Consider the following 72,089-nt stretch of genomic DNA (forward strand, 5'->3'; position numbering starts at 1 on the left):
TAATTGATATTTATAGGACACTGCATCCAAAAACAACAGAATACACATTTTTCTCAAGTGCTCATGGAACATTCTCCAGGATAGATCATATCTTGGGTCACAAATCAAGCCTTGGCAAATTTAAGAAAATTGAAATTGTATCAAGTATCTTTTCTGACCACAACGCCATGAGACTAGATATCAATTACAGAAAAGATCTGTAAAAAATACAAACACATGGAGGCTAAACAATACACTACTTAATAATGAAATGATCACTGAAGAAATCAAAGAGGAAATCAAAAAATACCTAGAAACAAATGACAATGGAGACACAACGACCCAAAACCTGTGGGATGCAGCAAAAGCAGTTCTAAGGGGGAAGTTTATAGCAATACAAGCCCACCTTAAGAAGCAGGAAACATCTCGAATAAACAACCTAACCTTGCACCTCAAGCAATTAGAGAAAGAAGAACAAAAAAACCCCAAAGCTAGCAGAAGGAAAGAAATCATAAAAATCAGATCAGAAATAAATGAAAAAGAAATGAAGGAAACAATAGCAAAGATCAATAAAACTAAAAGCTGGTTCTTTGAGAAGATAAACAAAATAGATAAACCACTAGCCAGACTCATCAAGAAAAAAAGGGAGAAGACTCAAATCAATAGAATTAGAAATGAAAAAGGAGAGGTAACAACTGACACTGCAGAAATAAAAGAGATCATGAGAGATTACTACAAGCAACTCTATGCCAATAAAATGGACAATCTGGAAGAAATGGACAAATTCTTAGAAATGCACAACCTGCCAAGACTGAATCAGGAAGAAATAGAAAATATGAACAGACCAATCACAAGCACTGAAATTGAAACTGTGATTAAAAATCTTCCAACAAAGAAAAGCCCAGGACCAGATGGCTTCACAGGCGAATTCTATCAAACATTTAGAGAAGAGCTAACACCTATCCTTCTCAAACTCTTCCAAAATATAGCAGAGGGAGGAACACTCCCAAACTCATTCTACGAGGCCACCATCACCTTGATACCAAAACCAGGCAAGGATGTCACAAAGAAAGAAAACTACAGACCAATATCACTGATGAACATAGATGCAAAAATCCTCAACAAAATACTAGCAAACAGAATCCAACAGCACATTAAAAGGATCATACACCATGATCAAGTGGGGTTTATTCCAGGAATGCAAGGATTCTTCAATATACGCAAATCTATCAATGTGATAAACCATATTAACAAATTGAAGGAGAAACACCATATGATCATCTCAATAGATGCAGAGAAAGCTTTTGACAAAATTCAACACCCATTTATGATAAAAACCATGCAGAAAGTAGGCATAGAGGGAACTTTCCTCAACATAATAAAGGCCATATATGACAAGCCCACAGCCAATATCATCCTCAATGGTGAAAAACTGAAAGCATTTCCACTAAGATCAGGAACAAGACAAGGGTGCCCACTCTCACCACTCTTATTCAACATAGTTTTGGAAGTTTTAGCCACAGCAATCAGAGAAGAGAAGGAAATAAAAGGAATCCAAATCGGAAAAGAAGAAATAAAGCTGTCACTGTTTGCAGATGACATGATCCTATACATAGAGAATCCTAAAGATGCTACCAGAAAACTACTAGAGCTAATCAATGAATTTGGTAAAGTAGCAGGATACAAAATTAATGCACAGAAATCTCTTGCATTCCTATACACTAATGATGAAAAATCTGAAAGTGAAATCAAGAAAACACTCCCATTTACCATTGCAACAAAAAGAATAAAATATCTAGGAATAAACCTACCTAAGGAGACAAAAGACCTGTATGCAGAAAACTATAAGACACTGATGAAAGAAATTAAAGATGATACAAATAGATGGAGACATATACCATGTTCTTGGATTGGAAGAATCAACATTGTGAAAATGACTCTACTACCCAAAGCAATCTATAGATTCAATGCAATCCCTATCAAACTACCACTGGCATTTTTCACAGAACTAGAACAAAAAATTTCGCAATTTGTATGGAAACCCAAAAGACCCCGAATAGCCAAAGCAATCTTGAGAACGAAAAAAGGAACTGGAGGAATCAGGCTCCCTGACTTCAGACTATACTACAAAGCTACAGTTATCAAGACGGTATGGTACTGGCACAAAAACAGAAAGATAGATCAATGGAACAGGATAGAAAGCCCAGAGATAAACCCATGCACATATGGACACCTTATCTTTGATAAAGGTGGCAGGAATGTACAGTGGAAAAAGGACAGCCTCTTCAATACGTGGTGCTGGGAAAACTGGACAGGTACATGTAAAAGAATGAAATTAGAACACTCCCTAACACCATACACAAAAATAAGCTCAAAATGGATTAAAGACCTAAATATAAGGCCAGAAACTATCAAACTATTAGAGGAAAACATAGGCAGAACACTCTATGACATAAATCACAGCAAGATTCTTTCTGACCCACCCCCTAGAGTAATGGAAATAAAAACAAAAATAAACAAATGGGACCTAATGAAACTTCAAAGCTTTTGCACAGCAAAGGAAACCATAAACAAGACCAAAAGACAACCCTCAGAATGGGAGAAAATATTTGCAAATGAAGCAACCGACAAAGGATTAATCTCCAAAATTTACAAGCAGCTCATGCAGCTCAACAACAAAAAAGCAAACAACCCAATCCAAAAATGGGCAGAAGACCTAAATAGACATTTCTCCAAGGAAGATATACAGACTGCCAACAAACACATGAAAGAATGCTCAACATCATTAATCATTAGAGAAATGCAAATCAAAACTACAATGAGATATCATCTCACACCAGTCAGAATGGCCATCATCAAAAAATCTAGAAACAATAAATGCTGGAGAGGGTGTGGAGAAAAGGGAACCCTCTTGCACTGCTGGTGGGAATGTGAATTGGCTCAGCCACTATGGAGAACAGTATGGAGGTTCCTTAAAAAACTACAAATAGAACTACCATATGACCCAGCAATCCCACTACTGGGCATATACCCTGAGAAAACCGAAATTCAAAAAGAGTCATGTACCAAAATGTTCATCGCAGCTCTATTTACAATAGCCCGGAGATGGAAACAACCTAAGTGCCCATCACCGGATGAATGGATAAAGAAGATGTGGCACATATATACAATGGAATATTACTCAGCCATAAAAAGAAATGAAATTGAGCTATTTGTAATGAGGTGGATAGACCTAGAGTCTGTCATACACAGTGAAGTAAGTCAGAAAGAAAAAGACAAATACAGTATGCTAACACATATATATGGAATTTAAGGAAAAAAATGTCATGAAGAACCTAGGGGTAAGGCAGGAATAAAGACGCAGACCTCCTAGAGAACGGACCTGAGGTTATGGGGAGGGGGAAGGGTGAGCTGTGACGGGGCGAGAGAGAGTCATGGACATATACACACTAACAAACGTAGTAAGGTAGATAGCTAGTGGGAAGCAGCCGCATGGCACAGGGATATTGGCTCGGTGCTTTGTGACAGCCTGGAGGGGTGGGATAGGGAGGGTGGGAGGGAGGGAGACGCAAGAGGGAGGAGATATGGGAACATATGTATATGTATAACTGATTCACTTTGTTATAAAGCAGAAACTAACACACCATTGTAAAGTAATTATACCCCAATAAAGATGTTAAAAAAAAAAAAAAAAGAAAGTATATGACAAAATTCAACACCCCTTTATGATAAGAACAGTCAGTCAACAAACTAGGAATGGAAAGAACTTCTTAAACTGAAAAAGGGTATCTAAGAAAGACCCAGAGCTAATATACTTAATGGAGAAAGATTGAATGATTTCTACTTAAGATCAGGAATAAGACAAAGATATGTCTCATCAATAATTCTGTTCAACATTGTACTGGAGGTTCTAGTCAAGGAAATTAGGCAAAAATAAAAATACAAATAAAATAAATAAAAGGCATCCAGATAGGTAAGGAAGAAGTAAAACTATCTCTTTTTGTAGATGACAAGATATTGTATAAAAAAATTATAAGGAATCCAGTATAAACACTTATTAGAAATAATAATTTATTTCATTAAGGTTACAAGACACAAAATCAGTATAATCAATTGTATTTCTATACACTAACATAAGCAAACAAAAAATGAAATTAAGAAGACAACTCCATTTAAAATAGTATACAAAACAACTTCAAAAGACAGGAATAAATTACAGCAAAAAGTATGAAATTTATACTCTGAAAACTACATTGTTGAAAGAAATTAAAGAAGACCTCAATAAAAGGAAAGACATCTCATATTCACAGATAAGAACACAATATTATTAAGATTACAATACGTCCTAAATTGATCTATAGATTCAATGCAATATCTATCAGCTGATTCTATGCAGAAATTGATATGATCTTAAAACTCATATGGAAATTCAATGTACCTAGAAAATCTAATAAAATCTTGAAAAAGAACAAAGTTGAGGAAAACATTCCCCAATTTCAAAATTTGCTACAAAGCAACAGTAATCAGGACAACATGATACTGACAACAGTATAGACGTGTAGGTTAGTGGAATAGAATTGAGAGCCCAGAAATAAACCCTCATATTTATAGTCCACTGACTTTTGATAAGGGTGTCAAGACAATTGGAGAAAGAAGAGTCTTGTCAACAAATAGTGCTGAAATAACTGGACTTTCACATGGAAAAGAATGTGTTGGACTCCCATCTCACTCCACATACAAAAATCTGACCCCAAAAGAGAGCAAAGATCTAAATGTAAGAGCTAAAACTATAAAACTCTTAAGAGGGAATTCCCTGGTGGTCCAGTGGGTGGTTAGGATTCTGCACTTCGACTGCAAGGAGCAGGGTTCAGTCCCTGGTTGGGGAACTAAGATCCTGCAAGCCGCCCAGAACAGCCAAAAAAAAAAAAAAAAAAGTCATGAAATGTTAATGTTTAAAAAAAAACTCTTAAAACAACAGTACAAATTTTCTCAATCTTAGATTAGATGGTGGTTTCTTAGTCATGACACTAAAAGGACAAGCAACTAAAGAAAAAAATAGACAAATTGGATGTCTTTAAAATTAACAAATTTTGTGCTTCAAAGGACACCATGCTTTGATGCATAAAAACCCCAAAGAATGGGAGAATATACTTGAAAATCATATTTCTGATAAGGGACTTCTATAAAGAATATATAAAGAACAATTATAATTCAACAAGAAAAGCCAAATAATCCAATAGAAAAATGGGCAAGGATCCGAATAAACTGTTCTCTAAAAGAAGATATACAAATTGGCAAAAAGCACATAAAAAAATGCTCAATGTCATTAGCCATCAGAGAAATGCAAATCACAACCACAATGAGATACCACTTCACACCCATGAGGGTGACTATAATGAGAAAGATAATAACAATGTTGTTGGGGATGTGGAAAAATTGAAACCGTCCTTCCCATCACACGGTGGGAATATAAAATGGTGCAGTTGCTTTGAAAAGTGGTCTATTAGCTCCATGAAGTGTTAAATATAGAGTTAGCATATGATCAAAAATTCCTCCTCTACATACATACACAAAATAAATGAAAACATATGTATATACAAAAACTTACCCATGAATGTTCATATGTGAAGAATATTCATAGCAGCACTATTCACAAGTGACTGAAAGTGGAAATATCACAGATATCTACCAACTGATAGATTCAGTTGATTGATTGTAACAATGCAATGGAATATTATTCGACAATAAAAAATAAATGAAGTATTTATAGATGCTACGACATGAATAAATTTTGAAAACATTATCCTGAGTGCAAACAGTCACTCACAAAGGACCATATAGTATATGATTCCATTTTTATTAAATATCCAGAATAGGCAGATCTATAGAGATAGAAAGTAGATTAGTAGATTCCCAGGCCTAGTAAGGATTGGGTATTGGGCAATCATGGCTAACTGATGAAGGATTTCCCTTTGGGTGATAAAAATATCCTAAAATTGTTTGTAGTGATTTTCGTACAACTCTGTGAATATACCAAAAGCCATTGAACTTATACTTTAAATGGATGAACTGTAGGGAATATGAAATGTATTTCAATAATGCTTTAAAAAAAAAGATAATTGACAGACCAGAGGAAAATATCTGTAAAATATATGGTCACATATATGATTTAGGATTAACATTGATATTAAATAAAGTACTCAAACAATGAAAAAAAAAGAAACCTATAGACACATAGGTAAACAACATGAAGAGAAAATCCACAGAAGGGGAGAAAGAGGTCAACAAATATGTGAACAGAGAATTAACCTCACTAGTTAGCAGGCAAATCCAAATTAATCCAATCATTTTTTATTGTCCAAAAGATTAGAAAAGATTAAAAAAGACTGATATATTGTTTGGAGGATGTTATGGGAAAATGTGCACACTTATTTACTGTGAAAAACGTTAAAACTTCTGGAGTGTGATTGAGCAATATGCATCAACATTTAAAATAGTCTTATCATTTGACTCGTCATAAAATTTGTAGGATTTTAGTCTACAGAAATATGTACCCTAGTACACAAGAATATATGTACAAGGATGTTTTCACTGCAGCATTATTCATAACAGTGAAAACATAGAAATGGCTTCAAAAATTATCATTAAGGAATGTTTAAATAAAACATGGTATACCCACACTATGGAATATTGGGGGTGGTTAAAAAGACTAAGATAAACAATACTGTCTCTGGAGAAGGTGCTGTGATTGGGGGCAATGGTCAAGTGGAATATTAGATTAAATAGATTTAGATTTAGTTGTACAGATGTATAATCATCTCAATATTTTTTGTGTACAATTCAGTGTCATGAAATACGTTAACATTGTTGTGCAATCATCACCACCATCCAACTCCAGAAATTTTTAATCATCTCAAATTGAAACTCTGTACCCATTAAAAAACTCCACATTCCTCCATCCAGCTGCTGGCAACCACCATTCTGTCTCTATGAGTTTGACTACTCTAGATACTGCACATAAATAAAATTCTACATTTTGTTTTTTTGTACTTGACTTATTTCACTTACCATAATGCCCTCAAGATTCATCCATATTATAGAATTTTTCAGATTTCATTTCTTTTTAAGACCAAGTAATATTCCATTGTGTGCATTGACCACAGTATGCTTATCCATACATTTTTAATGTTCATTTGGGTTGTTTCTACCTTTGGGCTACTGTAAATAACACTGCTATAAACATTGGTATTCAAATATCTGTTCGACCCCCCTGCATTCAGTAGTGGAATTGCTGGATCGTGAGGTAATTCTATGTTTAATTTTTTTGAGCAACTAATATAATGTTTTCTACAGCAGCTACACCATTGTGTATTCCTAACAGCATAGCATAGGGTTCCAATCTCTCCACATCCTCACCAAAACATCTTATTTTCAGCTTTTTGCAGTTATTTATTAGTTAATAGCCATCCTAATGGGTATGACATTGTACCTCAAAGTGGTTTTGAGGTACATTTCCCTACTGATTAATGATGTTGAGAATCTCTTTAGGTACTCATTGGCCATCTGTATATATTCTTTGGAGATATTTCTATACAAGTCCTTTGTCCATTTTAAAACTTGTTTGTTTGTTTTTGCTGTTGTTGAGTTGAATGAATTCTTTATATATTCTGGATTTTAATGTCTTATCAGATATATGCTCTGCAAATATTTTCTCCCCTTCTGTGTGTTGCCTTGTTAGTCTGACCTTACAAAAATGATAAAGTTATTCGAGTTTAAACAAAAGGACGCTAAACAACAACATGAAAGCATAGGGAAGTATAAATCTCACTGACAAAGGTTAATATATAAACAAATACAGATAACATAATATTGTAATGGTGATAATTAAATCACTTTTAACCCTAATATAAAAGTTTAAAGACAAAAGTATAACAAATAACTATAACCATAAAAATCTGTTAAGGGATCCACAATATAAGAAATAAATTCTGACATCACTAGCAAAGTGTGGGGATGGAGTGAAAGGTTTGCTATGTGATTGAAGTTAAATTATTATCAGTTTAAATAGACCATGGTAACTGTACGAAGTTTTATGTAATTCTCTTGGTAACCACAAAGAAAAGAACCTGTAATAAATACAAAAAAAGATAAAGGAAAAACAAAGTGTAAAATTACAAAAAATCAACAAATCACAAAGGAAGACTGCAAAAGAGGAACAAAAGAATTACAAAACAGACAGAAAACAACAAAATGGCACTAATAAGTCCTTACCTATCAATAATTATTAAAAGTAAATGGATTAAACTCACTAATCAAAATGTATATTGGCTGGATGGATTAAAAAAAACAAGTTCCAACTATATGTTGTCTACAAGAGATCACTTTAGATTACATTTTTCTTAACATACTTATTGGACTATAATTGCTTTACAATGGTGTGTTAGTTTCTGTTTATAACAAAGTGAATCAGCTATACATATACATATATCCCCATATCTCCTCCCTCTTGGGTCTCCCTCCCACCCTCCCTATCCCACCCTTCTAGGTGGTCACAAAGCACCAAGCTGATCTCCCTGTGCTATGCAGCTGCTTCCCACTAGATATCTATTTTACATTTGGTAGTATATATATGTCCATGCCACTCGCACACTTCATCCCAGCTTACCCATCCCCATCCACGTGTCCTCAAGTCCATTCTCTACCTCTGTGTCTTTATTCCTGTCCTGGCCCTAGGTTCTGCATAACCTTTTTTTTTTTATTTTTAGATTCCATATATATGTGTTAGCATACCGTATTTATTTTTCTCTTTCTGACTTACTTCACTCTCTATGACAGACTCTAGATCCATCTACCTCACTACAAATAACTCAATTTCCTTTCTTTTTACAGCTGAGTAATATTCCATTGTATGTATGTGCCACTTCTTCTTTATCCATTCATCTGTCAGTGGACACTTAGGTTGTTTCCATATCCTGGCTATTGTAAATAGAGGTGCAATGAACATTGTGGTACATGACTCTTGTTGAATTATGTTTTTCTCAGGGTATATGCCCAGGAGTGGGATTGCTGGATCATACGGTAGTTCTATTTTTAGTTTCTTAAGGAACCTCCATACTGTTCTCCATAGTGGCTGTATCAATTTACATTCTCACTAACAGTGCAAGAGGGTTCCCTTTTCTCCACACCCTCTCCAGCATTTATTGTTTGTAGAGTTTTTGATGATGGCCATCGTACTGGTGTGAGGTGATACTTCATTGGAGTTTTGATTTGCATTTCTCTAATGATTAATGATGTTGACCATTGTCTCATGTGTCTGTTGGCAATCTGTATATATTCTTTGGAGAAATGTCTATTTAGGTCATCTGCCCATTTTTGGATTGGACTGTTTGTTTTTCTGATATTGAGCTGCATGAGCTGATTGTATATTTTGGAGATTAATCCTTTGTCAGTTGCTTCATGTGCAAATATTTTCTCCCATTCTGAGGGTTGTCTTTTCGTTTTGTTTATGGTTTCCTTTGCTGTGCAAAAGCTTTGAAGTTTCATTAGGTCCCACAAGTTTATTTTTGTTTTTAATTTCCATTTCTCTAGGAGGTTGGTCAAAAAAGATCTTGCTGTGTTATATATCATAGAGTGTTCTGTCTATGCTTTCCTCTAAGGGTTTTATAGTGTCTGTCCTTACATTCAGGTCTTTAATCCATTTTGAGTTTATTTTTGTGTATGGTGTTAGAAAGTGTTCTAATTTAATTCTTTTACATGTAGCTGCCCAGTTTTCCCAGCACCTCTTATTGAAAAGTCTGTCTTTTCTCCATTGTATATTCTTGCCTCCTTTATCAAAAATAAGGTGACCATATGTGCATGGGTTTATCTCTGGGCTTTCTATCCTGTTCCATTGATCTATCTTTCTGTTTTTGTGCCAGTACCATACTGTCTTGATTACTGTAGCTTTGTAGTATAGTCTGAAGTCAGGAAGCCTGATTCCTCCAGTTCCGTTTTTCTTTCTCAAGATTGCTTTGGCTATTTGGGGTCTTTTGTGCTTCCATACAAACTGTGAAGTGCTTTGTTCTACTTCTGTGAAAAATGCCATTGGTAGTTTGATAGATATTGCACTGAATCTGTAGATTGCTTTGGGTAGTAGAATCATTTTCACAATGCTGAAACTTCCAAACCAAGAACATGGTATATGTCTCTAACTGTACCATCTTTAATTTCTTTCATCAGTGTCTTACAGTTTTCTGAATACAGCTCTTTTTTTCCTTAGTTAGATTTATTCCTAGGTATTCTTTTGGATTCAATGATAAATGGGAGTGTTTCCTTAATTTTTCTTTCAGATTTTTCATCATTAGTGTATATGATGCAAGAGATTTATGTGCATTAATTTTGTATCCTGCTACTTTACCACATTCATTAATTAGCTCTAGCAATTTTCTGGTAGCATCTTTAAGTTTCTCTGTGTATAGTCTCATGTCATCTGCAAACAGTGACAGCTTTTCTTCTTCTTTTCCAGTTTGGATTCCTTTGATTTCTTTTTCTTCTCTGATTGCTATGGCTAAAACTTCCAAAACTATGTTGAATAATAGTGGTGAGAGTGGGCAACCTTGTCTTGTTCCTGATCTTAGTGGAAATGTTTTCAGTTTTTCATCATTGAGAACAATGTTGGCTGTGGGTTTGTCATATATGCCTTTGTTATAATGAGCGTAAGTTCCCTCTATGCCTACTTTGTGGAGAGTATTTGTCATAAATGTGTGTTCAATTTTTTCAAAAGCTTTTTCTGCATCTATTGAGATGATATATGGTTTTCATCTTTCAATTTGTTAACATGATGTATCACATTGATTGGGTATATTGAAGAATCCTTGCATTCCTGGGATAAACCCCATTTGATCATGTGTATGATCCTTTTAATGTGCTGTTGGATTCTGTTTGCTAGTATGTTTTGAGAATTTTTGCACCTATGTTCATCAGTGATATTGGCCTGTAGCTTTCTTTCTTTGTGACATCTTTGTCAAGTTTGCTATCAGGGTGATAGTGGCCACATAGAATGAGATTGGGAGTGTTCCTTCCTCTTCTATATGTTGGAAGAGTTTGAGAAGGATATGTGTTAGCTCTTCTCTAAATGTTTGATAGAATTCGCCTGTAAAACCATCTGGTCCTGGGCTTTTTTTGTTGGAAGATTTTTAATCACAGTTTCAATTTCAGTGCTTGTGATTGGTCTGTTCATATTTTCTATTTCTTCCTTGTTCAGTCTTGGAAGGTTGTGCTTTTCTAAGAATTTGTCCATTTCTTCCAGGTTGTCCATTTTATTGGCATAGAGTTGCTTGTAGTAATCTCTCATGATCCTTTGTATTTCTGCTGTGTCAGTTGTTACTTCTCCTTTTTCATTTCTAATTCTATTGATTTGAGTCTTCTCCCTTTCTTTCTTGATGAGTCTGACTAATGGTTTATCAACCTTGTTTATCTTCTCAAAGAACAAGCTTTTAGTTTTATTGATCTTTGCTAAAGGACTTCCTTTAGGCCGTGCTCTGAATCCTCTCTCCCCATGCACCCCAAAACAATGGTCTCTTGCCTCTTAGGCAGGTCCAGACTTTTTCCCAGACTCCCTCCCAGCTAGCTGTGATGCACAAGCCCCATTCAGGCTGTGTTCACGCAGTCAACCCCAGTCCTCTCCCTGTGATCTGAACTCCAAAGCCTGAGCCTCAGCTCCCAGACCCCGCCTGCCATGGTGGGTGAGCAGACAAGCCTCTCAGGCTGGTGAGTGCTGGTTGGCATTTATCCTCTGTTGCGGAATCTCTCCAATTTGCCCTCTGCAGCCCTATTGCTGTGCTGTCCTCCATGGCTCCAATGCTTCCCCACCACCACCACCCTTCTCTGCCAGTGAAGGGACTTCCTAGTGTGTGGAAACTTTTCCTCCTTCACAGCTCCCTCCAAGAGGTGCAGGTCCTATCTCTATACTTTTGTCTCTGTTTTTTCTTTTTTCTTTTGGCCTACCCAGGTATGTGGGGTTTTTCTTGCCTTTCAGGAGGTCTGAGGTCTTCTGCCAGTGCTCAGTAGGTGTTCTGTAGGAGTTGTTCCACGTGTAGATGTATTTCTGGTGTATTTATGGGGAGGAAGGTGGTCTCCATGTCTTACTCCTCCACCATCTTGAAGGTCTCCTTTATTTTATTTTATATTTTTTATTGAACTATAGTTGATATACAATGCTGTGTTAGTTTAGTTTTAGGTGTACAGCAAAGTGATTCAGTTATGTGTATTTATATATATTCTTTTTCAGATTCTTTTCCATTAAAAGTTATTACAAGATATTAAATATTGAATATAATCCCCTGTGCTATAAAGTAGGTACTTGTTGTTTATCTATTATATATATATTTAATAGTGTGTATCTGTTAAAACCAAACTCCTAATTTATCCTTTGCTGCCCCTTTCTCCTTTGGTAACCATAAATTTGTTTTCTATGTCTGTGAGTCTATTTCTGTTTTGTAAAGAAGTTCATTTGTATCATTTTCTTTAGGTTCCACAAATAAGTGATATCATATGATATTTGTCTTTCTCTAGCTGACCTACTTCCCTTAGTATGATAACCTCTGGTCCATCCATATTCCTGCAAATGGCATTATTTCATTCTTTTTTATGACTGAGTAATATCCTATATATATATATATACATATATATATGTATATATACAGGATATCACTCAGTCATATATAATACCTCTTGTTTATCCATTCATCTGTTGATGGACATTTAGGTTGCTTCCATGTGTTGGCTATTGTAAATAGTGCTGCTATGAGCATTGGGGTGCATTTCTCTTTTTGAATTACAGTTTTCTTCTTTTCTGGAGAGATACCGAGGACTGGGATTGCTAGATCATATTGTAACTATTTTTAGCACTTTAAGGAAACTCCATACTATTCTCTATAGTGGCTGCACCAGTTTACATTCCCACCAACAGTGTAAGAGGGTTCAATTTTCTCCACACCTGCTCTAGCATTTATTATTAGTAGACGTTTTGATGATGGCCATTCTGGCCAGTATATACACACCACTTTTTATCCACTCCGTTTTTCTTCCTTCCTCTCTGAAGCTGTAAGTTTTCTTAAGTTATCCTTTCCTTTTTGTTTGGAGAGCTTCCTTAAACAATTTTTCTCTGGATACATCTGCAAATGACTAATTATTGTAGTTTACCTTGTTTTGAGTGTGTCTTTATTTCCCCGCATTCCTGAAGGAATGTATCTCCATATGTAAAACTTAGGGCTGTGGATTCTTTTCTAAAGTTCTTGAAAAATATTGGTCAAGGGCACAATGTCTCAGTTATAAGATGAATAATTTCTGGTAATCTAATGTATAGTATTGTGACTGTAGTTAATAATAGTGGCGTACTGTGTACTTGGCATTGCAAGGAGAGTAGATCTTATGTGCTCTCACCACACAAAAAAGGGCAATTATGTGAGATGATAGATATGTTAATTAACTTGATTGTGGTTATCATTTCATTATGTTTATGTCTATTAATTCATCACATTATACAACCCCCAAAACAGAACTTGAAAAAGATGACACGCCACTTCCTTATGCCCTTCATGGTTTAAGACGAACAATCACTAGAATCGGTTTTCCTCTATAAATAACATGTCACTTCTGAGTGTTTCATTTCTTGATCATTTTCTTTGTCTTGAGCTTTCAGTAATTCAAAGTTCTTGTGTGTTGGCAAGAATACTTTGGGTTTATTCTATTTGGAGTTCACTCACTTCCCTGAGTCTGTAGTTTTAAAGTTGTTCCATTTTTTCCCCTTAAACTTGAGAAGTTTTCAGCCATTAGTTTTTGAATACATCCTTTTAAGAAAATTACATCTTATGTCTTAAATAATATCTGTCTAGAGACCCCCAAGATAACTGGAACTACTGCAATGTGGTAGCAACATGCTTATTAAAAATAAACCTTTCATTTTACAACAGTTTTTAGATTTTCAGAATTACTGTAAACAGTGTAAAGACAGTTCCCATATGACCCATGACCAGATTCTCCTAGTAGTATCATTTTATGCTAATATGGTACATTTATCACATTAATGTACTGATATTGATATGTAATCGTTACCCAAAGTCTATACTTTATATTCATATTCTCTCAGCTTTTCTCTAATGTCCTTTTGGTATTCCAAGAGCCCATCCAGGATGCTGACTCACATTTATTAGTCATGTCTTCTTAAGATTCTCGTGGTTATGACAGTTATGTAGATGTGATTTTTAATGCTCCTGACAGTCTGAAATTAATATAACTAGTCCCAAGTTCTTTTGCTTACTGTTAAAATGATATTTTTTCCATCTCTTTAACCTATCAGAAAGTTTTAATATAAAATGGGTGCTTGCTGACAGTATTTACTTGTGAATTTGTAAATTCCACTCCGACTTTTGTTCAGTGTTTACAGAACATTCACATTTAAAGTGATTATTGAACTAGTTGCTTTAAAATCAACTAAGGGAGTTTCTTGCCTTTTGGGAAGTCTGAGGTTTTCTGTCAGCGTTCAGTAAGTGTTCTATAGGAGTTGTTCCACATGTAGATGTATTTCTGATGTATTTGTGGGGAGGAAGGTGATCTCCCTGTGTTACACTTCCACCATCTTGAAGGCCTCTCCCTCGAGACTCACTTTAGATTTAAGGACACATATAAGCTGAAAGTGAAAAGATGGAAAAATATATTCCATTCAAATGGTAATCAAAAGAGAGTAGAGATAGCTATACTTATATCAGGCAAAGTAGTGTTTAAGTCAAAAATTTTCACAAGAGACAAAGAATGTCTCACACAATGATAAAAGGGTCAGCTCTCCCTTATTGGATAATTGTTACTTTTGGAAGGAAGTAAGAAGACTTGATAAGCAAGGGCACAATAGGAGCTTCTATAATGCTAGCAATATCTTATTCTATGGTTATTTTGTTGTTCATTTTATAATTATACATCACATCATATATATTAACTTCTATACATTTTTCTGTATATGTGTATATTTCCCACTAAAAAGTTATGTTTAATGCTTACAGTGCTATCACAAGGAGGTACTGGGAACAGAAGAAAAGATCTAACTCAGATAGTATACAGGAGGAGAAGGGATAGTTGGGAAAGCCTTCCTAGATAAAAATGTCATTTTCCTACTTAAAATCCTCACCCTCCCCTGCCCTTGGGTTAAAGACCCTTTAGAACATCACATGTGACCGTGCATGATCTGTCTCTGGTGCCCTTTAAAGCATTAACTCTCACCTCTCACACTCTGTCATCTCCACTCCACCTATACTAAACTACTTGATACTTGAAGCTTCTTGAACAAACCTTGGTTTTGTCAGCTTCCAAGTCTTTAGTCACATTGCTCCCTCTGCTGGAATTGATTTTCCTCCCGGATCTGGTTAATTCCATTCATCCTTAACTAGAAAATATGCTTTAGGAGCGTAAGATTTGTATCTATTTTTGTTTAATACTGCATTTCCAGCACTTAAAACAGTGCTTGGTACAGAGTAAGTGCTCAATAAGTATTTTATGGATGAGTCTGAATTAATGAATACATCCTTAAAAATGTAGCTCAAGCATTTCATTTTCCAGAAAGTCTACCCTGATCTTCCACAGAATGAGCTTCATGCCACTCCTCTGTGCTTCCATAGAACGCAGCATAAATTTCCCCCCATTACAGCATAAATCACCTAATACTGTCAGGGTGCCTCTCTAGACAAAGCTCCTGTAGGTCAGAGATTAGAATGTTTTAATTCTTGTTAGCATTCTCAAGTCCTCTACCAAATATGACAGTGCCTGGAACAGTTAGGACATCAGGAAATGTTACTTGAATGTATGGGAAAGAAACAGCCATAAAATGCGGAACCTTGGGGGATGAGTAGAAAGCAGCAAGACAGCTGTACTGAGAGAGCCTAGTGTATGGAGGAAAGTACAAATATTTCAGTGATATCCCTCTGTTTCCCTTAAAAGATTGTGAACCTCTTGAGGACAAGGATATGAATGTCAAAGATAATGTATTTTATCTCAGATATCACTCAATTTTTTTTGAGGATCTACTGCATGCCAGGCAGTATCTAGGATGCATTGATTGGCACAAAAGACAGAGTCTTTGCCTTCATGAAATGTATTTTAGTATGGGAGGTAGACAGTAAGAAGTGAACAAACAAATGTCAGACAGCGATACCCTTGAAAGAAATATAAACTTGGGCAAGAGGGTGGAGAATAATGGGGATGCTATTTCAGATAGGGTGATTAATATCTCCAAAACCTAGAAGAGTACATTGAATATGGTAGGCATTCAATGTATGTTGAATGAGTGAATTAATAATAAACAACAGATAACGGAAAAAAATAAAGCATGGGGAGCTTCAAGATGGTGGAAGAGTAAGACATGGAGATCACCTTCCTCTCCACAAATACATCAGAAACACAACTACATGTGGAACAGCTCCTACAGAAGACCTACTGAATGCTGGCAGAAGACCTCAGAACTCCCAAAAGGCAAGAAACTCCCCAAGTACCTGGGTAGGGCAAAAGGAAAAAGAAAAAACAGGGACAAAAGAATAGGGATGGACCTGCACCACTGGGAGGCAGCTGTGAAGGAGCAAAGGTTTCCACACACTAGGAAGCTGAGCAGGCTGAGAGTGCGGGTGGCAGAGGGAGGGAGGTTCAGAGCCACGGAGGAGAGCGCAGCAACAGGGGTGCAGAGGGCAAAGTGGAGAGATTCCCGCACAGAGGATTGGTGCAGACCAGCACTCACCAGACCGAGAAGTTTGTCTGCTCACTTGCCGGGGCGGGCAGGGGCTAGGAGCTGAGGCTCCGGCTTCGGTCGGAGCTCAGGGAGAGGACTGGGGTTGATGGAGTGAACAAAGCCTGCAGGGGGTTAGTGCACCACAGCTAGCAGGGAAGAAGTCTGGGAAAAGGTCTGGAGATGCCGAAGAGGCAAAAGACTTTTTCTTCCCTCTTTGTTTACTGGTGCGGCGAGGAGAGGGGAGTAAGAGCACTGCTTAAAGGAGCTCCAGAGATGGGCGTGAGCCGCGGCTAAAAGTGCGGACACCAGAGAGGGTCATGGGACGCTAACGCTGCTACTGCCACCACCAAGAATCCTGTGTGCAAGCACAGGTCACTCTCCACACCTCCTATCCCAGGAGTGTGTGCAGCCTGCCACTGCCAGGGTTCCATGATTCAGGGATAACTTCCCTGGGAGAACGCATGGAGCACCTCAGGCTGTTGCAACATCATGCTGTCCTCTGGTGCCGTAGGTTCACCCCACATTCATACCCCTCTCTCCCCATGGCCTGATTGAGCCAGAGCACCAGAATCAGCTTCTCTTTTAACCCTGTCCTCTCTGAGTGAACAACAAACGCCCTCAGGTGACCTACACACAGAGGCGCGTCCAAATACAAATCTGAACCCTGGGAGGTGTGCGAACAAAGAACAGAAAGGGAAATTTCTCCCAGCACCCTCAGGAGCAGCGGATTAATTCTCCACAATCAACTTGATGTACCCTGCATATGTGGAATAACTGAATACACAACAAATCATCCCAAATAAAGGAGGTGGACGTTGGGAGCAAAGATATATATTTTTTCCCTTTTTCTCTTTTTGTGAGTGTGTATATGTATGCTTCTGTGTGTGATTTTGTCTGTATAGCTTTGCTTCGACCATTTGTCCTAGGTTTCTGTTGGTCAATTTTTTTTTTAAGTATAGTTTTTACCACTTGTTATCATTGGTGGATTTGTTTTTTGGTTTGGTTGTTCACTTCTTTCTTTTTTTATTACTTAAAAAATATTTTTAATAATTATTTTTTAATTATTTTATTTTATTTTACTTTATTTCATTTTACTTTATCTTCTTCTTTCTTGTTTTTCTCCCTTTTATTCTGAGCCGTGTGGATGACAGGCTCTTGGTGCTCCAGCCAGGTGTCAGGGCAGTGCCTCTGATGTGGGAAAGCCAAGTTCAGGACACTGGTCCATAAGAGAACTCCCAGCTCCATGTAATATCAAACAGTGAAAATCTCCCAGAGATCTCCATCTCAACGTCAAGATCCAGCTCCAATCAACGACCAGCAAACTACAGTGCTGGACAGCCTATGCCAAACAACTAGCAAGACAGGAACACAACCCCACCCATTACCAGAGAGGCTGCCTAAAATAATAATAAGGCCACAGACACCTCAAAACACACCACCAGACGTGGACCTGCCCACCAGAAAGACAAAATTGAACCTCATCCACCAGAACAAAGGCACTGGTCCCCTCCACCAGGAAGCTTACACAACCCACTGAACCAACCTTAGCCACTGGGGACACACACCAAAAACAACGGGAACTACGAAACTACAGCCTGTGAAAAGGAGAACCCAAACACAGTGAGATAAGCAAAATGAGAAGACAGAGAAACACACAGGAGATGAAGGAGCAAGGCAGAAACCCACCAGACCTAACAAATGAAGAGGAAATAGGCAGTCTACCTGAAAAAGAATTCAAAATAATGATAGTAAAAATGAACCAAAATCTTGATAATAGAAAGGAGAAAATGCAAGAAACGTTTAACAAAGAACTAGAAAACTAAACAGCAAACAAACAGTGATGAACAACACAAAAAATGAAATTAAAAATTCTCTACAAGGGATCAATAGCAGAATAACTGAGGCAGAAGAATGGATAAGTGACCTGAAAGACAAAATAGTGGAAATAACTACTGCAGAGCAGAATAAAGAAAAAAGAATGAAAAGAATTGAGGCGTCTCAGAGACCACTGGGAAAACATTAAACACACCAACAATCGAATTACAGGGGTCCCAAAAGAAGAAGAGAAAAAGAGAGGGACTGAGAAAATATTTGAAGAGATTATAGTTGAAAACTTCTCTAATATAGGAAGGGAAATAGTCAATCAAGTCCAGGAAGCACAGAGAGTCCCATACAGGATAAATCCAAGGAGAAATACGCCAAGACACGTATTAATCAAACTATCAAAAATAAAATACAAAGAAAAATATTAAAAGCAGCAAGGGAAAAACAACAATTAACACACAAGGGAATCCCCATAAGGTTAACAGCTGACCTTTCAGCAGAAACTCTGCAAGCCAGAAGGGAGTGGCAGGACATATTTAAAGAGATGAAGGAGAAAAACCTACAACCAAGATTACTCTACCCAGCAAGGATCTCATTCACATTTGATGGAGAAATTACAACCTTGAAAGACAAGCAAAAGCTAAGAGAATTCAGCACCACCAAACCAGCTTTACAAAAAATGCTAAAGGAACTTTAAGCAGAAAACACGAGAGAAGGAAAAGACCTACAATAACAAACCCAAAACGATTAACAAAATGGTAATAGGAACAGACATATTGATAACTACCTTAAATGTAAATGGATTAAATGCTCCAATCAAAAGACATAGACTGGCTGAATGGATACAAAAACAAGACCCTTATATATGCTGTCTACAAGAGACCAACTTCAGACCTAGGGACACATACAGACTGAAAGTGAGGGGATGGAAAAACATATTCCATGCAAATGGAAATGAAAAGAAAACTGGACTAGCAATTCTCATATCAGACTAAATAGACTTTAAAACAAAGACTATTAGAAGAAACAAAGAAGGGCACTACATAATGATCAATGGATCAATCCGGAAAGAGGATATAAAAGTTGTAAATATTTATGCCCCCAACACGGGAGCACCTCAACACATAAGGCAATTACTAACAGCCATAAAAGGGGAAATTGACAGTAACACATGCATAGTAGGGGACTTTAACACCCCACTTTCACCAATGGACAGATCATCCAAAATGAAAATAAATAAGGAAACACAAGCTTTAAATGATACATTAAATAAGATGGACTTAATTGATATATATAGGACATTCCATCCAAAAACAACAGAATACATATTTTTCTCATGGAACATTCTCCAGGATAGATCATATCTTGGGTCACAAATCAAGCCTTGGTAAATTTAAGAAAATTGAAATTGTATCAGGTATGATTTCTGACCACAATGCTATGAGACTAGACATCAATTACAGGAAAAAATCTGTAAAAACTAGAAACAAATGGAGGCTAAACAATACACTAATAAATAAGCAAGAGATCACTGAGGAAATCAAAAAATACCTAGAAACAAATGACAATGAAAACACAATGACCCAAAACCTATGGAATGCAGCAAAAGCAGTTCTAAGAGGGAAGTTTATAGCAATACAATCCTACCTTAGGAAAGAAGAAACATCTCAAATAAACAACCTAACTTTAAACGTAAAGCATAGAGAAAGAAGAACAAAAATCATCCAAAGTTATCAGAAGTAAAGAAATCATAAAGATCAGATCAGAAATAAATGAAAAAGAAATGAAGGAAACAATAGCTAAGATCAATAAAACTAAAAGCTGGTTCTTTGAGAAGATAAGCAAAATTGATAAACCACTAGCCAGACTCATCAAGAAAAATAAATGGAGAAGAATCAAATCAATAGAATTAGAAATAAAAAGGGAGGAGTCACAAGTGACACTGCAGAAATACAAAGGATCATGGGAGATTACAAGCACTTACATGACAATAACATGGACAACCTGGAAGAAATGGACAAATTATTAGAAAAGCACAAACTTCCCTCACTGAACCAGGAAGAAAGAGAAAATATGAACAGACCAAGCACAAGTACTGAAATTTCAACTGTGATTAAAAATCTTCCAACAAACAAAATCCCAGGACCAGGTGGCTTCAAAGTAGAATTCTGTCAAACATTTAAAGAAGAGCTAACACCTATCCTTCTCGAACTCTTCCAAATTATAGCAGAGGGAGGAACACTCCCAAATTCATTCTACGAGGCCACCATCACCCTGATACCAAAACCAGACATAGATGTCACAAAGAAAGAAAACTACAGATCAATATCACTGATGAAAATAGATGCAAAAATCCTCAACAAAATACTAGCAAACAGAATCCAACAGCACATTAAAAGGATCATACACCATGATCAAGTCGGGTTTATTCCAGGAACTCAAGGATTCTTCAATATATGCAAATCAATCAATATGATACACCATATTAACAAATTGAAGGAGAAACACCATATGATCATCTCAATAGATGCAGAGAAAGCTTTTGACAAAATTTAACACCAATTTATGGTAAAAACCCTCCAGAAAGTAGGCATAGAGGGAACTTTCCTCAAACTAATAAAGGCCATATATGACAAACCCACAGCCAACATCGTCCTCAATGGTGAAAAATTGAAAGCATTTCCACTAAGATCAGGAATAAGACAAGGTTGCCCACTCTCACCACTATTATTCAACATAGTTTTGGAAGTTTTAGCCACAGCAATCAGAGAAGAAAAGGAAATAAAAGGAATCCAAATCGGAAAAGAAGAAGTAAAGCTGTCACTCTTTGCAGATGACATGATACTATACATAGAGAATCCTAAAGTTCCTACCAGAAAACTACTAGAGCTAATCAGTGAATTTGGTAAAGTTGCAGGATACAAAATTAATGCACAGAAACCTCTTGCATTCCTATACACTAATGATGAAAAATCTGAAAGTGAAATTAAGAAAACACTCCCGTTTACAATTGCAACAAAAAGAGTAAAATATCTAGGAATAAACCTACCTAAGGAGACAAAAAAGTTGTATGCAAAAAATTATAAGGCACTGATGACAGAAATTAAAGATGATACAAATAGATGGAGAGATATACCATGTCCTTCTGGGATTGGAAGAATCAACATTGTGAAAATGACTCTACTACTCAAAGCAATCTACAGATTCAATGCAATTCCTATCAAACTACCACTGGCATTTCTCAGAAACTAGAACAAAAAATTTCACAATTTGTATGGAAACACAAAAGACCCCAAATAGCCAAAGCAATCTTGAGAAAGAAAAATGGAGTTGGAGGAATCAGGCTCCTTGACTTCAGACTACACTACAAAGCTACAGTAATCAAGACAGTATGGTACTGGCACAAAAACAGAAATATAGATCAATGGGACGGGATAGAAAGCTCAGAGATAAACCCACACACATGTGGTCACCTTATCTTTGATAAAGGAGGCAAGAATATACAGTGGAGAAAAGACAGCCTCTTCAATAAGTGGTGCTGGGAAAACTGGACAGCTACATGTAAAAGAATGAAATTGGAACACTCCATAACACCATACACAAAAATAAACTCAAAATGGATTAAAAACCTAAATGTAAGGCCAGACACAGTAAAACTCAGAGAGGAAAACATAGGCAGAACACTCTATGATATAAATCACAGCAAGATCTTTTTTGATCCACCTCCTTGAGTAATGGAAATTAAAACAAAAATAAATGAATGGGACCTAATGAAACTTCAAAGCTTTTGCACAGCAAAGGAAACCATAAGACGAAAAGACAACCCTCAGATTGGGAGGAAATACTTGCAAATGAAGCAGCTGACAAAGGAATAATCTCCAAATATATTAGCAGCTCATGAAGCTCTATATCAAAAAACAAGTAACCCAATCCAAAAATGGGTAGAAGACTTAAATAGACATTTCTCCAAAGAATATATACATATTGCCAACAGACACATGAAAGGATGCTCAACATCACTAATCATTAGAGAAATGCAAATCAAAACTACAATGATTAAGCTCCAGGGGAAGATGGTGGAACAGTAAGCTGCGGAGATCACTTTCCTCCCCACAGGTACACCAGAAATACCTCTACACGTGGAACAACTCCTACAGAACACATACTGAACGCTGGCAGAAGACGTCAGACTTCCCAGAAGGCAAGAAACTCCCCAAGTACCTGGGTAGGGCAAAAAAAAAGAAACAACAGAGACAAAAGAATAAGGACAGGACCTGCACCAGTGGGAGGGAGCTGTGAAGGAGGAAAGGTTTCCACACACTTAGAAGCCCCTTCGTGGGCAGAGACAGTGGATGGCAGAGGGGTCGGGCTTTGGAGCCACGGAAGAGAGCACAGCAAAAGGGGTGCGGAGGGCAAAGCGGGGAGATTCCCGCACAGAGGATCAGTGCTGACTGGCACTCACCAGCCTGAGAGGCTTGCCTGCTCACCTGCCGGGGCAGGCGGGGCTGTGAGTGGAGGCACGGAGAGGACTGGGGTTGGCGGCGTGAACACAGCCTGAAGGGGTTAGTGCACCACGGCTACACGGGAGGGAGTCTGGGAAAAGGTCTGGAGCTGCCGAAGAGACAACATACTTTTTCTTCCCTCTTTGTTTCCTGGTGCGTGAGGAGAGGGGATTAAGAGCGCTGCTTAAAGGAGCTCCAGAGACGGGCGCGAGCTGCAGCTAAAAGCGCGGACCCCAGAGACGGGCAGGAGATGCTAAGGATGCTGCTGCCGCCACCAAGAAGCCTGTGTGTGAGCACAGGTCACTATCCACGCCTCCCTTCCGGGGAGCCTGTGCAGCCCACCACTGCCAGGTTCCCTGAATCCAGGGACAACTTCCCCGGGAGAACGCATGGCGAGGCTCAGGCTGGTGCAATGTCACGCCGGCTTCTGCCGCTGCAGGCTCGCCCCACACTCCATGTCCTTCCCTCACCCCAGCCTGAGTGAGCCAGAGCCCCCGAATCAGCGGCTCCTTTAACCCCGTCCTGCCTGAGTGAAAAACAGACGCCTCCGGTGACCTACACACAGAGGCAGGGCCAAATCCAAAGCTGAGCCCCTGGGAGCTGTGAGAACAAAGAAGAGAAAGGGAAATCTCTCCCAGCAGCCTCAGAAGCAGCGGATTAAACTCCACAATCAACTTGATGTACCCTGCATCTGTGGAATACATGTATAGACAACGAATCATCCCAAATTGAGGAGGTGGACGTTGAGAGCAAGATTTATGATGTTTTCCCCTTTTCCTCTTTTTGTGAGTGTGTATGTGTGTGCTTCTGTGCGAGCTTTTGTCTGTATAGCTTTGCTTCCACCATATGTCCTAGGGCCAAAAATCTGTCCATTTTTTTAAATAATTAATTTTAATAACTTTACTTCATTTTACTTTATCTTCTTTTTTCTTTCTTTCTTTCTTTCTTTCTTTCTTTCTTTCTTTCTTTCTTTCTTTCTTTCTTTCTTTCTTTCTTTCTTTCTTTCTTTCTTTCCTTCCTTCCTTCCTCCCTTCCTTCCCTCCTTTAGACAACGAATCATCCCAAATTGAGGAGGTGGACGTTGAGAGCAAGATTTATGATTTTTTCCCCTTTTCCTCTTTTTGTGAGTGTGTATGTGTATGCTTCTGTATAAGATTTTGTCTATAGAGCTTTGCTTCCACGATTTGTCCTAAGATTCTATCAGTCTGTTTTTTTTCTTAATAATTATTTTTTAATTTAATAACTTTATTATATTTTACTTTATTTTATTTTACTTTATCTTCTTTCTTTGTTCCTTCCTTCCCTTTCTTCCTTCCTTCCTTCCTCAATCCCTCCCTCCATCCTTTCTTTCTTTCTTTCCTTCTTTTCTTCTTTCTTTCTTCTTTTCTTCCTTCCTTCCTTCCTTCCTTCCTCCCTTTCTTTCTTTCTTTCTTTCTTTCTTCCTACTTCTACTAATTCTTTCTCTCTACTTTTTCTCCCTTATATTCTGAGCCATGTGGATGAAAGATTCTTGGTGCTGCAGCTAAGAGTCAGTGCTTTGCATCTGAGGTGGGAGAGCCAAAATCAGGACACAGGTCAACAAGAGAACTCCCAGCTCCACATAATATCAAATGGCGAAAATCACCCAGAGATCTCCATCTCAATGCCAGCACCCAACTTCACTCAACGACCAGCAAGCTACAGTGCTGGACACCCTGTATCAAACAACAAACAAAACAGGAACACAACCCCACCCATTAGCAGAGAGGCTGCCTAAAATCATAATAAGTCCACAGACACCCAAAACACACCACCAGACGTGAACCTGCCCACTAGAGAGACAAGATCCAGCCTCATGCACCAGAACACAGGCACCAGTCCCCTCCACCATGAAGCCTACACAACCCACTGAACCAAACTTAGCCAATGGAGACAGACACCAAAAACAATGGGAACTACGAACCTGCAACCTGTGAAAAGGAGACCCCAAACACAGTAAGATAAGCAAAATGAGAAGACAGAAAAACACACAGCAGATGAAGGAGCAAGATAAAAACCCACCAGACCTAACAAATGAAGAGGAAATATGCAGTCTACCTGAAAAAGAATTCAGAATAATGAGAGTAAGGATATCCAAAACCTTGAAAATAGAATAGAGAAAACGCAAGAAACATTTAACAAGGACCAAGAAGAACTAAAGATGAAACAAACAATGATGAACAACAAAATAAATGAAATGAAAAATACTCTAGATGGGATCAATAGCAGAATAACTGAGGCAGAAGAACGGATATGTGACCTGGAAGATAAAATAATGGAAATAACTACTGCAGAGCAGAATAAAGAAAAAAGAATGAAAAGAAATGAGGACAGTCTCAGAGACCTCTGGGACAACAATAAACACACCAACATTCAAATATCTACAGGTTCCAGAAGAAGAAGAGAAAAAGAAAGGGACTGAGAAAATATTTCAAGAGATTATAGCTGAAAACTTCCCTAATATGGGAAAGGAAATAGTTAATCAAGTGCAGGAAGCACAGAGAGTTCCATACAGGAAAAATCCAAGGAGAAATACGCCAAGACACATATGAATCAAACTGTCAAAAATTAAATACAAAGAAAGCATATTAAAGCAGCAAGGGAAAAACAACAAATAACACACAAGGGAATCTCCATAAGGTTACCAGCTGAACGTTCAGCAGAAACTCTGCAAGCCAGAAGGGATTGGCAGGACATACTTAAAGTGATGAAGGAGAAAAACCTGCAACCAAGATTACTCTACCCAGCAAGGATCTCATTCAGATTTGATGGAGAAATTAAAACCTTTACAGACAAGCAAAACCTGAGAGAGTTCAGCACCACCAAACCAGCTTTACAACAAATGCTAAAGGAACTTCTCTAGGCAAGAAACACAAGAGAAGGAAAAGACCTACAATAACGAACCCAAAACAATTTAGAGAATGGGAATAGGAACATACATATCGATAAATACCTTAAATGTAAATGGACTAAATGCTCGCAGCTAAAGACACAGATTGGCTGAATGGATACAAAAACAAGACCCATATATATGCTGTCTACTAGAGACACACTTCAGACCTAGAGGAACATACAGACTGAAAGTAAGGGGATGGGAAAAGATATTTCATGCAAATGGAAACCAAAAGAAAGCTGGAGTAGCAATTCTCATATCAGACAAAATAGACTTCAAAATAAAGACTATTAGAAGAGACAAAGAAGGACACTACATAATGATCAAGGTATCGATCCAAGAAGAAGATATAACAATTGTAAATATTTATGAACCCAACATAGGAGCACCTCAATACATAAGGCAAATACTAACAGCCATAAAAGGGGAAATCGACAGTAACACATTCATAGTAGTGGACTTTAACACCCCACTTTCACCAATGGACAGAACATCCAAAATGAAACTAAATAAGGAAACACAAACTTTAAATGATACATTAAACAAGACGGACTTAATTGATATTTATAGGACACTCCATCCAAAAACAACAGAATGCACATTTTTCTCAAGTGCTCATGGAACATTCTCCAGGATAGATCATATCTTGGGCCACAGATCAAGCCTTGGTAAATTTACAAAAATTGAAGTTTTATCAAGTACCTTTTCTGACCACAGCGCTATGAGACTAGATATCAATTACAGAAAAGATCTGTAAAAAATACAAACACATGGAGGCTAAACAATACGCTACTTAATAACGAAGTGAACACTGAAGAAATCAAAGAAGAAATTAAAAAATACGTAGAAACCAGAGACAATGAAGACACAATGACCCAAAACCTATGGGATGCAGCAAAAACAGCTCTAAGAGGGAAGTTTATAGCAATATAAGCCCACCTTAAGAAACAGGAAACATCTCGAATAAGCAACCTAACCTTGCACCTCAAGCAATTAGAGAAAGAAGAACAAAAAAACCCCAAAGTTAGCAGAAGGAAAGAAATAATAAAAATCATATCAGAAATAAATGAAAAAGAAATGAAGGAAACGAGAGCAAAGATCAATAAAACTAAAAGATGGTTCTTTGAGAAGATAAACAAAATAGATAAACCATTAGCCAGACTCATCAAGAAAAGTAGGGAGAAGACTCAAATCAATAGAATTAGAAATGAGAAAGGAGAAGTAACAACTGACACTGCAGAAATACAAAAGATCATGAGAGATTACTACAAGTAACTCTATGCCAATAAAATGGACAACCTGGAAGAAATGGATAAATTCTTAGAAATGCACAACCTTCCAAGACTGAATCAGGAAGAAATAGAAAATATGAACAGACAAATCACAAGCACTGAAATTGAAACTGTGATTAAAAATCTTCCAACAAACAAAAGCCCAGGACCAGATGGCTTCACAGGCGAATTCTATCAAACATTTAGAGAAGAGCTAACACCTATCCTTCACAAACTCTTCCAAAATGTAACAGAGGGAGAAACACTGCCAAATTCATTCTAAGAGGCCTCCATCACCTTGATACCAAACCAGACAAGGATATCACAAAGAAAGAAAGCTACAGGCCAATATCACTGATGAACATAGATGCAAATATCCTCAGCAAAATACTAGCAAACAGAATCCAACAGCATACTAAAATAATCATACACCATGTTCAAGTGGGTTTATTCCAGGAATGCAAGGATTCTTCAATATACACAAATCAAGCAATGTGATAAACCATATTAGCAAATTGAAGGAGAAACACCATATGATCATCTCAATAGATGCAGAGAAAGCTATTGACAAAATTCAACACTGATTTATGATAAAAACCCTGCAGAAAGTAGCCATAGAGGGAACTTTCCTCAACATAATAAAGGCCGTATATGACAAACCCAAACATCATCCTCACTGGTGAAAAATTGAAAGCATTTCCACTAAGATCAGGAATAAGACAAGGTTGCCCACTCTCACCACTCTTATTCAACATAGTTTTGGAAATTTTAACCACAGCAATGAGAGAGGAAAAGGAAATAAAAGGAATCCAAATGGAAAAGAAGAAGCAAATCTGTCACTGTTTGCAGATGACATGATACTATACATAGAGAATCCTAAAGATGCTACCAGAAAACTACTAGAGCTAATCAATGAATTTGGTAAAGTTGCAGGATACACAATTAATGCACAGAAATTGCTTGCATTCCTATACACTAATGATGAAAAATCTGAAATTGAAATCAAGAAAACACTCCCATTTATCATTGCAACAAAAAGAATAAAATATCTAGGAATAAACCTGCCTAAGGAGACAAAAGAACTGTATGCAGAAAATTATAAGACACTGATGAAAGAAATTCAAAATTATACAAATAGACGGAGAGATATACCATTTTCTTAGATTGGAAGAATCAACATTGTGAAAATGACTCTACTACCCAAAGCAATCTACAGATTCAGTGCACTCCCTATCAAACTACCACTGGCAATTATCACAGAACTAGAATAAAAAATTTCACAATTTGTATGGAAACACAAAAGACCCTGAATATCCAAAGCAATCTTGAGAACGAAAAACGGAGCTGGAGGAATCAGACTCCTTGACTTGTGACAATACAAAAAAACTACAGTAATCAAGACAGTATGGTACTTGCACTAAAACAGAAAGTTAGATCAATGGAACAGGATAGAGAGCCCAGAGATAAATCCATGCACATATGGTCACCTTATCTTTGATAAAGTAGGCAGGAATGTACAGTGAAGAAAGGACAGCCTCTTCAATAAGTGGTTCTCGGAAAACTGGACAGGTACATGTAAAATTATGAGATTAGATCACTCCCTAACACCATACACAAAAATAAGCTGAAAATGGATTAAAGACCTAAATGTAAGGACAGAAACTATCAAACTCTTAGAGGAAAACATAGGCAGAACACTCTATCACATAAATCACAGCAAGATCCCTTTTGACCCACCTCCTAGAGAATTGGAAATAAAAATAAAAGTAAACAAATGGGACCTAGTGAAACTTCAAAGCTTTTGCACAGCAAAGGGAACCATAAAGAAAACCAAAAGACAACCCTCAGAATGGGAGAAAATATTTGCAAATGAATCAACTGACAAAGGATTAATTTCCAAAATTTAGAAGCAACTCATGCAGCTCAGAGAGAGTCATGGACATATATACACTAACAAACGTAAGGTAGATAGCTAGTAGGAAGCAGCCGCATGGCACAGGGATATCGGCTCGGTGCTTTCTGACCACCTGGAGGGGTGGGATAGGGAGGGTGGGAGGGAGGGATACGCAAGAGGGAAGATTTATGGGAACATATGTATATGTATAACTGATTCACTTTGTTATAAAGCAGAAACTAACACACCATTCTAAAGCAATTATACTCTAATAAAGATGTTAAAAAAATATTTTTCATTATAATGCTTTAAAGATTTTCCTGAGATTTTAGCTCAGTAGTCTGGGAGTTCTCTTTGGTAAATGAATTCACAGCAAAACTTGTGAATTTCCAATCGGAAAGATGGGAATTCAAGAATGATAGAGGAAAGCTAAGACCATCTTGAACAGGGTGAGCGAGAGTATGTTAAAACTGCATCTCAGAGGGTGCTTGCCAGGGAACACACCTGCAACACTTGATACTGGGAGTTGTCCAAGAAAGAGAGCTAATATGGTGTTTTGAAACTGGATCACTTGCTACCCACTGGCAATAAGGATCGCCATTGCTAGTCACAGATGGAGCACAATATGCTCTGGCACAAGAGGCAGTCCAATTGTTAAAACTCTCCAGAGCCATAAACTGAAATGTTATTCCAGTGGAGGAAAATACATTAATTGGTACATTGTGTCAAACATCTGAGAAATACGGGAGTAATAGCAACTACTGTTGGGATAAGGAGGGTGGGATAGGGAGGGTGGGAGGGAGCCGCAAGAGGGAGGAGATATGGGGATATATGTATATGTATAGCTGATTCACTTTGTTATACAGCAGAAACTAACACACCATTGTTAAGCAATTATACGCCAATAAAGATGTTAAAAAAAATAAAATAAATAACAAAAAAACAAACCACCCAATCCAAAAATGGGCAGAAGACCTAAATAGACATTTCACCAAAGAAGATATACAGATTGCCAACAAACACACGAAAGAATGCTCAACATCATTAATCATTAGGGAAATGCAAATCAAAACTACAATGAGATATCATCTCACACCAGTCAGAATGGCCATCACCAAAATATCTAGAAACAATAAATGCTGGAGAGGGTGTGGAGAAAAGGGAACACTCTTGCACTGCTGGTGGGAAGGTAAATTGGTACAGACACTAAGGAGAACAGTATGGAGGTTCCTTAAACAACTACAAATAGAACTACCATATGACCCAGCAATCCCACTACTGGGCATATACCCTGAGCAAACCATAATTCAAAAAGAGTCAAGTACCAAAATGTTCATTGCAGCTCTATTTACAATAGCCCGGAGATGGAAACAACCTAAGTGCCCATCATCAGATGAATGGCTAAAGAAGATGTGGCACATATATACAATGGAATATTACTCAGCCATAAAAAGAAATGAAATTGAGCTATTTGTAATGAGGTGGATAGACCTAGAGTCTGTCATAGAGAGTGAAGTAAGTCAGAAAGAGAAAGACAAATACTGTATGCTAACACATATATATGGAATTTAAGAAAAAAAAATGTCAAAGAACCTAGGAGTAAGACAGGAATAAAGACACAGACCTATTGGAGAACGGACTTGAGGATATAGGGAGGGGGAAGTGTGAGCTGTGACAAAGAGAGAGAGGCATGGACATATATACACTACCAGACGTAAGGTAGATAGCTAGTGGGAAGGAGCCGCATAGCACAGGGATATCAGCTTGGTGGTTTGTGACCACCGGGAATGGTGGGACAGGGAGGGTGGGAGGGAGGGAGATGCAAGATGGAAGATATATGGGAACATGTGTATATGTATAACTGATTCACTTTGTTATAAAGCAGAAACTAACACACCATTGTAAAGCAATTATACCCCAATAAAGATGTTAAAAAACAAAGAAAGAAAAGAGACAATAGAGAGTTTCCTTGCTCTTTTCATCATGTGAGGACCCAGCTAGAAGATGGCTGCTTATGAACCAGGAAGTAGGTTCTCACTAGATTACCCTGACTGGACTTACCAGCATCTAGAACTGTAAGAAATAAAATCTCAGTTGTTTATAAAAAAAAAAAGAAAGAAAACACTCCCATTTACCATTGCAACAAAAAGAATAAAATATCTAGGAATAAACCTACCTAAGGAGACAAAAGAAATGTATACAGAAAATTATAAGACACTGATGAAAGAAATTAAAGATGATACAAATAGATGGAGAGATATACCATGTTCTTGGATTGGAAGAATCAACATTGTGAAAATGACTCTACTACCCAAAGCAATCTACAGATTCAATGCAATCCCTATCAAACTACCACTGGCATTTTTCACAGAACTAGAACAAAAAATTTTACAATTTGTATGGAAACACAAAAGATCCCAAATAGCCAAAGCAATCTTGAGAATGAAAAATGGAGCTGGAGGAATCATGCTCCCTGACTTCAGACTATACTACAAAGCTACAGTAATCAAGATAGTATGGTACTGGCACAAAAACAGAAAGACAGATCAATGGAACAGGATAGAAAGCCCAGAGGTAAACCCACGCACATATTGTCACCTTATCTTTGATAAAGGAGGCAGGAATGTACAGTGGAGAAAGGACAGCCTCTTCAATAAATGGTGCTGGAAAAACTGGACAGGTACATGTAAAATTATGAGATTAGATCACTCCCTAACACCATACACAAAAATAAGCTCAAAATGGATTAAAGACCTAAATGTAAGGCCAGGAACTATCAAACTCTTAGAGGAAAACGTAGGCAGAACACTCTATAACATAAATCACAGCAAGATACTTTTTGACCCACCTTCTAGAGAAATGGAAATAAAAACAAAAATAAACAAATTGGACCTAAAGAAACTTCAAAGCTTTTGCACAACAAAGGAAACCATAAACAAGACCAAAAGACAACCCTCAGAATGGGAGAAAATATTTGCAAATGAAGCAACTGATGAAGGATTAATTTCCAAACTTTACAAGCAGCTCATGCAGCTCAATACCAAAATATCAAACAACCAATCCAAAAAAGGGCAGAAGACCTAAATAGACATTTCTCCAAAGAAGACATACAGACTGCCAACAAACACATGAAAGAATGCTCAACATCATTAATCATTAGAGAAATGCAAATCAAATCTACAATGAGATATCATCTCACACCAGTCAGAATGGCCATCATCAAAATATCTAGAAACAATAAATGCTGGAGAGGGTGTGAAGAAAAGGGAACACCCTTGCACTGCTGTTGGGAATGTGAATTGGTACAGCCACTATGGAGAACAGTATGGAGGTTCCTTAAAAAACTACAAATAGACCTACCATATGACCCAGCAATCCCACTACTGGGCATATACCCTGAGAAAACCATAATTCAAAAAAAGAGTCATGTACCAAAATGTTCATTGCTGCTCTATTTACAATAGCCTGGAGATGGAAACAACCTAAGTGTCCATCATCGGATTAATGGCTAAAGAAGATGTGGCACATATATACAATGGAGTATTACTCAGCCATAAAAAGAAATGAAATTGAGCTATTTGTAATTAGGTGGATAGACCTAGAGTCTGTCATACAGAGTGAAATAAGTCAGAAAGAGAAAGATACCAAATACCATATGCTAACACATATATATGGAATTTAAGGGGAAAAAATGTCCTGAAGAACCTAGTGGTAATGCAGGAATAAAGACTCAGATCTACTAGAGAACGGACTGGAGGATATGGGGAGGGGGAAGGGTGAGCTGTGACAAAACGAGAGAGTGGCACGGACATATATTCACTACCAAAATTAAGGTAGTTAGCTAGTGGGAAGTAGCCGCATAGCACAGGGAGATCAGCTTGGTGCTTTGTGACCACCTGGAGGGGTGGGATATGGAGGGTGGGAGGGAGGGAGACACAAGAGGGAAGAGATATGGGAACATATGTATATGTATAACTGATTCACTTTGTTATAAGATAGTAGATAACACACCATTGTAAAGCAATTATATCCTAATAAAGGTGTTAAAACAAAACAACAACAACAAAAAAACACCGACAATGATGTATCACCTCACCTCGGTCAGAATGTCCATCATCAAAAAATCTACAAACAATAAATGTTGGAGAAGGTGTGGAGAAAAGCAAACCCTCTTGCACTGTTGGTGGGAATGTAAAATTGATACAGTCATATGGAGAACAGTATGGTGGTTCCTTAAAAATGTAAAAATAGAGTTACCATACGAAACAGCAATCCCAGTACTGGGCATATACCCTGAGAAAACAGTAATTCAGAGTCATGTGCCACAATGTTCATTGCAGCTCTGTTTACAATAGCCAGGATATGGAAGCAACTTAAGTGTCCATCAACAGATGAATTGATAAAGAAGATGTGGCATGTGTATCCAATGGAATATGACTCAGCCATAAAAAGAAATGAAATTGAGTTATTTGTGATGAGGTGGAGGGACCTAGAGTCTGTCATACAGAGTGAAGTAAGTCAGAAAGTGAAAAACAAATACCGTATGCTAACACATATATATGGAGTCTAAAAAAACCAAAATGGTCATGAAGAACCTAGGGGCAAGATGGAATAAAGACACAGATCTACTAGAGAATGGACCTGGGGATGGGGGAGGGGGAAGGGTAAGCTGGAACAAAGTGAGAGAGTGGCATGGACATATATACACTACCAAACGTAAAATAGATAGCTAGTGGGAAGCAGCTGCATAGCACAGGGAGATCAGCTTGGTGTTTTGTTACCACCTAGAGGGGTGGGATAGGGATGGTGGGAGGGAGGGAGACACAAGAGGGAAGAGATATGGGGACATTTGTGTATATATAACTGATTCACTTTGTTATAAAGCAGAAACTAACACACCATTGTAAAGCAATTATACTCCAATAAAGATGTTAAAAAATAAATATATACATACATACATACATACATTTTAAAAAATAAAATAAAATTTAAAAAAATAAAATAAAATAAAATAAAATATCCAGACATAAAAGAATACATACTGCATGATTCCATTTTATATAAAATTCAAACACAGGCAAAATTAATCTTTGGGTTTGAGAATTAGAATAGCAGTTACCTCTGGGAGGAGAGTGGGGTTAGCCTCTGGGAGGGGGCACAAAAATCACTTGTGGAATGCTGATAGTGTTCTAGTTCTTGATCTGGATAGTAGTTCATATTGTGCTTCTTTCTTGAGCTGAAACCTGTGATTTATGTTGTTTATTTTATGGATTCTACGTCTTTAAAATGTGAAACAATTGAATTGCAAATTACTATTTTGTCATACATGTTTGATATGAAAAGGTAAATACTGATCTGAACCAAATTTGAGTTGCAGAACCAGACATAAGAGAATGCTTAGACTGAAAGAAAGAAACAGTTCAAATTTGCAACCGACCACTGCATTAGCTCCCATGAGAAGCCTGAACTCATGTTTTGAAAGAGGAATGAGCAATCCATACTTTAGGGTTCTGAAGTGTTTTTAACTCATAGCATTTCTGACACTGAATGAGGGATTTTTTTTCCCTCTTGACACCAAATAGCACCGTGTCTTTTCCAACGCTGTTTCTCCAAATCTCTGACACCAACTAAGTGTCCAACAATTCAGTTCTGGCACTAACTACCCAGAGTTAGCACAGACCCCGTAGCTTAAGGGCTGAATCTCACAAACCTGCTCCCCCTTCAGACACCAATTGCAAGTATGAGATGCCCAAATTACCCATACTTCTGTCTGACTTGGCTAAAAATTGGGGGTTTCCATCACCCCTGCCTCAGGTTCAATAATTTGATAGAGCAACTCACAGAACTCAGGAAAGTGCTTTACTTACTATTACCAGTTTATGGTAAAGGATACAAATCAGGAACAGCCAAATGGAAGAGATACATAGTGCACAGTGTGAGGGAAGGGGCACCGAGCTTCCATGCCCTCTTTAGATACATCTTCCTAGTTCCTTGATGTGTTCATCACCTGGAAGCTCTCTGAACCCATTGTTTAGAGGTTTTTATGGAGGTTTCATTACATAGGAATGATTGATCAAATCACTGGCTATTGGTGATCATCTCAATCTTCACCCCCAATCCTTTCCCAAGAGGTTGGGGGTGGGAGATTGTCGGGGCAGTGGTGGAGCTGAAAGTTCAACTCTCTAATCATGAATTGGTTTCTCTGGTGACCAGCCCCCATACTGAAGCTATTTAGGGGCTCCAGCCACCAGCAATCTCATCAGCATAAAAAAGACACTCTGATCACTTAGGAGATTCCAAGGGTTTTAGGAGCTATGTGCCAAGACAAAATATATATTTCTTATTGGATCCCAGGGCTGTAAATACTAAGTGCTACCTGATTCTTCCCCCAAACAATTCAGTTTTATTCACATTAAACATTTCCTCTTTTATTTAATCCCCTTCTGTAATTTTACTCTTAGTGGTCCTGCTAATTTTTTCAAATGTCTAATTTTCTTAGCTCCTTTCTTTCTCCTGCATCCCACAACTTCTTTGCTCTAGCGTCAAAATGAATTAAGAATCAACCATTTCTTACACTTTGATCAGTCTGCCTGGTCAAAGCCACCTCACCTTTCCCTTGAAGAATAAAATATATTCCTAACTTAGTGTCTCTGTTTCTAACCCTGCCCTCTGGTCTAGTCTCTACAAAGAAGCCAGAGGGTTCTCAACAAGATAAGTTAAAGTTACTCCTCTATTCAAAACATTCCAATGGCTTCCCATTCACTGAAAGTCAAATTTGAAACCTTTAGCCTAACCTATAAGACCCTACAAGATCTGACCCCACCTTTTACCCCTCTCCCCTCACTGGTCTCCTTTCTACTTCTCTAACATAATTAGTATGGTTCTACCTCAGGGCCTTTGCGCTTGGTGTTCCTCCAACCTGGAATTCTCTTTCCACAGATGGCAAGTTCCAGATCTGGGGCAGGAAAATGCAAAGTGAGCCTAAGAACATCTCAATGTACTGGAAAACTAGAAAACACTCAAAGACTAATGGGATCGTGTCAAAAAGATATAGGAGCTGCCTTGAAAGGGCCCCTACTGGCAAAAAGTGGGACAATTTGAACATCAAAAAAATTAAACAACAGTAATTTATTTTAGCAAAATGAATAAGTAAAACTCTTTGAGTCCATAATAATAAGAGAGAGAGAGAGAGAGCCTCCTTTTTTGAAAAGTATGCCAACTAGTAAATGTAAAATTTATGACAAAATTATAAAACTACCATTTTGCAATTCCCAATGTAATATATAGTTCAGGAAGGATCATCAATGGATACTAAGACTATTAGATGAAAGCTATTAGGGAAGAGAATATTTACATGGTGGTAATCAGTGTGTTAGCCCATAGATTACTTAGAATTGCAAAGGGGGAAAATGTACTTTCACAATGGAGGAACTGTAAATTTCTTACCTTAACCAAAGGATCAAACCTAGCCTCTACTGATAGTGAGTCAACCTGGAATTAGGAGCTTCTTGATATCATTCAATATGAAATACACAATATCACTTAATCAAGATTCTAGATCTCATGTTTTGTCTATATCACAGACTGAGAGAGGACAAGTTAAATTACATCGTGAAGAAACAATCAGATAAATCAAGAATGTGGGACATTCTATAGCAGCGGTCCCCAAACTTTTTGGCACCAGGGACCAGTTTTGTGGAAGACAATTTTCCACAGATGGGGTGGGGGGATGATTCAAGTGTGTTACATTTATTGTGCACTTTATTTCTATTATTATTATGTTGTAATATATACTGAAATAATTATACAACTCACCATAATGCAGAATCAGTGGGAGCCCTGAGCTTGTTCTCATGCAACTAGATGGTCCCATCTGGGGGTGATGGGAGACAGTGACACCCAAAGTGTGTTGCTTATGTCCAGTTTACTCCATAAGATGCAGCTTAATTGTCACTTGCAAGTGTCCATCATCGGATGAATGGATAAAGAAGATGTGGCACATATATACAATGGAATATTACTCAGCCATAAAAAGAAACGAAATTGATATTTGTAGTGAGGTGGATGGAACTAGAGTCTGTCATACAGAGTGAAGTAAGTCAGAAAGAGAAAAACAAATACCGTATGCTAACACATATATATGGAATCTAAGAAAAAAAAAGGTCATGAAGAACCTAGGGGTAAGATGGGAATAAAGACACAGACCTACTAGAGAATGGACTTGAGGATATGGGGAGGGGGAAGGGTAAGCTGTGACAAAGTGAGAGAGTGGCATGGACATATATACACTACCAAACGTAAAATAGACAGCTAGTGGGAAGCAGCCACATAGCACAGGGAGATCAGCTCGGTGCTTTGTGACCACCTAGAGGGGTGAGATAGGGAGGGTGTGAGGGAGGGAGATGCAAGAGGGAAGAGATATGGGAACATATGTATATGTATAACTGATTCACTTTGTTATAAAGCAGAAACTAACACATCATTGTAAAGCAATTATACTCCAATAAAGATGTTAAAAAAAATTGTCACTTGCCATTCCCTGTGGGGTTTTGATATGAGTCTGCAAGCAATTGATTTATTATGGTCTCTGTGCAGTCAAACCACTCTGCTAATGATAATCTGTATTTGCAGCCGCTCCCCAGCGCTAGAGTCACTGCCTCAGCTCCACCTCAGATCGTCAGGCATCAGATTCTCATAGGGAGCCCGCAACCTAGATACGTCGCATGCACAGTTCACACTAGGGTTCGGGCTCCTATGAGAATCTAATGCCGCCTCTGATCTGACAGGGTGCAGAGCTCAGGCGGTACTGTGAGCGATAGGGAGCAGCTGTAAATACAGATGAAGCTTTGCTCGCCCACCTACCGCTCACCTCGTGCTGTGCAGCCCGGTTCCTAACACGCCATGGACCGGTCTGTGGCCTGGGGGTTGGGGAACGCTGTTCTTTAGGACAGCTGGCCTAGAATCCCGGTTAGAGGAGGTCATTGAGAGAATGTGACCACTGGTTGACACAGGAGTTGGACTTGGGCAATAGAAGGCTCCTAACCTCTTCCCCTATCCTTGGAATGTACATAACGCCCACTGTTCCCACACTATGAGTTCTTTAAATGACACAGCCTTAAGAGAGTAAGGTGTTAAGACTATCTGAACAGTAAACATGAATGAACCCCACTAAAGCCCCTACATCAACTTTTAAGATTCTGGTGGGCAAGTGTGGAGGTCTGTTTTGTGGCCGCCCAATGCAAGCCTCACATGTAAGTTCCCTTGCTTATTAAAACTGCCACCTACCAATCAGGAGTGGTCTGCCTCTTTCTTTGGTCTCTCCTTGCCCTCTGTTTATAGGGGCCAGTGTGTGAACCAACAATGCTCAAAGCTAATGTCATTAAAATGAGGGTGGGAAGAAGCATAACAGTGTAATGCAATGCATGAATTGCGATTGGACCCTGGTTTGAAAAAAAATCACCATAGAAGACATTCTTGGGACAGTGAGAACAATCTTAACATGGACTTGATATCAGATCATATTACAGAATTATTGTTAATATCTGTGGGAAATTGTTTATCAGAACTAGTAATCGAAACTTCAAAATTTAAAATTTAGACACAATTTGTTCCCTATTTGGTTGGCACTGATTTTTTAAAATTCTAAGAATTTTAATTCTAAATGATTAAAAAGAATTTTGGTAGAGTGGCAAAATGGATTCTGCAGTGCAATGTCCCACAGTGCATGTGCATAATATCTGTCCTCTTAAGCCATTTCCAGAAATTGATTTTTGGAAATTAGCCATGGATATACATATGGAAATAATGTTATCATAACCATTCTGCATTTACAGAATCAAACAATGTTCAACAATAAGGTATTGGTTAAATAAGAGACTAGTGCGTAGTCATTAAAAATGATAATACAGTAAAGACATATTTATTGACAAGGATGGAATTTCATGTTACAGTATATCAATGAAGAAAATGAATTACAGAATAACACATAGACTTTGAGTCTACTTTATTATATATTTATTTATAAGAATATGCTCAAGAATGGAATGATATAAAATGCAGACTGTATGTATCTTTCAGTAGCAGAATTACATTTGGCTTATTTGTGCTTATCTGTATTTCTGAAATTTTCAAAGTAGCATATATTTCCGTATAATGAAGTTATCTAAGGTAATTTCTCTTTGAAAGCCTTTCTTTAGGTTTTGAGGCACATTAAAACATTAATTAAACATTAGAAGGGAAAGCCCTTAAAATGACCTAAATGTGTGTCTAGCAGTGAACAAGAAGTCATGTTTGGAGTTCTACTGGATTATTAATTACAGCATATAAATATTATTTCTTGGAAAGACAATGTAACACTCTAGGCCTTTTTCCAGGATATGCAGCAACAGCCCTTGAATCGCAGATACCCCAGAATAATTTGATATTTGAAATCCCAGTTGCATGTTATGTTGACTAGTTTGACCTGCTTCCAAACTCGTAGGCTCAGAGCAAGAGATGTGGGCAAGACTCTCAGAGACCAGCTTGGTCATAGGGATGGTGATTAGAGTTAAAAATTAGATTAGAACCAGATCCTGGGCTAACAAATACTTAAACTGATGTCCTTTAAGTATTTAACATTTGTTTATTGGAAGTGAGACAGAAGCTGCTTTTCAATCAGTCAAAATTGTATCCTTTTTTATGAAAATAAGGGATTTATTAAAGTTTACCTTATCTTTAATTTTGTCATTCCATACTGTTCTTATCATAAATGGATGTCATAAACCAATCATGCTAAGGATATGACAAGTACATTCATGCTCTGGGGCCTCTGCACTGGCTAACCCCTCCATCTAGTAGGCTCTTCCCCCAGATAACTGCATCTAAACTTTTTACTGCCTTCAAGTCTATGTCAAATGTCACCTTATCATGGTTTAATTTCAAATGTCATGTTCAATACTTGTGTTCTATTTTTCTTGCTTTCATACTGAGAAAAATTACTCCTTTTTTTTTTTAGGGCTTGTTCTCTGTTAGTTTTTCTTTTGTGATTTTTTTTCTCCATTAACCAGATATCTTCTTGGGAGGCATATTAAAAGTTTTAAAATTTAGATAATGAAGTAGATAATTTGCCCCCAGTGAACAAAAACTGTATCACTGTTATTATGTTTGCAGAATTTCAGCTAATTCTGCTTATCAACACCATGTGACTCAGCTGACCAGGTACAACTTATTCCTGTTGGTCTCAAAAATACTGAAGAAGAAAAAGATACACTGGCTCTGACGCTGGTAACTAGTATTTCTACTTATATCACTTGTCTATTGCTGTGTTATGTAGGGGTAAATAAACTTTTTCTCTATCCTCTCAGGTTCAGTACCTGGGACCTGTGAATTAAACTAACAAAAGATAGATTAGCAAGAGAAAAAAAGTTTATTTACATATGCAATATTGCATACACACAGGAGTATTCAGTGATGAGTAAGTCAAAGAGTAGTTAGAATTGGGGTTTATATACCATCTTAATAGGTGAAAGGGAGGGGAAGGAAAGGGACTCAGGGGAAAACAAATGAATTTTTCGAAAGATAAATGGGGCCTTAGGAGAACAGATGGGCAATATGATAGTCTTGTGATAATGTTTGTTTGGGTGTGGTGCTGACTTCTTGTCTCCTGCTTCTGGGGAGGGAATTATAACAATTGAGTTCTTTTGGGAGGCTCTGCTTTTAGATAGATAAGGGAAGCTCTGAGAAAGCTTTTCTGCATCTGCTGAGTCTCAATTACCTTCAGGTCAAAATAATCTTTATGTCAAAGTAGCATATTTTGAGGTGGCATATCCTCATCCCCTTCAGTAACAAACCACCCCCAAATTTAGTGATTTTAAATTACAGTAAATAAGTCACCATTCTGTGGATTTGCAGGGCAATCCTTCTGTTGGTTTCACATAAGCTCACTCATGCAGCTGCTGTCAGCTGGACCACTGGCTGGGGTGCAAGCAACTTCACTTACATGTCCAGCAGCTGGTTCTGGTTATCAACTGGGGCATCTTGATTCTCATCCTCAAATGGAATAGATCAGTTTCCTTATGTAATAGTCTCATTGTAGCATTCTGAGAGAGTAATACTGGAAGTTGCAAGATCTCTTAAGGCCTAAACCTACAGCTGGCACAGTGTCACTTCCATTGCATCTTAGTAAAAGCAAGTCACAAGGTAAGTCCAGACTCAGGCGGTGGGGAGAAGACTCCATCTCTTGATAGGAGAAGTGGAAATTTTACATTGCAAAAGAGCATAAGAGGACGTGTTGCGACCAGCTTTGACAATCTACCACACCACTCAAAGACACTGTCCATTTTGGAGGAAACTGGACCATTTTCATTTACAGTTTAATGAATTAAATAGAGGTTTTGAGGAAACATGAGTTAAATGACATTTTTTTTCTGATTTATTTCAGATGTATATTTGTACCCCCTCATAAGTCGTATAAGCTATACCAACAAAGTCTGATTAAATTAAGGAATTTATGAAAAAGAATATAGTATAGCTTGCAAACTCCAGATGGAGCTTGGAAGCCCCATAGTCAAGGATGATGTCCCAAATCAGGCTCTATGTGGCACAGCACTGGCCATGCTGATGGAAGCTGACACTAGGAGAGAGGAAATAGGGGCCACTGCTACTGCCAGCCCTCACTGGGAAAGAGTCACAGCATTCATCATTCAGCACATGATGACAAAGAGCTTATCTGGGCTAGACGCAGAGCGATCTAGGCCCCAGGTTATAGCTGGGTCAAAACCCTCTAGCATCCAGGGAGCTCACATTCTAGTAGTAGGAAATAGAAAATAAACTATACACATAATACATAAGTAAATTATATATTATGTTAGGAAATGATTAATAGTATGGAGACATAGAAAAAAATGTAGGTCAGACCAAGGGAGATCAGAAATGGTGGGGATGGACAGTGCTCTGAAAGAATGACTTTTGAGCAAACACTTGAAAGGGATAAAGAGGTTCTCTATGCAGATACATACAGGAAGAGCATTCCAGGAGTAGAGAACAACCTAAGTTGTGTATGCACCTGACACCTCTGTGGATCATAGAGGGGGCCAGTGTGGCTGGAGCAGAATGAGTGCAGGAGAGAAGCAGGAGACACGCTCAGGTTGGTAAGAGGGGAGCAACAGTCACAGAGAGCCTTTTAAACCATTGACTGGGCTTCGGCTCTTACTCTAAAGTGGGGAGCCATTGCCAGGATTTTTGTTGTTGTTTTGGTTTTTTCTTGGGTTTTTGTTTGTTTGTTTCTGGCCAGGCCATGCAGCTTGTGGGATCTGAGTTTGCTGACCAGGGATCGGACCCGGGCCCTCAGCAGTGAAAGTGTGGAGTCCTAACCACTGGACCACCAGGGAATTCCCCATCGCCAGGTTTTAAAGAAAGAAATGACATGATCTGACTTACTTTTTGACAGAATATGCTTTCTTCAGCGTATTAGGTTATGATCAGTATGTGAAACAGTAATAGGGTAACAGTGAAAGTAAAACTATTAATTAAATGCAAGAGAATATCTTTGCCACCTGTGGGTGACTAGATAGAATAAATAAAACAAAACGTCAAAGAAACATACCATGAAGCAAAAAATCTGATGAATTTGGGTACCTCAAAAATAAGAACTTCTGCTCAGTGAGGCACATCACAGCTGGCATTACCAGATAGGTACATATAGGAAGAGACAGTGGTAATGCCCAAAAGTGAGGAGTGCTTCCGATTATACAAGGAGCTCCTGTAAAACAACCAGAACAATAACATAAATCTCAATTTTTAATATGGGCGAACAATATGAGCAGACAAGATACAGAATAGGAAATCTTAAAGTCTTATAAGTAAATGAAGAGAAGTACGAAATCATAGGTAATCAGAGAAATGAAAATTGAAACCACGGTGAGATATTGCCTGTTGACTGGCATCATTTAGAAAGTTGGATGATATCAAATATTGGCAGAGAGGTGGGAGTATAGCAACCCTTACGCACTGCTGATGGGAGTGTGTACAGTAGCACCATTCTGGAGAGTGATCTGGAAATACTTAGTCAAATGACATGTATACTCCACCCTATACTCCAGCAATTCTGCTCCAAACATCTAGAGAAGAGCTAACACCTATCCTTGTCAAACTCTTCCAAAATATAGCAGAGGGAGGAACACTCCCAAACATATTCTACGAGGGCACAATCACCCTGATACCAAAACCAGAAAAAGATGTCACAAAGAAAGAAAACTGAAGGCCAGTATCACTGATGAACATAGATGCAAAAATCCTCAACAAAATACTAGCAAACAGAATCCAACAGCACATTAAAAGGGTCATACACAATGATCAAGTGGGGTTTATCACAGGAATGCAAGGATTCTTCAATATACGCAAATCAAACAATGTGATACAGCATAATATAAATTGAAGGAGAAAAACGATATGATTATCTCAATTGATGCAGAGAAAACTTTTGACAAAATTCAACACCATTTAGATAAAAACCCTGCAGAAAGTAGGCATAGAGGGAACGTTCCTCAACAGAATAAAGGCCATATATGACAAACCCACAGCAAACATGTTCCTCAATGTTGAAAAACTGAAATCATTTCCACTAAGATCAGGAGCAAGACAGGGTTGCTTACACTCACCACTGTTATTCAACATAGTTTTGGAAGTTTTAGGCACAGCAATCAGAGAAGAAAAGGAAATAAAAGGAACCCAAATTGGAAAAGAAGAAGTAAAGCTCTCACTCTTTGCAGATGACATGATACTATACATAGAGAAGCCTAAAGATGTTACCAGAAAACTACTAGAGCTAATCATGAATTTGGTAAAGTAGCAGGATACAAAATTAATGCACAGAAATCTCTGGCACTCCTATACACTAATGATGAAAAATCTGAAAGTGAAATCAAGAAAACACTCCCATTTACCATTGCAACAAAAAGAATAAAATATCTAGGAATAAACCTACCTAAGGAGGCAAAAGACCTGTATGCAGAAAACTATAAGACACTGATGAAAGAAATTAAACACGATACAAATAGATGGAGAGATATACCATGTTCTTGGATTGGAAGAATCAACATTGTGAAAATGAATCTACTACCCAAAGCAATCTACAGATTCAATGCAATCCCTATCAAACTACCACTGGCATTTTTCACAGAACTAAAACAAAAAATTTCACAATTTGTATGGAAACACAAAAGACCCCGAAGAGCCAAAGCAATCTTGAGAAAGAAAAACGGAGCTGGAGGAATCAGGCTCCCTGGCTTCAGACTATACTACAAAGCTACCGTAATCAAGACAGTATGGTACTGGCACAGAAACAGAAATATCGATCAATGGAACAGGATAGAAAGCCCAGAGATAAACCCACGCACATGTGGTCACCTTATCTTTGAAAAGGAGGCAGGAATGTACAGTGGAGAAAGGACAGCCTCTTCAGTAAGTGGTGCTGGGAAAACTGGACAGGTACATGTAAAAGTATGAGATTAGATCTCTCCCTAACATCATACATAAAAATAAGCTGAAAATGGATTAAAGACCTAAATGTAAGGCCAGAAACTATCAAACTCTTAGAGGAAAACATAGGCAGAACACTCTATGACATAAATCACAGCAAGATCCTTTTTGACACACCTCCCAGAGAAATGGAAAAAAAACAAATATAAACAAATGGGACCTAATGAAACTTCAAAGCTTTTGCACAGCAAAGGAAACATAAACAAGACCAAAAGACAACCCTCAGAATGGGAGAAAATATTTGCAAACGAAGCAACTGATAAAGAATTAATCTCCAAAATTTACAAGCAGCTCATGCAGCTCAATAACCAAAAAACAAACAACCCAATCCAAAACTGGGCAGAAGAACTAAATAGACATTTCTCCAAAGAATATATACAGACTGCCAACAAACACATGAAAGAATGCTCAACATCATTAATCATTAGAGAAATGCAAATCAAAACTACAATGAGATATCATCTCACACCAGTCAGAATGGCCATCATCAAAAAATCTAGAAATAATAAATGCTGGAGAGGGTGTGGAGAAAAGGGAACACTCTTACACTGCTGTTGGGAATGTGAATTGGTACAGCCACTATGGAGTTCAGTATGGAGGTTCCTTAAAAAACTACAAATAGACCTACCATATGACCCAGCAATCCCACTACTGGGCATATACCCTGAGAAAACCATAATTCAAAAAGAGTCATGTACCAAAATGTTCATTCCAGCTTTATTTACAATAGCCAGGAGGTGGAAACAACCTAAGTGTTCATCATCGGATGAATGGATAAAGATGTGGCACATACATAAATGGAATATTACTCAGCCATAAAAAGAAACGAAATTGAGTTCCTTGTAGTGAGGTGGATGGACCTGGAGTCTGCCATACAGAGTGAAGTAAGTCAGAAAGAGAAGGACAAATACCATATGCTAACACATATATTGGAATCTAAGAAAAAAAGTATCATGAGGAACCTAGGGGTAAGAGAGGAATAAAGACACAGACCTACTAGAGAATGGACTTGAGGATATGGGGAGGGGGAACGGTAAGCTGTGACAATGTGGTAGAGTGGCATGGACATATATACACTATAAAACGTAAAATAGATTGGTAGTGGGAAGCAGCCGTATAGCACAGGGAGATCAGCTTGGTGCTTTGTGACCACGTAGAATGGTGGGATAGGGAGGGTGGGAGGGAGGGAGACACAAGATGGAAGAGATATGGGAACATATGTATATGTGTAACTGATTCACTTTGTTATAAAGCAGCAACTAGCACACCATTGTAAAGCAATTTTACTGCAATAATGATGTAAAAAAAAAAGAAAGAAAAGAATCCAAATCAGAAAAGAAGAAGTAAAGCTGTCACTCTTTGCAGATGACCTGATACTATACATAGAGAATCCTAAAGATGCTACCAGAAAACTACTAGAGGTAACCAATGAATTTGGTAAAGTAGCAGGACACCAAATTAATGCACAGATATCTCTAGCATTCCTACACATTAATGATGAAAACTATGAAAGTGAAATTAAGGAAACACTCCCATTTACCATTGCAACAAAAAGAATAAAATATCTAGGAATAAACCTACATATGGAGACAAAAAACCTCTATACAGAAAATTATAAGACACTGATGAAAGAAATTAACTATGATACAAACAGATGGAGAGTTATATCATGTGCTTGGATTGGAAGAATCAACATTCTGAAAATGATTCTACTACCCAAAGCAATCTACAGATTCAATGCAATCCCTATCAAATTACCACTGGTATTTTTCACAGAACTAGAACAAATAATTTCACAATTTGTATGGAAACGCAAAAGACCCCGAATAGCCAAAGCAATCTTGAGAAAGAAAAACGGAGCTGGAGGAATCAGGCTCCCTGGCTTCAGACTATACTACAAAGCTACCGTAATCAAGACAGTATGGTACTGGCACAGAAACAGAAATATCGATCAATGGAACAGGATAGAAAGCCCAGAGATAAACCCACGCACATGTGGTCACCTTATCTTTGAAAAGGAGGCAGGAATGTACAGTGGAGAAAGGACAGCCTCTTCAGTAAGTGGTGCTGGGAAAACTGGACAGGTACATGTAAAAGTATGAGATTAGATCTCTCCCTAACATCATACATAAAAATAAGCTGAAAATGGATTAAAGACCTAAATGTAAGGCCAGAAACTATCAAACTCTTAGAGGAAAACATAGGCAGAACACTCTATGACATAAATCACAGCAAGATCCTTTTTGACACACCTCCCAGAGAAATGGAAAAAAAACAAATATAAACAAATGGGACCTAATGAAACTTCAAAGCTTTTGCACAGCAAAGGAAACATAAACAAGACCAAAAGACAACCCTCAGAATGGGAGAAAATATTTGCAAACGAAGCAACTGATAAAGAATTAATCTCCAAAATTTACAAGCAGCTCATGCAGCTCAATAACCAAAAAACAAACAACCCAATCCAAAACTGGGCAGAAGAACTAAATAGACATTTCTCCAAAGAATATATACAGACTGCCAACAAACACATGAAAGAATGCTCAACATCATTAATCATTAGAGAAATGCAAATCAAAACTACAATGAGATATCATCTCACACCAGTCAGAATGGCCATCATCAAAAAATCTAGAAATAATAAATGCTGGAGAGGGTGTGGAGAAAAGGGAACACTCTTACACTGCTGTTGGGAATGTGAATTGGTACAGCCACTATGGAGTTCAGTATGGAGGTTCCTTAAAAAACTACAAATAGACCTACCATATGACCCAGCAATCCCACTACTGGGCATATACCCTGAGAAAACCATAATTCAAAAAGAGTCATGTACCAAAATGTTCATTCCAGCTTTATTTACAATAGCCAGGAGGTGGAAACAACCTAAGTGTTCATCATCGGATGAATGGATAAAGATGTGGCACATACATAAATGGAATATTACTCAGCCATAAAAAGAAACGAAATTGAGTTCCTTGTAGTGAGGTGGATGGACCTGGAGTCTGCCATACAGAGTGAAGTAAGTCAGAAAGAGAAGGACAAATACCATATGCTAACACATATATTGGAATCTAAGAAAAAAAGTATCATGAGGAACCTAGGGGTAAGAGAGGAATAAAGACACAGACCTACTAGAGAATGGACTTGAGGATATGGGGAGGGGGAACGGTAAGCTGTGACAATGTGGTAGAGTGGCATGGACATATATACACTATAAAACGTAAAATAGATTGGTAGTGGGAAGCAGCCGTATAGCACAGGGAGATCAGCTTGGTGCTTTGTGACCACGTAGAATGGTGGGATAGGGAGGGTGGGAGGGAGGGAGACACAAGATGGAAGAGATATGGGAACATATGTATATGTGTAACTGATTCACTTTGTTATAAAGCAGCAACTAGCACACCATTGTAAAGCAATTTTACTGCAATAATGATGTAAAAAAAAAAGAAAGAAAAGAATCCAAATCAGAAAAGAAGAAGTAAAGCTGTCACTCTTTGCAGATGACCTGATACTATACATAGAGAATCCTAAAGATGCTACCAGAAAACTACTAGAGGTAACCAATGAATTTGGTAAAGTAGCAGGACACCAAATTAATGCACAGATATCTCTAGCATTCCTACACATTAATGATGAAAACTATGAAAGTGAAATTAAGGAAACACTCCCATTTACCATTGCAACAAAAAGAATAAAATATCTAGGAATAAACCTACATATGGAGACAAAAAACCTCTATACAGAAAATTATAAGACACTGATGAAAGAAATTAACTATGATACAAACAGATGGAGAGTTATATCATGTGCTTGGATTGGAAGAATCAACATTCTGAAAATGATTCTACTACCCAAAGCAATCTACAGATTCAATGCAATCCCTATCAAATTACCACTGGTATTTTTCACAGAACTAGAACAAATAATTTCACAATTTGTATGGAAACGCAAAAGACCCCGAATAGCCAAAGCAATCTTGAGAAAGAAAAACGGAGCTGGAGGAATCAGGCTCCCTGGCTTCAGACTATACTACATAGCTACAGTAATCAAGACAGTACGGTACTGGCACAAAAACAGAAATATAGATAATGGAACAGTATAGAAAGCCCAGAGATAAACCCACGCACATATGGTCACGTTATCTTTGATAAAGAAAGCAAGAATATACAGTGGAAAACAGACAGCCTCTTCAATAAGTGGTGCTGGGAAAACTAGAAAGCTACATGGAAAATAATGAAATTACAACACTCCCTAACACCATACACAAAAATAAACTCAAAATGGATTAAAGACCTAAGTTAAGAGCAAACACTATCAAACTCTTAGAGGAAAACATAGGCAGAACACTCTATGACATAAATCACAGCAAGATCCTTTTTGACCCACCTCGTAGAGAAATGGAAATAAAAACAAAAATTAACAAATGGGACCTAATGAAACGTAAAAGCTTTTGCACAGCAAAGGCAACCATAAACAAGACCAAAAGACAGCCCTCAGAATGGGAGAAAATATTTGCAAATGAAGCAACTGATTAATCTCCAAAATTTACAAGCAGCTCATGCAGCTCAATATCTAATAAACAAACCACCCCATCCGAAAATGGGCAGGATACCTAAATAGACATTTTTCCAAACACATATACAGATTGCCAACAAACACATGAAAGAATGCTCAACATCATTAATCATTAGAGAAATGCAAATCAAAAGTCCAATGAGATACCCTCTCACTCCAGTCAGAATGGTCATCATCAAAAAAATCTACAAACAGTAAATGCTGGAGAGGGTGTGGAGAAAAGGGAACACTCTTGCACTGTTGGTGGGAATGTAAATTGATACAGCCACTATGGAGAGCAGTATGGAGGTTCCTTAAAAAACTAAAAATAGAACTACCATATGACCCAGCAATCCCACTACTGGGCATAAATCCTGAGAAAACCATAATTCATATAGAGTCATGTACCAAAATCTTCACTGCAGCTCTATTTACAATAGCCATGACATGGAAGAAACTTAAATGTCCACCAACAGATGAATGAATAAAGAAGATTTGGCACATATATACAATGGAATATTACTCAGCCATAAAAAGAAGTGAAATTGAGTTATTTGTAATGAGGTGGATGGACATAGAGTCTGTCATACAGAGTGAAGTAAGTCAGAAAGAGAAAAACAAATACCATATGCTAACACATATATATGGAATTTAAGAAAAAAAAAGGTCATGAAGAACCTAGGGGTAAGATGGGAATAAAGACACAGACCTACTGGAGAATGGACTTGAGGATATGCGGAGGGGGAAGGGTAAGCTGTGACAAAGTGAGAGAGTGGCATGGACATATATACACTACCAAACCTAAAATAGACAGCTAGTGGGAAGCAGCCGCATAGCACAGGGAGATCAGCTTGGTGTTTTGTTACCACCTAGAGGGGTGGGATAGGGAGGGTAAGAGGGAAGGAGATGTAAGAGGGAAGAGATATGGCAACATATGTATATGTATTACTGATTGACTTTGTTATAAAGCAGAAACTAACACTCCATTGTAAAGCAATTATACTCCAACAAAGATGTTGATAAAAGAAAAAAAAAGAAATAAAGCATGGAAAAAGGAAGACTATCCCAAATCTTAAAAGAATACAAGGAAGAGGCTACATTTCAGTTACCAAGTGAGACTGTGTTTCCGTAATTCTCCAGCATCACATCCTAACAGTGAGTCCTCTGGGAGGAGTCAGGTTGACTCCATTCCTCTTCTTTGAGACATAAAACCACATCCTTGAACTTCACCATGTCCTAAAACAACAGGGACAACCCCATAGCTTGATTATATAATGAAAGACAAAAGCTTCTGCGTTACTGAGCAGCGTATGGACAGGAAAGAGGTTACAGTTTCTGAATGTGCCTCACTCAGAGAGGAAAATGTCTATAAAAAGATGTAACACAGTCGAAAAAGCATACAGGTAAACCTTATTGTATTGTGCTTTGCTTTACTGCACTTCACAGATACTGCATTTTTTTTCAAATTGAAGGTTTGTGGCAACTGTTCATCGAAGAAGTCTTTCGGCACAATTTTTCTAACAGCATTTGCTCACTACATGTATGTCACATTTTGGTAATTCTCACAATATTTCTAACTTTTTCATTATTATTATATTTGTTATGATGATCTGTGATCTTTGATGTTACTACTTCAAAAAGATTACAACTCACTAAGACACAGATGATGGTTAGCATTTTTTAGCAATAAACTTTTTTAATTAAGGTAGTACATTATTTAGACATAATGCTATTGCACATTTAACAGACTACAGTATAGTGTAAACGTAACTTTTACTCATACTGGGAAATCAAAAAATTTGTGTGACTCGCTTTATTGCAGTGGTCTGGAAGTATTGCTCAGGTAGGTGGCTTACTTTGTAGTGCTCATATTCCCGGCTATGTCATGAGGATACATCAGAACCAACAAGAGCCAATGCACTTGTCTAACATAGTGACATCACTGTTAGGAAGACTCCTAGGGAATAACCCACAAATAGTTGACTGTGTAACAGGATGAGACTATGTACCTAAGGGACAGAGCTTGGTCATAGGGACTCCTGCAGGAAAGAGAGGTTGCAGAAAATTGCTAAGGCCAGACTGAAGCACCAAGGGTGGACCTAAGGAAAAGCAGAGGGAATATTTGTTCACCTGGGGTCTGGCTGTCAGTAGATCAGTAGTAGATTAGTAGCCTTTGCCTAGTTACCAGCTCCTTTCAGAAGAAAGAAGGAAACTGGGGAGTAGGGAGAGCTGAGGTAGATAAAAACAGGCCATGAATAAAATCAGTCCTTCTCCGAAATTCCATGGCAGGGAAATCCAAGATGGGCTCTTCTCTGTGCCTGTGCTGAAAAGGCATCACCAACAATGTTTGAACTTAAGTTTCCTTTATCCCATCTGCACTGGGGAATAATTTCTGATAGACGTAACTCTCACACAACCCTGCAGCCCCCCCTTGTATCTGGGCTACGGGAAGGAGTGGAGCCAACATTCTTCATTTGGAGAAGCACCAGCCCTGTCTGCCCCTTTCATTTTTAAAACCTTGCCTCCTCCAAGAGTAATCTGTCCTCTACTGCTAGAAAAATCTAGGGCCATTTTAAGTCAATTCATTCAACATATATTGAGCACCTACACAAGGTCAGACCAAGGATAAAAGACAAAAGACTCAGTCTTGCCCTCAAAAAGGTCACAATCTAGTACAGAGATCTAAACTCCTTGTGTACATCAGAAACACTGTGCCCCACTTCTAGAGATCTGAATCTAATTAGTCTGGGGTAGGGACTAGACATCTTTATATTTTAAAATACTCACAGGTGATTGTATTTGCAAGCAGGGTTGAAAACTATTGGTCTTCTACAGTTGTTCTCAAAATGAGGTGCCCAGAGAAGAAGCATCAGCATCATATGGGAACTTGATTTAAAAATGCAAATTCTAACTCCCTTCTCAATCTACTGAATCAGAAACTATGATGGAGAGATCATAAATATGTATTTTAACTAGCCCTCCAGATGATTCTGATGCACACTTAAGTTCATACAAATTAATATTGTTATATAGGCTTTTTTTAAATTGGGACCCACAGTAAAACTACATATAACATTACAAAGAAATTAATATACACATTTTGGTTTTAAATTTTCATAAAACAATACCTAACTTTACTATATACAAAGCACCAATACTTGCTATGCTATTCTATTACATTTTAATTTTTTTAAAAAGAAGTATTGGTGGTATGTCAACATCCTTCATGGTGGAGTGAGCACCTCAGTGAACCTATTCTTCCATAGAAACAAAGAAATTCATGCCAAAAACCTAAAAGCAATCATTTCAGAACACTGGAAATCAGCCAATTTCATAGACGAAAATGAAAATCATCTATCAAAGAGAAACTACTGACCTCAAATAAGACAGTAAGAACTGTGGTGTTTTATCTTGAAGGCATTCCCATAACCCCTCCCTTTCAGCTCAGAAAGTCACTAAACAAATAAATAGCAGCAAGAAAAATGAAAATAAAAGATAAGAAAACAAACATTGGAAAGGAGGGTTGTGGTGGTGTCTGACATCAGAGCTGTTATAATATGTTATATTAAATGCCCAGTTTTCAACCAAAAAATATTAAGTAAAGAAACAGAAAACATGCCCTATACACAGGGAAAAAAACAACAACAGAAAATGTCCCTGAGAGGGACCAGATGTTGAACTTAGTAGACATAGACTTTAAATAATTTATTATTAATATGTTCAAAGAACACATGGTTAAAGAATTTAAAGAAAGTATGACAAGTATGTCTCACCAAATTAGTGAGTAATAATGAAAAGATAAAAATAATTTTAGGGCTTCCCTGGTGGTGCAGTGGTTGAGAGTCCACCTGCCAATGCAGGGGACATGGGTTCGTGCCCCGGTCCGGGAAGATCCCACATGCCGCGGAGCGGCTGGGCCCGTGAGCCTTGGCCACTGAGCCTGCGCGTCTGGAGCCTGTGCTCCGCAACGGGAGAGACCACAACAGTGAGAGGCCTGCGTACCGCAAAATAAAATAATAAAATAAAAATAAATAATTTTAAAAGATTCAAATAGAAATTCTGGAGTTGAAAAGTACAATAAAGTAAGCAAAAAAATAAGAAGATATGGCTTAAAAAGATGTGGTATATATACAATGAAATATTACTCAACTACAAAAAAATGAAATATTACAATTTGCAGCAACATGAATGGACCTAGAGATAATCATACCAAGTGAAGTAAGTCAGAAAGAGAAAGACAAATATCATATGATATCAGTTACACAAAGAATCTAAAAAATGATACAAATGAACTTATTTACAAAACAGAAACAGATTCACAAAACACACTCATGGTTACCAAAGGGGAAAGGGGGTGTGGGAGGGATAAATTAAGAGTTTGAGATTAGCAGATATAAGCCACTATATAAAAAACAGGGCTTTCCTGGTGGCACAGTGGTTGAGAATCTGCCTGCCAATGCAGGGGACACGGGTTCAATCCCTGGTCCAGGAAGCTCCCATATGCCACAGAGCAACTAAGCCCATGTGCCACAACTACTGAGCCTGTGCTCTAGAACCCATAAGCCGCAACTACTGAGCCTGCATGCTGTAACTACTGACGCCTGTGTTCCTAGAGTCTGTGCTCCGCAGCAAGAGAAGCCACCACAGTGAGAAACCCACACAACACAACGAAGAGTAGCCCCCGCTCGCTGCAACTAGAGAAAGCCCGCATGCAGCAACGAAGTCCCAATACAGCCACAAATAAAATAAATAAAATAACTAAATTTATTTTAAAAAAGAGAGAGAACTGGAGTGGTTATGTTAATATCAGACAGAATAGACTTTAAAGAGAAATTGTTACTGGAGACAAAATATGTTTTATAGTGATAAAAGTTTCAATACATTATGAAAAATTAACAAATGCAACATATATGCACCTACAGACAAAATACATGAAGCAAACACTGACATAAATGAAGGTAGAAAATAATGACAATAATATTTCAGATTTTAATACCCCACTTTCAATAACAGACAGAACAACTAGGCAGAAAATCAACAAGGATATGGAAGACGAGCAACACTGTAAACCAAACTGACATAACAGATATCCACAGAACACTCCACTCAACAACAGCAGAATAAACATCCTTTTCAAGTGTGCATAGAATATTATCTAAAACAGATAATATGCTAGGTCAAGAAACAACTTCAGTACCTAGTTGTACCTAGGAGATATTGTGGGTTCACTTCCAGACCACCACAATAAGGCGAATATCACAATAAAGAGAGCCACACAAATTTTCAGGTTTCCCAGTGCATATAAAAGTTCTGTTTATACTATATCGTAGTCTATTAAGTATGCAATAGCATTATGTCTTAAAAAATGCATATACCTTAATTTTTTTTTTTTTGGTACGCAGGCCTCTCACTGTTGTGGCCTCTCCCGTTGCGGAGCACAGGCTCCGGACGCGCAGGCTCAGCAGCCATGGCTCACAGGCCCAGCCACTCCGCGGCATGTGGGATCCTCCCGGACTGGGGCACGAACCCGTGTCCCCTGCATCGGCAGGCGGACTCTCAACCACTGCACCACCAGGGAAGCCCTATACCTTAATTTTAAAATATTTTATTACTAAAATATGCTAACCATCATCTGACAATGCAGGGTTGCCACAAACCTTCAATTTGTAAAAAAAAATGCAATATCTACAAAGCACAATAAAGCAGAACACAATAAAACGAAGTATACCTGCATATTTAAAAGGATGGAAATCATACAAATTATCTTCTCCAACAACAAGGTAATGAAATTAGAAAAATAGGAAAAGAAAATTTAGGAAAATCACAAATATGTGGAAATTAAACAAAATACTCCCACATAATTAATGGTCCAAAGAAAAAAATCACAAGGAAAGTTAGAAAATACTTTGAGGTGAATGAAAATGAAAACACAACAAAATATATGGGATGCAGCTAAAGCAATGCTCAGAAGGAAATATATAGCTGCAAATTTTTATATTAAAAAAAGAACAAAGATCTTAACAAAGTACATTTCTGCCTTAAGAAACTAGAAAAAGAAGGGCAAGTTTGCCCAAAAGCAAGCAAAAAGTAGACTAGTATAAGACTAGAGTGAAAAAAAATGAAATAGAAAAAGAAAACCAATAGAGAAAATCAATGACAAAGTTAGTTCTTTGAAAAGATCAAAAAGATTGACAAATCTTTAAGCAGACTGACCAAGAAACAAAAGAGAGAGGGCATAAATTACTAAAATCAGGAATGAAAGAGCGATCATCAATAAATCTTACAGGAAAAAAAAACACATAAGGAAATACAATGAACAATTGTATGCCAACAAATACATAACTTATATGAAATAAACATTCTTAGAAACACTCAAACTATCAAAACTAACTCAAAAAGAAATACAAAATCTGAATAAACCTATAATAAGTAAAGAGATTGAATTAGTAGTCAAGACACTCCCCCAAAATAAAATCTAGGATCAGGTGACTTCATCAAATTCTACCAACTTGTTTAAAGATGAATTAATACTAACCCTTCACAAACTCTTCAAAAAAATAGAACAGGAAGGAACACTTTGCAATTCATTCTATAAGGCCAGTATTTCGTTGATACCAAAACCAAACAAAGATATAACAAGAAAAAAATTAGACCAATATTCTTTATGAATATTGACATAAATAATTTCAACTAAAATATTAGTAAACCTAATCCAGCAATATATAAAAAAGATTGTACACCATGACCAAGTGAGATGAATCCCAGGAATTCAAAGATGTTTTATTATCTAAAATCTAATTTATATAATATACTATATTAATAGAATAAAGGACAAAACCCACATGATCATATCAACAGTTTAAGGAAAATTACTTTTAAAATCCAACACCCTGTCATGATAAAAACTCTTAACATCCTTGAAATAGAAACAAACTTCCTCAACCTGATAAAGACATCTATGAAAATGGCACAGTTATCATCATACTTAGTTGTGAAAGACTAAATGTTCTCCCTCTAATATCGGGGTGGGGGGTGGAAAGACAAGGATGTCTCCTCTTGCCACTTCTATTCAATATTGTATTCGAAGATCTAGCCATGAAAGTCAGGCAAGAAAAAGAAAGAATGGAATCCAGATTGGAAAGAAAGATGGCATAATCCAGTACATTAAAAATCCTAAGGAGGGCTTCCCTGGTGGCGCAGTGGTTGAGAGTCTGCCTGCCAATGCAGGGGACATGGGTTCGTGCCCCGGTCCAGGAGGATCCCACATGCCGCGGAGCAGCTGGGCCCGTGGGCCATGGCCGCTGAGCCTGTGCGTCCGGAGTCTGTGCTCCGCAACGGGAGAGGTCACAACAGTGAGAGGTCCGCGTACCGCAAAAAAAAAAAAAAAAAAAAAAAAAAAATCCTAAGGAATCAACTAAAAAACCATGAGAACTAATAAACGAGTTCAGCAAAGTTTCAGAATACAAGATCAACATACAAAACTAAATTGTAATTCTATACACTGGCCATAAGCAATCCAAAAATGAAATTAAGAAAACAATTCCATTTGTAATAGCATCAAAAAAGAATAAAATACTTGGAAGTAAATTTTAGAAAGTTGTGTAAGATCCAGCAGTCACCTTCTTGGTATTTAACCAAATGAGCTGAAAACTTACATCTACACAAAAACCTGCACAGATTTTACAGCAGCTTCATTCATAATTTCCCAAACCTGACGACAACCAAGGTTATGTCCTTCAGCAGGTGAGTGGATAAATAAACAGTGGTACAATGGAATATTATTCAGCACTAAAAAGAAATGAGCAATCAAGCCATGAAAAGACATGGAGGAATTTTAAATGCATATTACTAAGTGAAAGAAGTTAATATGAAAATTTACATACTGTATGATTCAACTATCTGACATTCTGGAAAATGCAAAACTATGGAAACAGTAAAAAGTTCTTTGGCTTCCACGGGTGGGGGGAAAGGAGGGATGAATTTGCTGAGCACAGAAAATTTTTAGGGTAGTGAAACTATTTTGTATGATACTATAATGGTGGATGCATGCCACTATACATTTGTGAAAACCCATAGATTGTACAACACTAAGAATGAACCCTAATGTAAACTAGAGACTATGAGTGATAATGAACTGTCAATGTGGTTCATCAGTTGTAACAAATTTACCATTCTTTTGTGAGATGTTGATAACGTGGGGGGGGGGCTGTGCTATGTGTGAGCAGGGTATATGGAAAGTCCCTGTACTTTCTACTAAATTTTGCTATGAACCTAAAACTGCTCTAAAAAATAAAGTCTATTTTTAAAAAGTAGTGCAAAACTTGTACACTAAAAACTACAAAACACTGTTGAAATAAATTAAAGATTTAAATAAATTAAAAGTTATCTCATGTTCGTGAACCAGAAGACTTAATATTGTTAAGATGGCAATACTCCTCAAATTGATATACAGCTTCAATGAAAATCCTACCTGGATCTTTAAAAAGAAATTGATCCTAAAATTCATAGAGAAATGCAAAAGACAAAGAGTATCCAGAATCATCTGGAAAAAGAACAAAGTTGGAGAATTCATTCACACTACCTGATTTCAAAACTTACTACAATGCTACAGTAAGCAAGACAATGTACTGGCATAAGGACAGACATATAGATTGATGAAATAAATAGAATTAAGAGTCCATAAATGAATTCTTACATTTATGGTCAATTGATTTTTAACAAATGTACCCAGAAAAATCAATGGGGAAAGAATAGTCTCTTCAACAAATGATAGGGGACAACTGGATATACACATACAAAAGAATGAATTGGATTCCTACCTCATCCACATACAAAAACTAACTTAAAATTGATCAAAGATATAAATATAAGAGATAAAACTGTAAAAATCTTAAAAGAAAAAATAAGAGTAAATCTTTGTGACCTTGGGTTAGGCAAAGGCTCCTTACATGTGACACCAAAGCACAAGCAAGAAAAGAAAAAATAAATTGGATGTTATCAAAAAGAAAAACCTTCATGTTTCGAAGGACAAAATCAAGAAAGTGAAAAGACAATTCACAGAAAAAATTGGCAAGTCACCTCTGACAAGACATATACAGAATATATACTGAACTCATGTAACTGAATAATAAAAAGACAAAAACCCTAATTTTTTTTAAATGAATAAAGAATCTGCATAGATATTTTGCCAAAGAGGTTATATAAATGGCCAATGAGCACATGAAAATGTGCTCATCATCAGCCACTAGGGAATTGAAAATCAAAATTACAATGAGATGCCACTTCCTGTCCACTGGGATGCTTATAATTAAAAAGACAGGCAGTAACAATTGTTGACAAGGATGTGGAGAAATTACAACCCTCAGATTGCCAGCAGGAGCATACAATAGTGCATCCTCTTTTGAAACAGTTTGGCAGTTCCTCAAAACTTGAAACATAGAGTTTCCATATAACCCAAGCCCACTCTTAGGTATCTACCAAAGAAAAACAAAAACATACATCCAAACAAAAACTTGTACACATATATTCATAGTATCAATATTCATAGTAGCCAAAGGTTGTAAGTGTCCCAAGTATTCATCACTTGATGAATGGATGGATGGAATATGGCACATTCATTCCATGGAGTATTGCTCAGCAATAAAAAGGAATAAAGTACTGATACATACCATAATATGGGTGAATTTTAAAAACATGCTAGGGGAGACCTTCAAGGTGGAGGAGGAGTAAGATGTGGAGATCACCTTACTCCCCACAAATATATCAAAAATATTTCGACAGGGCTTCCCTGGTGGCGCAGTTGAGAATTAGCCTGCTAATGAGGTGGTGGTTGAGAATTTGCCTGCTAATGCAGGGGACACGGGTTCGAGCCCTAGTCTGGGAGGATCCCACATGTCGCGGAGCGACTAGGCCTGTGAGCCACAACTACTGAGCCTGCGCATCTGGAACCTGTGCTCCGCAACAAGAGAGGCCACGATAGTGAGAGGCCTGCACACTGTGATGAAAAGTGGCCCCCCCTTGCCACAGCTAGAGAAAGCCCTCACACAGAAATGAAGACCCAACACAGCAAAAATAAATAAATTAATTAAAAAATACATATATTTCGACAAATGGAACAACTACTACAGAACACCTACTGAATGCTGGCAGAAGACCTCAGACTTCCCAAAAGGCAAGAAAAACCCCACATACCTGGGTAGGCCAAAAGAAAAAAGAAAAAACAGAGACAAAAGAATAGGGACAAGACATGCACCTCTGGGAGGGAGCTGTGAAGAAGGAAAAGTTTCCACACACTAGGAAGCCCCTTCACTGGCAGTGACAGGAGGTGGGTGGTGGGGGGAAGGTTCAGAGCCATGGAGGAGAGCACAGCAATAGGGCTGCAGAGGGAAAATCGTAGAGATTCCCGCACAGAGGATCAGTGCCGACCAGCACTCAACAGCCCGAGAGGCTTGTCTGCTCACCCGCCGGGGTGGATGTGGGCTGGGAGCTGAGGCTTGGGCTTCAGAGGTCAGATCCCCGGAAGAGGACTGTGGCTGGCTTCGAGAACAGAGCCTGAGGGGGGCTAGTGCACCAAAGCTAACTGAGAGGGAATTCGGGAAAATGTCTGGACCTGCCTAAGAGTCAAGAGACCATTGTTTTGGGGTGCACGAGGACAGGGGATTCCTATCTTGTCTGCCCACAGAAGGCAGAGCAATGCCTAAAAGAGCTTCAGAGACAGGTTATCAGCTCTGACACCAGAGACGGGCATGAAATGCTAACGCTGCTGCTGTAGCCATCAAGAATCCAGTGTGCAAGCACATGTCACTATCCACACACCCACTCCCCCACCCTGGGAGCCTGGGAGCCTGCCACTGGCAGGGTTCCATGATCCAGGGACAACTTCCCCGGGAGAACACATGGTGTGCCTCAGGCTGTTGCAACATCACACGGGCTTCTGCCACTGCAGGCTCACCCTGCTTTCCAATTATAACTACCGTACCCCACCCTCCCCCCAGCATAAGTGAGCCAGAGCCCCCTAATCAGCTGCTGCTTCAACTGCATCCTGTCTGGGTGGAAACAGATACCTGAGGGCAACCTACACACAAACATTTTCTTGCCTCTTTGTTTCCTGGTGCATGAGGAGAGGGGATTAAGAGCGCCACTTAAAGGAGTTCCAGAGACGGGTGCAAGCCACAGCTATCATCATGGACCCAAGAGACGGGCATGAGATGCTAAGGCTGCTGCTGCAGCCAACAAGAAGCCTGTGTGCAAGCACAGATCACTATCCATACCTCCCCTCCTAGGAGCCTGTGCACCCCACCACTGCCAGGGTCCCATGCTCTAGGGACAACTTCCCCAGGAGAATGCATGGCATGCCTCAGGCTGGTGCAAAGTCATGCTGGCCTCTGCCGCCACAGGCTCACCCTGCGTCCGTACCCCTCCCTCCCCCAGCCTGAGTGAGCCAGAGCCCCAAAATCATCTGCCGCTTGAACCCTGTCCTGTCTGAGAGAAGAACAGATGCCCTCAGGCCACCTACATGCAGAGACGGGTTCAAATCCAAAGCTGAACACCAGGAGTTGTGCAAACAAAGAAGAGAAAGGCAAATTTCTCCATGCAGCCTCAGGAGGAGCGGATTAAATGCCCACAGTCAACTTGAGGTACCCAGCATCTGTGGAATACCAGAATAGACAATGAATCAACCAAAAATTGAGGCAGTGGACTTTGGGAGTAACTGTAGACTTGGGGTTTCATGTCTGTGACTGACTTGTTTCCGATTTTTATGTTTATCTTAGTATAGTTTTTAGTGCTTATTTTCATTGGTGGATTTGTTTATTGGTTTGATTGTTCTCTTCTCTCTTTATTACACTTTTAATGTTTTTATTTTATTAATTTTTCAATTTTTAAAAATCATTTTCTTTTATTCTTTTAAATTTATTTATTTTTCTTTCTTTTTTTATCCCTTTTCTTCTGAGCCATGTGGCTGACAGGGTCTTGGTGCTCCAGCCTTGTGTCAGGCCTGAGACTCTGAGGTGAGACAGCCAAGTTCAAGAGAGTGGACCTCCAGAGACCTCCCAGCCCCAAGTAATATGAATTGGTCGGAGATCTCCCAGAGATCTCTGTCTCAACACTAAGACACAGCTCCACCCAACAGCCAGCAAGTTTCAGTGCTGGACGCCCCATGCCAAACAACTAGCAAGACAGGAACACAACTCCACCCATTAGCAGAGAGAGTGCCTAAAATCATACTAAGTTCACAGACACCACCAGACATGGCCCTGCCCACCAGAAAGGCAAGACCCAGGCTCACCCACCAGAACACAGGCACCAGTCCCATCCACAAGGAAGCCTACACAAGCCACTGAACCAAAGTCTCCCACTGCGGGCAGACACAGAAAACAATGGCAATTACGAACATGCAGCCTGAGAAAAGGAGACCCCAAACACAGCAAGTTGAACAAAATGAGAAGACAGAGAAATATGCAGCAGATGAAGGAGCAATGCAAAAATCCACCTGACCAAAAAAATGAAGAAATAAGCAGTCTACCTGAAAAAGAATTCAGAGTACTGATAGTAAAGATGATCCAAAATCTTGGAAATAGAATGGAAAAAATACAGGAAATGTTTAACAAGGACTAGAAGAACTAAAGAGCAAACAATGATGGACAAAAAAAAATAAATGAAACAAAAAATTCTCTACAAAATATCAATAGCAAAACATTGAGGTAGAGAAACGGATAACTGACCTGGAAGATAAAATGGTGGAAATAGCTACCACAGAGGAGAATAAAGTAAAAAGAATGAAAAGAATTCAGGACAGTCTCAGAGATCTCTGGGACAACATTAAACACACCAAAATTTTAATTATAGGGGTCCCAGAAGAAGAAGAGAAAGATGGTCTGAAAAAATATTTGAAGAGATTATAGTTGAAAACTTCCCTAACATGGGAAAAGAAATAATCAGGTCCAGGAAGCAGAGAGAGTTCCATAGAGGATAAATCCAAGGAGAAAGACACAAAGACACACATAAATCAAACTATCAAAACTTAAATCCAAAAAAAAAAACTTACAAGCATCAAGGGAAAAGCAACAAATAACATCTGAGGGTATCCCCATAAGGTTAAAGACTGATCTTTCAGCAGAAACTCTGCAGCCAGAAGGGAGTGGCAGAACATATTTAAAGTGAGGAAAGGGAAAAACCTAAAACCAAGATTACAATACCCAGCAGGATCTCATTCATATTTGACAGAGAAATTAAAACCTTTACAGATAAGCAAAAGTAAGGAGAATTCATACCACCAAACCAGCTTTACAACAAATGCTAAGGGAACTTCTCTAGGCAGGACATAAGAGAAGGAAAAGATCTACAAAAACAAACCCAAAACATTTAAGAAAACGGTAATAGGCACACATATGGATAACTACCTTAAATGCAAATGGATTAAATGCTCCAACCAATAGAAATAGACTGGCTGAATGGATACAAAAACAAGACCCATATATACACTGTCTACAAGAGACCCACATCAGACCTAGGGACACATACAGACTGAAAGTGAGGGGATGAAAAAAGATATTCCATGCAAATGGAAATCAAAAGAAAGCTGCAGTAGCAATTCTTATATCAGACAAAATAGAGTTTAAAATAAAGACTATTACAAGAAACAAAGAAGGACATGACATAATGATCAGGGGATCAATCCAAGAAGAAGATATAACAATTGGAAATATTTATGCACCCAAAATAGGAGCACCTCAATACATAAGGCAAATGCTAACAGCCATAAAAGGAGAAATCAGGGCTTCCCTGGTGGCACAGTGGTTGAGGGTACACCTGCCGATGCAGAGGACACGGGTTTGTGCCCCGGTCCGGGAAGATCCCACATTCCCACATTATGACCACAATGCTATGAAACTAGTTAGCAAATAGCAAAAAAAACTGCAACAACTACAAACACAGGGAGGCTAAACAATACACTACAAAATTACCAAGAGATCACTGAAGAAATCAAAGAGGAAAGAAAAAAATACCTAGAAACAAATGACAATGAAAACACGACGACCCAAAATTTATGGGATGCAGAAAAAGCAGTTTTAAGAGGGAAATATATAGCAATACAATCCAACCTCAAGAAACAAGAAACATCTCAAATGAACAACCTAATCTAATACCTAAAGTAATTAAAGAAAGAAGAACAGCCCAAAGTTAGCAGAAGGAAAGAAATCATAAAGATCAGATCAGAAATAAAGAAAAAGAAATGAAGGAAATAAGAGCAGAGACCAATAAAAGTAAAAGCTGGTTCTTTGAGAAGATAAACAAAAATTTTAAAACACTAGCCAGGCTCAGCAAGAAAAAAAGGGAGAACTCTAATCAACAGAATGAGAAATGAAAAAGGAGAAGTAACAACTGACACTGCAGAAATACAAAGAATTATGAGAGATTACTACAAGCAACTATATGCTAAAAAAATGGACAACCTGTAAGAAATGGACAAATTCTTAGAAAAGCACAATCTTCCGAGACTGAAACAGGAAGAAATAGAAAATATAAACAGAAAAATCACAAGCACTGAAACTGAAACTGAGATTTAAAATCTTCCAACCAATAAAAGCCCAGGACCAGATGGCTTCACAGGTGAATACTATCAAACATTTAGAGAAGAGCTAACACCTATCCTCCTCAAACTCTTCCAAAATATAGCAGAGGGAGGAACACTTCCAAACTCATTCTACAAGGCCACCATCCCCTGATACCAAAACCAGACAAAGATATCACAAAGAAAGAACACTACAGGACAACATCACTGATGAACATAGATGTAAAAATCCTCAACAAAATACTACCAAACAGAATCCAACAGCACATTAAAAGGATCAAACACCATGATCAAGTGGGTTTATCCCAGGAATGCAAGGATTATTCAATATACACAAATCAATCAATGTGATACAACATATTAAAAAATTGAAGGACTAAAACCATATGATCATCTCAATAGATGCAGAAAAAGCTTTTGAGAAAATTCAACAACCATTTATGATAAAAACCCTCCAGAAAGTAGGCATAGAGGGAACCTACCTCAACATCATAAAGGCCATATATGACAAACCCACAGCCAACATTGTTCTCAAAGTTGAAAAAGAGCATCATTTCCTCTAAGATCAGGAACAAGACAAGGTTGCCCACTGTCAGCAATATTATTCAACATAATTTTAGAAGTGTTAGCCACTGCAATCAGAGAAGAAAAAGAAATAAAAGGAATCCAAATCGGAAATGAAGAAGTAAAAGTGTCACTGTTTGCAGATGACATGATACTATGCATAGAGAATCCTAAAGATGCTACCAGAAAACTACTAGAGCTAATCAATGAACTTCGTAAAATAGCAGGATAAAAAATTAATGCACACAAATCTCCTACATTCCTATACACTAATTATGAAAAATCTGAAAGTGAAATTAAGAATACACTCCCATTTACCATTGCAGCAAAAAGAATAAAATATTGAGGAATAAACCTACCTAAGGAGACAAAAGACCTGTGTGCAGAAACTTATAAGAAACTGATGAAAGAAATTAAAGATGATACAAATACATGGAGAGGTACACCATGTACATGGATTGGAAGAATCAGCATTGTGAAAATGACTCTACTATCCAAAGCAATCTACAGATTCTGTGCAATCCCTAGCAAACTAACACAGGCATTTTTCACAGAACTAGAACTAAAAATTTCACAATTTGTATGGAAACATCAAAGACCCCGAATATCCAAAGCAATCTTGAGAATGAAAAATGGAGCTGGAGGAGTCAGGCTCCCTGACTTCAGACTATACTACAAAGCTACAGTAATCAAAACAGTATGGTACTGGCACAAAAATAGAAATATAGATCAGTGGAACAGGATAGAAACCCCACAGATAGACCCACACCCATATGGTCACCTTATGTTTGATAAAGGAGGCAAGAATATACAATGGAGAAAAGACTGCCCCTTCTATAAGAGCTTCTGTGAAAACTGGACAGCTACATGTAAAAGAATGAAATTAGAACACTTCTTAACACCATACACAAAAATAAACTCAAAATGGATCAAAGACCGAAATGTAAGACCAGACACTATAAAACTCTTAGAGGAAAACATAGGCAGAACACTCTATGACATAAATCACAGCAAGATCCTTTTTGACCCATCTCCTAGAGAAATGGAAATAAAAACAAAAATAAACATATGGGACCTAATGAAACTTCAAAGCTTTTGCACAGCAAAGGAAACCATAAACAAGACCTAAAGACAACCCTCAGAATGGGAGAAAATATTTGAAAATGAAGCAACTGACAAGGGATTAATCTCCAAAATATAGAAGCAGCTGATGCAGTTCAATATCAAAAAACAAACAACCCAATCTAAAAATGGGCAGAAGACCTAAATAGACATTTCTCCAAAGGAGATATACAGATTGCCTACAAACACATGAAAAGATTCTCAACATCACTAATCATTAGGGAAATGCAAATCAAAACTCCAATGAGGTAACACTTCACACCAGTAAGAATGGCCACCATCAAAAAATCTACAAACTATAAATGCTGGAGAGGGTGTGGAGAAAAGGGAACCCTCTTGCACTGTTGGTAGGAATGTAAATTCATAGAACCACTATGGAGAACAGTATGGAGGTTCCTTAAAAAACTAAAATTAGAATTACTATATGACCCAGCAATCCCACTACTGGGCATATCACTTGAGAAAACCATAATTCAACAAGAGTCATGTACCACAATGTTCACTGCAGCTGTATTTACAAGAGCCAGGACATGGAAGCAACCTAAGTGTCCATCTACAGATGAATGGATAAAGAAGATGTGGCACATATATACAATGGAATATTCCTGAGCCATAAAAAAAAAACGATATTGATTTGTTTGTAGTGAGGTGGGTGGACCTAGAGTCTGTCATACAGAGTGAAGTAAGTCAGAAAGAGAAAAACAAATACTGTATGCTAACAAATATATATGGAATATAAAAAAAAGTGGTTATGAAGAACTTAGGGGCAGGACAGGAATAAAGACACAGACATAGAGAATGGACTTGAGGACATGGGGAGGGGGAAGTGTACACTAGGATGAAATGAGAGAGTGCCATGGACACACATACACTACCAAATATAAAATAGATAGCTAGTTGGAAGCAGCCGCATAGCACAGGGAGATCAACTCGGTGCTTTGTGACCACCTAGAGGGGTGGGATAGGGAGGTTGGGAGGGAGACGCAAGAGTGAGGAGATATGGGGATATATGTATATGTATAGCTGATTCACTTTGTTTTAAAGCAGAAACTAACACAACATTTTAAAGCAACTATAGTCCAATAAAGATGTTTAAAAAAAAAGCAAACAGAGAAGATCCATACTGTTTTGGTGCTTATATTCTAACAGGGGGAAACAAAAATAAATAATGAATTCCATTTAAACAAGGAAGTTATATAGTATGTTCAAGGGTGATATGTGCTCTGAAAAATATAGAGGGCAAGGGAGCTGGAGATGCTTTCACGAATTACAACTATAAATAGATTTGTCTGGGCGGGCCTCATTTAGAATTGTGTTAGCCTCTGGTCATCTGGGTGTGAGTGCCTTCTGGCCATAGGCAGCCACCAGTGCTCAGGCCCTAAGGTGGGAGTTTGCCCAGGATTCTCTTGGAACAGCCCAATAGGTTAGTGTGATTGGAGCACAGTGAGCAGGAGGTAAGAATAGTAGAGAGGAAGTGACAGAGATTACGGTGACAGTTGGTATAGGGACTTTTAGTACTTTGTAAGAACTTTGGCTTTTACTCTTAGTGAAATGGGAAGGCACTGGAGGTTCTTCAGAAGAGGAGTCACCCCTTCCCTTTCTTTGTGCTATTGTTGACATATATTTTACTTCTGTAAATGTTATTATTATTGGGCTTCCCTGGTGGCGCAGTGGTTGAGAGTCCGCCTGCCGATGCAGGGGACAGGGGTTCATGCCCCGGTCCGGGAAGATCCTATGTGCCATGGAGCGGCAGGGCCCGTGAGCCATGGCCGCTGAGCCTGCGCGTCCGGAGCCTGTGCTCCGCAACGGGAGAGGCCACAGCAGTGAGAGGCCCGCGTATCACACACACACACAAAAAAGTTATTATTACTATAATATTTGAGATTTTATCCAATAAAGAGTAGAGATTTTTAATTAAACCAAATTTAAAGTAGCATTTGAAACTAAAGTAATAATCAGCATATTTTGGTTGGTTTTTTAATCCATTGCCTTTATAATAATGTTATAGATTGTCAATATTTGCAACTGTACTGCTTTCTTTGTACTCAAAAAAAACTGATTTCAACTTATTACACTTTATGTTCCTTTTTAAAAGTGACAGTCATCTAGTCATTGTAATAAAATCAAATGATCATTAAAAAATAATAATAAATAAATAAATAAATAAATAAATAAAAACATGCTGGGTGAAAGAAGCCAATCACAAAAGACCACATATTATATGATTCCATTTGTATGTAATGTTCAGCGTAGGCAAGTCTATGGAGTCATCAATTTGATTTGTATGTGCCTGAGGAAGGAGTGGAGGATGAGAAGTGACTGCTAATAGATATAGGGTCTCTTTTGAGGGTGATTATAACACTGTAAAAATAGATCATAGAGATGATTGCACAGCTCTGTGAATAATACTAAAAACATTGAATTGTATACTTTAAATTTGTAAACTTTATGGTATGTGGATTATATGTCAATAAAGTTTATATAAAAGTATAATTTATTGTCCACTAATTTGTAGAGACTTTTGAGAAACACTGGTATACAGGTGAAATAGAATTAAACAAAGAAATCAATGGTATGTTGCTTATATGTGGAATCTAAAAAAGGGTACAAATGAACTTATCTACAAAATAGAAATAGAGTTACAGACATAGAAAACATACTTATGGTTACCGGGGGTAAGGGGGGGAGGGATAAACTGGAAGACTGGGATTGACATATACACAATACTATATATAAAGTAGATAACTAATAAGAACCTAAGGTATAGCACAGGGAACTCTACTCAATACTATGTAATGGTCTATATGGGAAAAGAATATAAAAAAGATTCTGCATATATGTATATGTATAACTGATTCACTTTGCTGTACACAAGGTTGTGTTTGCTAACACAACCTTGTAAATCAACTATACTCCATTAAAATTTTTTTTAAAAAGAAATCAATGGTAGTATAGTATGACAAAAGCTGTCTCCACTGTGAATCTTGTTTTCCTCATTTTAAAGTAGTGGTAATTACACCTATGTTGCCATTATGTTGTGAAAATTAAACGATGAATGTGAAACATCCAGCTGAGTGTCTGTCATTAATTGACATTCCAAAAAAGGTGAACCTCATATTGCTTGCCAGAGTGGTGGGAGTTTTCTTTAAAAGAGTAAATTTTTTAAAAATGTACTGAGGCTACTACATCAACTTTTTTGTTCTAAGAGAGAACAATGTTCAAGGTGTTTGTGACTTGGTACTGTGGTATGTGCAACCATTTCGGAGTTATAACTGGGTTCATGTGCTGACTCCCTCTTACTAGCCACTAGCCGTGTGACCACGGAAAAGTGACTGAAATTACTTTCAGTTGCCTCATCTTTGCAAAACAGGGGTAATACTACTTTCCTTGGAGGATCGTTCTGAGAATACAAGATTAGAAGGATGAAAATGGTCTGATTCTCTCTCTCCTACATTTTCACTTTCTCCCTTTTCAATGCCTCCTTCTCTTCATTCTAAACGATGTATTTAAGTATTCCCCATCCTAAATAACCTTCCCTTGCATCCTGTCTCTAATTACCAATCTCCCTTCCTCATTTCCTTTCAAATGAAGTATCATCAAACAAAGACCCTTCCCTTCCTCACTCTTCAATTTAATTCAGTCTGGCTTCACTCCCTAAGGGCCTCCAGCTGCCCCAAATGACACACCTCTCAATAGGGTAACAAGGATGTCCTAATTAATGAATCCCAAAGGACTCCAATTTCAGTTCTCACCTGACCTTACCTCCGTATAGCATCAACACGCCCCCTTTCAAGCCCATAATTCTACTTCTTCTCCTGGTTACTCCCCTATGCCACTGAAATTTCTTTTTTGATCTCCTACTACACCCTAGGTCCCATTCTTGGCCATCAGCTCTTTGTATGCTATATTTCCTACATCCTTGGATGAATTCATTCAAATTCATTACTTCATTTGACACTTATAGTTGAGGTGACTCCCAAATATATATTTCTGGCCTGTAGCTAGACCACCAGACTAAAATGTCATCCTGGATGTTTTCACAAGCACCTCAAACTCAGACCTCATCTCAATGTGCTCCCTTCACCTGCAAATGTGCACACACCTCTGTATTCAATTCTTCATTTAAGGGCTCTTGCATTACTCAATTACCCAACTCAGAAACTTTCCCATATCAAAGTCTGGATGAACCCAGGCCTGCAGTCAAGAAGCAACAGACTGCTGGTGAAAACTCAAATGAGTAGAAAGACCAGTAACATCTACAAACATAGATATCAACCTCAGCCAAGCTCTAGAGGGTGTCCAGTAACTTTACTGTATTTTTGCAATCACCTTCTCTCCAATTACCTGTAATGACAATTTCAAACTTAAAAACTCCTCAAACATCTGATCTCCTTTCCTCTCACTTACAGAAGCTAACCATACCTCCCATTTTACCAAGAAAATAAAAGTCCTTGGGAGAGACTATCTCAACTTTCTACCACCAAATCTAAAAATGTACCTGCATTTACATCCACAGTTGTTGCCTTTCCTCCAGTTATGATAGATCACTGACCTGTTTCAGCTTACTTGACATTGCCATTTGGTTGATTCTGAAGCATCTCAAAGTCTGCATGATATGATCTTCACTGTCCCATGCTCACCTGGTCCTCCCCTGTTCTTAGCAGATGGTATCACCATCTATCCAGCTGTACAGGCCAGGCCTGGAAGTCGTCTCTGACATTCTCTCCAACATTAAGTTCTGCTGACTTTAGCTCCTAAACATCTTAAATCTCTCCACTTTTCTTCATCTCTACTATCACTGTTGACCATCATGCCATACCTGAATTACTACAATATTTTCCTTATTGATCTACTCACATCAGCCCTGCTCTTCTATCTGTTATTTATAATGTTGACAGAATTTTCTGCAAAACTGATATCATACTCTAATTTAAATCTTTTTTAAATTTTTATTTTATATTGGAGTAGAGTTGATTTACAATGTTGTGTTAGTTTCAGGTGTACAGCAACGTGATTGTTATACATATACATATATCTATTCTTTTTCTTGACTGCTCTTAGACAAAAACACCAAACTATAATGTGACCTATAAGTACTACATGACCCAACCACACAGGCCTTCTTTCAATCTCCCAGGTTGGTCAAGGTCTCTCCCCTTCACTAGGACATTAATAAATGCTGTTATTTCTGTAATGTTGTGTCTAGAATGAGTTCCATCTCCACTCCCTTTTTCAACTAGTCAAAGCCTACTCTCTTTTCAAATCACAGTGCAAGTGACTTTCGTTGTGGAGGTCTTCACTGACCCCTCAAACTAGGTCAGGTCACCCTGTTAAAGTACTAGGTGCCTTTCCCTGTTATCACATACCATAATGAATGAATACATATAAAACACTTAGTGCTTGACACACAACAAGCACTCAATAAATCGTGTTATTATTATAATTTAAACATATGTGTGTCACTCTTTCAACAATTATTTCATTTATTTAATAAAATTAGAGCTGTTCGAGGTGTTAGAGATAGAGCAGAGACTAAGAGAGACACAAATGTTGTTTTTGATCAATGTGCATGTCCCTTCCTGGCTGTAAGATAACAAGAAGTCAGAGACAGGCACTGATTCCTTATGGGTCCTCAGAACTTACAAGAGAGCCGTGGCTAAGTGTAGGCTGAAAGGACACCAAGAGATCCATTTTAGGAGCCCCCTTTTAAAAATAGGAATCCCATCTAAACAGGTGTTGGCATTCTGTCCTCAGCTCAAAAAAGCCAGGCTCAGGGTGAAGCCCTCCTCTCGCTGTCGTTACTCCCCTTTGATGTGAGTGAGACCTGGGAAGGAATCGCCCTGGTTTATAGAAGAGTACATGATTATGTCTCTGAGCTTGGCGACAACCCCTCAGGAGTTAGAGCAGCCAGAAAAAAATCTCCAAGCGTCCGTCCTCCCCGCCCCCCTCCCCGAAACACACAAGTTCTCTGGACAAATAGCCGTCCTCCACCCTTGGTGTTAAAAAAAAAACTGCTGCAGCGAGTAGCAGGTCACCCCCGCCCCAAAACTGACCAGAGCCCGAAAGTGCAGAGACACCACCGAAAGTGTTGCTCCTCCTTCCCACTGCCTCCAATTCAAAGAACTTCCAGTGTCTCTCTAGGATGCTAGGAGGTCTGGCTTTCTCGGTATTCCTTTGGTTACCTCAGATTTCTTAGATAGCTGAAGTAGAGGAAGGACAGGCAGAACTGAAGGAATCAGGGAGGCACAGATGAAATTCAACAGAAGAGATATGGATTACTGCAGTGGTTAAGTGCACAGGAATTGGTGTCACACTGGCTTTGGCATCTTACCTTGCCACTCAGATGCAGTGTGGCTTTAGGCACTTAACCCCTCTGAGCCTCTGCTTTTTCATTTATGTAATGGAGATAATAATCCCTCTATCATTAGACTGTAGTAAATATTAAATGTCATAACGTATGTAAAGTGTTTAGTGCAATGCCTGGCACCAGAGTAAACAATAAAATGTTGAAAATTTAAACTTGGCAAATTCTTTTTTCGAATCACCCTTCACTGAATTTATGAACCCTCTAAAAAGTGCCTGTTCTCCCTCCTTTCACAGCCAGATGTCTTGAAAGAAATGGCTCTGTTGTCA

The sequence above is a fragment of the Orcinus orca genome, chromosome X (assembly GCF_937001465.1).
Source record: "Orcinus orca chromosome X, mOrcOrc1.1, whole genome shotgun sequence".
NCBI classification, from domain to species: Eukaryota; Metazoa; Chordata; class Mammalia; order Artiodactyla; family Delphinidae; genus Orcinus; species Orcinus orca.